The sequence below is a fragment of the Humulus lupulus genome, chromosome 2, assembly GCF_963169125.1.
Source record: "Humulus lupulus chromosome 2, drHumLupu1.1, whole genome shotgun sequence".
Taxonomy (NCBI): domain Eukaryota; kingdom Viridiplantae; phylum Streptophyta; class Magnoliopsida; order Rosales; family Cannabaceae; genus Humulus; species Humulus lupulus.
Window position 1 is genome coordinate 3,989,483 of NC_084794.1, and position 69,876 is coordinate 4,059,358.

General features: G+C 35.2%; 5 protein-coding genes across 5 annotated transcripts; 3 read left to right on the forward strand and 2 right to left on the reverse strand.

The window, feature by feature from the left end:
* The first annotated feature begins 878 nt into the window (after nucleotides 1-878).
* On the forward strand, nucleotides 879-2,577 carry LOC133816935 (serine carboxypeptidase-like 50). The gene has a single exon (XM_062249280.1). It carries the CDS (start codon nucleotides 985-987, stop codon nucleotides 2,338-2,340), a length of 1,356 nt encoding a protein of 451 aa, XP_062105264.1. The 5' UTR covers nucleotides 879-984; the 3' UTR covers nucleotides 2,341-2,577.
* A 19,370-nt stretch (nucleotides 2,578-21,947) lies between these two features.
* On the forward strand, nucleotides 21,948-24,574 carry LOC133816937 (OVARIAN TUMOR DOMAIN-containing deubiquitinating enzyme 12). Its single transcript, XM_062249282.1, has 8 exons — nucleotides 21,948-22,288; nucleotides 22,377-22,505; nucleotides 22,704-22,778; nucleotides 22,873-22,946; nucleotides 23,039-23,087; nucleotides 23,239-23,323; nucleotides 24,156-24,212; nucleotides 24,334-24,574. Exons 1-8 carry the CDS (start codon nucleotides 22,142-22,144, stop codon nucleotides 24,378-24,380), a joined length of 663 nt encoding a protein of 220 aa, XP_062105266.1. The 5' UTR covers nucleotides 21,948-22,141; the 3' UTR covers nucleotides 24,381-24,574.
* A 75-nt stretch (nucleotides 24,575-24,649) lies between these two features.
* On the reverse strand, nucleotides 24,650-27,036 carry LOC133816936 (glyceraldehyde-3-phosphate dehydrogenase A, chloroplastic). Its single transcript, XM_062249281.1, has 4 exons — nucleotides 26,762-27,036; nucleotides 26,551-26,670; nucleotides 25,653-25,957; nucleotides 24,650-25,568 (listed from the first exon to the last, which is right to left on the reverse strand). Exons 1-4 carry the CDS (start codon nucleotides 26,801-26,803, stop codon nucleotides 24,821-24,823), a joined length of 1,215 nt encoding a protein of 404 aa, XP_062105265.1. The 5' UTR covers nucleotides 26,804-27,036; the 3' UTR covers nucleotides 24,650-24,820.
* A 2,841-nt stretch (nucleotides 27,037-29,877) lies between these two features.
* LOC133820017 (heavy metal-associated isoprenylated plant protein 3-like) lies at nucleotides 29,878-31,690 on the forward strand. The gene is made up of 3 exons (XM_062253415.1): nucleotides 29,878-29,913; nucleotides 30,030-30,108; nucleotides 31,095-31,690. Exons 1-3 carry the CDS (start codon nucleotides 29,878-29,880, stop codon nucleotides 31,688-31,690), a joined length of 711 nt encoding a protein of 236 aa, XP_062109399.1.
* Nucleotides 31,691-47,197: 15,507 nt separating this feature from the next.
* Nucleotides 47,198-49,110, reverse strand: LOC133820018 (putative F-box/kelch-repeat protein At3g20710). Its single transcript, XM_062253416.1, has 2 exons — nucleotides 49,092-49,110; nucleotides 47,198-48,351 (listed from the first exon to the last, which is right to left on the reverse strand). Exons 1-2 carry the CDS (start codon nucleotides 49,108-49,110, stop codon nucleotides 47,198-47,200), a joined length of 1,173 nt encoding a protein of 390 aa, XP_062109400.1.
* Between the last annotated feature and the right edge of the window lie 20,766 nt (nucleotides 49,111-69,876).

Below are 69,876 nucleotides of genomic sequence, written 5' to 3' on the forward strand. Positions count from 1 at the left end.
AAAATAATGGTAATTTTCTTCATTTGTCGCTGTCTAGTTAATTTTGATTAATTTGTCTCTATTTTTACTGTTCTTTTCTGTACTGAATTGTCATTTACTCGTCCAATCACAGCATGCCATATTGCATGCACGTTTAAGAAAAAGAAAATAACTCAAGTTTTTTGCTCAGAAAAAATAACTTAAGTTGATGTTGCAACTAATCACCTGTTAAATCTATCATTTTATATAAATACACAGGAAAATTCTCCTTCACTTTAAGCATTTTTGGTAGAGTTATCACTATTCTGTTAACGGTTTTGAATGCGATTTTTTTTATGACGGTATATATTATAATTATTTAGAACATTTCCTAAATTTTAAATTTTTTTTGAATAGTTTACGGTACCAAAAATTAAGTTCAAACATGTTGTTGCTGACTAATTATTTTATAGGCGTATAAAACAACATGTTTGAATTTAGTTTTCGGTACTCTAAACTATTCAGAAATTTTTGAAAAATTTGCAAATGTTCTAAACGAAAAAAATTCTGCTATCTCCAAATTTCCTGTACCCTCCATGTCCCTCAAATTATTTTAAGACACATTATTTATTTATTTAATATATATTTAAATTATTTACAACTTTTTCTTTTCCCAATTATATTAACACTATAAATAAATTGTGTGTTTTACATTAGTTGGTGGGACATGGATGGTACAGGAAATTTGGGACAACAGATTTTTTTTTGTTCTAAACAACTACAATATAAATATAAACGGTCATTAGAAAAAATCGTGCCGAAAACTGTTCACGGATCAAGAAATCTTGATAACCTCACCAATAAATATATATTATTTTATATTGGAGTGCTATATATCTAAAACATATATATATATATAGTTCTCTATATAATAAGTTATTACTTGAGCTTGTAGTTGCATGATCTGTTTTGGTTAAGCTCAGCGTCATTGATTGATTAAGCTGTTCGATCATCAGTTACACTCCAATGGAGTCAACAACCCCAAATCGTTTTCTTCTCCTCCTTTTCTTCTTCTTTCTCCACACAAACCTAACCCTTCCAGCTCCTCTCTTCCCAAAAGAAGCTCTCCCCACAAAATCAGGCTATCTTCCGGTCAATCCCAACTCCGAATCCTCCATTTTCTACCTCTTCTACGAAGCTCAGAAACCACTTTCAACTCTCTCCAAAACCCCACTTCTCATCTGGCTCCAGGGTGGCCCGGGATGCTCCTCCATGGTCGGAAACTTCTTCGAGCTCGGTCCATGGCGTGTCAATTTCCACAAAAGACCCGACGAGCCACTGGCCCTCGAATCCAACCCGGGTTCTTGGAACCGGATATTCGGTCTCCTTTTCCTCGACAACCCGATCGGAACCGGGTTCAGTGTCGCATCCAAACCCGAAGAGATCCCCAGAAATCAGACCGGAGTCGCCGAACACCTATTCGCAGCCTTGAAGGCGTTTATCAAATCAGACCAATCGTTCAAAACTCGGCCGATTTACATAACGGGCGAGAGCTATGCCGGAAAGTACGTTCCGGCAATTGGGTCCTACATTTTGAAGAAGAACGCTAAGCTACCGAGTGCTGATCGGATTAATCTAGCCGGAGTCGCAATAGGAAACGCAATGACCGACCCGGAAATTCAAGTAACGGCTCACGCGGCGACCGCTTTCTTCTCCGGTTTGGTAAACGAGAAGCAAAAGGCCGAGCTGGAAAGTCTTCAATCTCTGGCGGCGGCTCTGACGGAGGCCAGAAACTGGAGAGCGGCGACGAACGCGAGAAGCAGAGTACTACAAAGGCTCAAGAAGATGACGGGGCTGGCCACTGTGAACGATTTTTCGAAGAAGGCACCGTACAAGGACAAGATGGTGGAGGAGCTCTTGCAAAACGACGACGTTAAGAAGGCGTTGGGAGTGAAAGGTTCTGTAGTTTTTGAGAAATGTAGTCCTTTGGTGCGCGAAATACTCCGCGAGGATGTGATGAAGAGCGCGAAGCACATGGTCGAGTCGCTGGTGAAGGAGAGCAAGGTTTTGCTTTACCAAGGGAGTTTGGACCTGAGAGACGGCGTCGTTTCGACGGAGGCTTGGGTGAAGACTTTGAGTTGGGAAGGGATTCGAAGCTTTTTAAATGCAGAGAGAAAGGTTTGGAAAGTGAATGGAGAACTAGCTGGGTATGTTCAGAACTGGGGGAGTTTGACGAACGCCGTCGTTTTGGGGGCTGGTCATTTGGCGCCGGCTGATCAAGCGTTGAACACCCAAGCCATGATTGAAGACTGGGTTTTGGATAAAGGACTGTTCCACAAGGGGAATTACTCGAAAAGCTTTATAAGGCAAATTGTTAAGTAATTTAGTGGTGTTCCTTAATTGAATAAGTGATTTTATTCACTAAAAACAAAACTAATATTTCTAATTTCTCAAGTATTTTTTAAAATTTTTGAATAATTTAAGGTGTTAAAATAAAAATTTAAATAATTTTTTTTGTATGCGCATAAAATAAATGCACATACAATTTAAATTATTTGAATTTTAATTTTGACACCGTCTAAATTATTCATAATTTTAAATAAAGTCTTTATTGTAAAAGCTCCCTAGCTGTATATCACCATCTCAGCTATGACTACAGAAGCTCTTTTTTTTGGTTAAAATTAGGCAAAAATTACTTTTTTTGGTTGCATAATTAATTTTGACTATTTTGTTTAACGTGAAACTACTCTTCCATTCGTAGCATGCCATGCACGTACCACTTATCCCATGATGGACGCATTTGGGAGATTATTATATAACCCCAATTATAATAATTAATTACCTGATAATTATATATATGTGGATATATAGAAAATATTACTATATGATTCTTTATTAGATAGAAAGAAAGTCGACATACAGTAAAGTTAAATTATTTATATATAATAATAATAATTCTATGTGTGCCTTGTAGTCCTAGAAAAAGATAGGGAATATACTTATTCGTTACCTTATCTTTTTACAAAGTATCATTTTGGTACTCTCTGTTTTCAATAATGCTCATATGGTACCCTGTATTTTAAAATCGTACATATTTGGTACCCTAAACTTAGATTTGATAGATAAAATTTTATCAATTTAATCAAACTGCTGTCAATTATGTAAGTTACAAATTTAAATTTAATTACATAATTACATATAACTGATGACAGTTTGATTATATTGACAAAATTTTATCTATCAAATCTGAGTTTAGGGTACCAAATATGTACGATTTTAAAATACAAGGTACCATATGAGCATTATTGAAAACAGAGGGTACCAAAATGATATTTTGCAAAAACACAGGGTACCAAATAAGTATATTCCCAAAAAGATATTACAGTGTTAATTAATAAAGGGGAATATACTCATTTGGTACCCTATGTTTTTACAAAGTATTATTTTGGTACCCTCTGTTTTCAATAATGCTCATATGGTACTCTGTATTTTAAAATCGCACATATTTGGTACCCTAAACTCAGATTTGATAGATAAAATTTTGTTAATATGATCAAACTGTCATCAGTTATATGTAATTATGTAATTAAATTTAAATTTGTAACTTACATAATTGACAGCAGTTTGATTAAATTGACAAAATTTTATCTATCAAATATGAGTTTAGGGTACCAAATATGTACGATTTTAAAATACAGGGTACCATATGAGTATTATTGAAAACAGAGAGTACTAAAATGATACTTTCCAAAAACATAAGGTACCAAATGAGTATATTCTCTTAATAAAGTGATATACGCCTCGATTCTCAATAAAGTTGATATTTGTTTGGGTGAATATTAATAGAGATAATTGCTAACGAGTCCTACTGGTGTGTCCAATATTATAAGGAAGTAACATATTATTATTATTGTAATTTAATATTGGATTTCACTTATTTGAATATAATAAATATTATGAAGTATTTCTAATTAATTATAAAGTATTACCTCATGTGGTGTTGGACACCTTAAGGTGTCAAATAACAACATTGATATTAATAATGCTTCAACATGACTGTACTGATTTAATATTTTATTATTGTAATTTTTCTTTTATTTGTTAATAAGTTGGAATGGGTTAAAAATAAAGGAGTGTATACCTTTTATTTATTTTAAACTGAAGTTCATTTAAAAAATATATAAAATGTGAGAAAAATAAGAAATATTCCTTCAAAGAAATAAGTAATAAATAATGGTCTGATTGGTTCGTGATTAGAAAACTATATTTTTGAAAAGTAAGATTCTAAAATGAAAATCTGAATTTAGTGACTAAAATCATGTTTATGAAAATGTGATTGGTTCAATGTCAGTTGTACGCCCTGGTTTTCCCACGGGCTGATTAGCAGGTTGAGCCTCGAACTAATCCGAGTTAGGCCGAGGCTCCCTACAGGAAGAGATCTTGTTCCCAGGTCGGGCCCTCTTGGCTCGGAGAGGCCCCATTCCCAGCTCGTGCTTGTTGCCCAAGGGCTGGAGAGGAACGCCAGGGGGCACGCTAGGGAAAGAGCTCGTGTTACGAGCTCTTCAGGGAGCTCTGACCCTTTATGAAGTTAACATGCAAGATAAACGTGTAAATATCTGACATCACGTGTCCGATATCTTCCTGACTTCTCGGACACGCAGCAGGAACGTGTGTATTCAGACACCCACGGACGGGTTGGGCCGTGCGGCCCAATATCTCCTTCCATGTTGATTAGACCACACTTATGTGTCAGGTTTAGGAATTAATCATGAATGTCACAGAGTTGATATGACAAATGGTAAGGTCACGGGATGACCTCCCTACCAACTTCCAGGTGCCCTCTCCTATAAATAAGGAGACCCTGGGAGTTGATAGGGGTTGGGAAAAATAGTCTTTGAAGAACTATATACTTTGTAAACCAAATACCCAGAGAATATGAATAATATTGACTAGTGGAGTAGAGGGATTTTAACCTTCGAACCACTTAAAAACGTGTCTTGAGTCACCTAGTTCTTTCTCAAAGATTTCATATCTGTGACGGTTCTACTTTTAGTACTAATCTCTTTCTCTTCTTCTCTTAATTACCTGTTGCCGAAGAACCGCGTCAATAGTTTGGTGCTTTCGTTGAGAGCAAGTCCGATTAGTACTACCACAAACATACAACTATGGTGACCACTCGATCCAAACATGGCAACGAGACAGAACAGCATGATGGGCAGGAGGCCCACCATGTTGCCCTCCCTGATGAGAAAATTCCTGAAGTCCAGCAGAGGCCAGGGAAGCAGCCGGCGGGCCAAGACAACACTGGTAGTTCAGCGCCCCGGCCGCCTAATCCTAATCCATGTTATTACACTGCGGTGGAGATGGAGAATGCTCAGCTGAGGAGCCAGTTAGCAGCGGCTGGTCAGCAAATCCAGGATATTCTGAGCCGACTACCCCTCTCACAACCAACGGTAACGTTGGAGAGAGGCAAGGCGAGGCTCCTAAGTCTCGCCGGAGTAATCGATCCCGGCATAGCCGTTCGGGTAGACTTCCTGCAGCCAACTCCACCCCTTCATCACACCATCAAGAGGCGAACTTCAGGGAAATGACTCGGACCGAACAGCAGCAGTACAGCTGTTCGGTTAGGACGTCAACCCCTAGCTCTCAGCCTTCCTCGAGGACGCCCAGAAGAGATCGAGGAAATTCCCTAAGAAGGGTCGAGGAGATCCGGAGACGTCAGCCCGTCCCCGAAGAACGTACAGCTCGCCCAGTACGAAACCAGCAAGCTGGCAGGGCCGAGAGGCCCCCACCAAATTTAGTCCGACCAGACGGTACCAAGATCGCCTCTCCGGTCAGGCATCCTCCTTCTCCCATCAGATATCCGTCTCCTCAGCCCGTCCGAGACATCCCGACCTACGGGAATAGCAGGAGGGGCCCGCCGTCAGCTGGACCCTCCTGGCGCGGCAGGGTGCCGGAGGAAGGATCAGGTCATGGCCGCCAAAGACGCACTCCGAGTCTGTCCAGCAGGAGTCACTGGACCGGCAGTGCACGGAGTGATCTCTCGGGAGGAGACCTGCGCCAGCGACTAAGTTCAGCACAAAGTCACCATACTACCCAGGGAGGCGACCTTCGAGATCGCCTCAACTCTCACAGAGAGGATCGAGTTAGGGATGGTAGCCAGGCCCGTTCGGTTGGGGTCCGATCCGAAGTACGTAACGGCGGGAATGCCCCAAATGACCTATCTCAAGATAGGAGGGGTAACAACCCGCCTAAAATGTACAACGGGTCCGGAGCTGTTGAACAGCCCCGGAATAACCCCGGATCTCAGGACAAAACCCTAGAACGCTTAACTCAGATGGAGGAGCTAATGAAGAAACTCCTTTCGGAAAAGGAAAAAGACGAATATGATTCAGGGGATGAGATGGAACTCTTCGCCCCCAATATAGCAGCGGCGGCATACCCTTCTGGCTTTCGTATGCCCCACTTGTCAAAGTTCAACGGGGATGGAGACCCATCTGACCACTTAGGGATGTTCAACACCCTAATGATGGCCCATAACATCGGACCGGAGCTTCGTTGCCTGATCTTTCCTTCCACCCTAACTGGGCCCGCCAGACAGTGGTTCAAGCAGAGTAAAAGGCAATCAATCAGCTCCTGGAAGACTTTTTCGGCTGACTTCAAAAGGGCATTCCGAGCCTCTCAGGCCGCCCGAGTCCAGGCCGACTCCCTAGCTAATGTGAGACAGCAACCTGGTGAGACGCTGAAAGCCTACTTGAACAGATTTGCAAATGTCGCTGCTCGAGCCAGAGACGCTGACGATAGCTTCAAACTCATGGCCATGAGGACCGGGATCCTAGTCGGCGGGGACCTGTGGAAGGATATTCAAAGGAGGGGTGTCAGCTCGGTTAGTGAGTTCCTTAACAGAGCCCAAGAATGGATAAACTTGGAAGAAGCTGAAGCTTCAGCCGCGGGGACCGGCCAGGCCCCCGAGAAGCCCGCTGGGACGGGAAAAGAGATCGTAGTGGCGATTCCCGATGTTGCGCAGAATAACCAGCTCGGTGGTGGCAAAAGAAAAGGAAATGGTGAAAACAGCCAGCACGGTCAAAAGAAGAATAATTCGGTGGATAAATTCAAGCCCGTGTTCACAACGTATACCGAGCTCACTCAGACCAGAGAAAATATTTTCCTGGCCAACGCTACGCGAGTCCCCTGGAAGAGGCCGGAGCCATTGAAACACCCTAAGGGAAAGAGAGATGCTTCCAAATTCTGCCGTTTTCATAACGACGTCGGGCACAATACCGACGACTGCAGGCACCTCAAAGATGAAATCGAGACTCTCATCCGAGCAGGTCCGTTGGCGCAATACTCGCGGAACAGGGTCCCGACAAGTCGACCCGCTCCGGAGATCCCAGCCAGTCAACCTGGACCTCGGGTAGATCAGGACGTCCTTCACCCCGTGGTCGAGGGAGAGATTTCCACCATCTCTGGAGGACCACACATGGCTGGCATGAGTAAAGGCGCCCAGAAGAGGTATGTGAATGAATTAAAGGCCCATAACGGAGCGGAGTTCGTCCCGGAACAGCGTCAATCAAAACAGCAAAGATTAGAGAAACAACCGATCACTTTCACGGAGGAAGACGCAAGCCATGTCCAATTCCCTCACAACGATCCCTTGGTCATAGCAGTCCAGCTCGCCAACCGGAGAGTAAGGAGAGTGTTGGTGGACAATGGGAGCTCGGTGAACCTCCTATTCCGGTCCACCTTAGAAAAAATGGGTCTGACCGTCTTCGGGTTGAAGGCAACCTCGATGATGCTATATGGTTTTTCAGGAGAAGGATCAGCAGCGATAGGGACGATTGAGCTGGTGATCACCCTAGGAGACGAGTCCCGAACAGTGTCCAAACTACTCGAATTCGTGGTCATTGACTGCTCCGCTGCTTACAACGCCATTTTGGGCCGACCTACGCTCATTGCTTTCGAGGCTATCACTTCCGTCCGGCACCTCGCCATGAAATTTCCTACTTCGACAGGGATCTGCACTATCAAGGGCGATCAGCTCGCTGCCAGGGAATGCTACGGCATTTCCATGAAGGGAAAACCTAAACCCGGGCAGGCGACGATGGCCGTTCAGGACGAAGAGGAATCTCGGGGACCCAAGGCGGCTCCCGAGATTGAAAAACCTCAGATTTCCGAAGGCGAAAAGCTCACCCTAAGCGAGGACATTGACCCCCGAGTAGGCGAGGACAGGTCCGAGCTCCAAGCTATTGAAGAGCTCGAGGAGGTGAGCATCGATGAGCAAAACCCGTCACGGACGGTTAAGCTCGGAAAGAACCTCTGCGATAGAAGAAAGGCGGAGCTAACTATGTTTCTGAAGAAGAACCTGGACGTGTTCGCATGGTCGCACGAGGACATGATAGGGATCAGTCCGAGCATCATCATGCACACGCTCCACCTAGATAAAAGCGTCCCTGCCAAGTCCCAATAGCAGAGACGTTTAGGGACAACCCGAGCCGAAGCCCTTGAAGAAGAAGTGGCCCGGCTCAAAAAGTGTGGCTTTATCCGCGAAGCCAAGTTTCCCATTTGGGTTGCCAATCCCGTGTTGGTACCAAAACCCAATGGGAAGTGGCGGACCTGTATCGACTTCTCCGACCTGAATAAAGCCTGCCCCAAGGATTGCTTTCCATTACCGAGGATCGATCAACTGGTGGATGCCACGGCGGGGCACGAGCTCATGTCCTTCATGGACGCGTACTCAGGCTACAATCAGATCGCGATGAATCCAGCAGACCAGGAACATACCAGCTTCATGACCCCGACTAATGTCTATTGCTATAAGGTCATGCCGTTCGGTCTTAAGAATGCCGGGGCTACCTACCAAAGGCTGGTAAATAGAATGTTCGTGGACCAGATCGGGAAAAACATGGAAGTGTACGTTGATGATATGCTTGTCAAGTCAAAGATTGCCAGCAACCACGTCGCCGATCTGGGAGAATGCTTTAACATCCTGCGAGAATATGGCATGAGGCTCAATCCTCAGAAGTGCACTTTCGGTGTCGCATCGGGGAAATTCTTGGGTTTCATAGTCAATACCCGAGGAATCGAGGCAAACCCCGACAAGATCAAGTCCCTGCTCGAGCTTCCTTCCCCCCGGTCGCGGAAAGATGTCCAAGGCCTCACCGGAAGAGTGGCAGCACTGAACCGGTTCGTTTCCAAATCGACCGATAAGTGCTTGCCCTTCTACAACCTGCTCCGGGGAAACAAGAAGTTCGAATGGACAGTAGAATGCGAAGGCGCATTCCTCGACCTAAAAGCGCACCTGGCTGAACCGCCTGTGCTATCAAAGCCCAAGGTAGGAGAACCTCTTTTCCTCTACATGGCCGTCACGAAGGATGAAGTTAGTGCCGTTCTGGTGCGAGAAGAGGACCAGGCTCAGAAACCGGTATATTACATCAGCAAGAGACTCCTCGGAGCTGAATCAAGGTACCCATTGATGGAAAAACTGGCGTTCTGCCTAATCTCGGCCTCGCGAAAACTCAGGCCATACTTCCAGTCCCACTCTGTACACGTCATGACCGATCAGCCTCTAAGGCAGGTTTTGCAAAAGCCTGAAGCCTCGGGACGCTTGCTAAAGTGGGCGGTCGAGCTCAGTCAGTTCGAGATTTTCTATACTCCCCGAACTACCATAAAAATTCAAGCCTTGGCCGACTTCATGGCGGAATGCGCGGGATTCCATGAGATTCCATCAGAAGACTCACCTCAGGTCGCCTCCTCGAGCTCATCGTGGAAGATCTTCGTTGATGGCTCATCTAACGAAAACGGCTCCGGGGCCGGAATCATTCTGATATCCCCAGAGGGGCATAGATTCCACTCGGCGCTGAGGTTTGGGTTCAAGGCATCTAACAACGAGGCAGAGTACGAGGCCTTGTTAGCTGGACTTAGGATAGCTAGCGAGCTAAAGGCGAGCTCTGTCCAATGCTTCAGCGACTCCCAGCTCGTGGTGAATCAGGTTCTAGGCGAGTATCAGGCGCGGGGTCCCAAGATGGCCGCCTATTTGGCGAAGGTAAAGTCCGAATTGTCTGCGTTTGGGCGAGGGTCGATCGAACAGATACCTCGGGAGCAGAACGCCAACGCAGATGCTCTCGCCAAGCTCGCCACCTCGGGAGAGACAGAAACCCTGGGGTTGGTGCCAGTTGAGTTCTTGAAGAAACCTAGCATAGACGGAGGTCAGGCAGATATTGAAATGATTGACATCAGGCCGACCTGGATGACTCCCATTATTGAGTACCTCGTCGATGGCAAGTTACCCGAAGGACGCAACGACGCACGACGAATCCTTTATCAAGCTCCGAGGTATACGCTAGTCGAGGGGGTACTGTACCGACGTGGGCATTCATTACCTCTCCTCCGGTGCGTTCTTCCAAGCGAAGCGAAGGCCATCCTGCAAGAAGTTCATGACAGATTCTGCGGAGATCACACTGGGGGGCAAAGCCTGGCCTTGAAGGTTCTCCGGCAAGGTTATTACTGGCCGACTCTGTCCAAAGACTCGATCTCATATGTAAAAAGGTGCGACAAGTGTCAGCGGTTCGCTGCGGTTGCCCGAGCTCCTCCGGTCGAGCTAAAAATGATTTCATCTCCCTGGCCATTTGCCGTTTGGGGGATAGATCTAATAGGCGCCCTGCCCACCGGAAAGGGCGGGGTCCGTTACGCCGTGGTAGCCATTGAATACTTCACCAAGTGGGCCGAAGCAGAGCCATTGGCGACAATAACATCGAAAAAGGTGCTAGACTTCGTGGTTAAAAGCATCATATGTCGATTTGGCCTACCAAAAAAGATCGTCTCCGACAATGGCACTCAATTTGACAGCGATCTGTTCACCGAATTTTGCGAAAGGCACGGAATTGTGAAAAGCTTCTCGTCCGTGGCCTATCCCCAGGCGAACGGCCAGGTCGAAGCGGTCAATAAAACTCTGAAGGCGAGCCTCAAGAAGAGGCTAGATGAGGCAAAGGGGATCTGGCCAGAACAGCTCCCCCAAGTCATGTGGGCATATAGGACCTCACATAGGACTCCCACGGGTCACACTCCTTTCTCCCTAACATTTGGGAGTGAAGCAGTCCTCCCCGTGGAGATTAAAGTTCTGTCACATAGGGTCCAGTCCTACGACCAAGACAGGAACCACGAGCTCCTATGCCATTCCTTAGACTTAGTAGATGAAAGGCGAGAGGATTCACAACTCCAGCTCGCCCATTATCAACAGAAGATCACTCGCTACTTCAACACTAAGGTCAAAAGACGTGCCTTTAGCGTCGGTGATTTGGTCTTGAGGAGAGTTTTCCTGGCCGGGAAAGATCCCAAAGATGGGGTTTTGGGACCAATCTGGGAAGGACCATACCAGGTCATCGAAGTCATCAAAGAGGGAACTTATAAGTTAGCTCGACTTGGTGAAGGGGCGGTCCCGCGGACTTGGAATGCTATCCACCTAAAGAAATACTATCAGTGATCCATTTGTAAGGCCTAGAAGGTCACTTTCCATGTATAAATAAAAATCAAATGTTTCCCATTATTTGCAAGTGTGATTTTAAAGTAACTACGAAAGAACCTTTCCCAGTTACTTGGGGGGCATATGGTACCTGGACATAACCAGGTCTCCTTAACGACTTAGGTGTTAATTTTTATCTATGGATAAGAGTTATCACAAACTAAGTCCTATCCTGGTTTTAACCTGGTCATAAAACTTAGAAGTCAACTAAAATTTATTGACCGTGGTTCTTCTTTAAAGAGCCCGGGATATGGATAAAAGTTGATGCGAACTAAGTTTTCAAAATAAGTTCCTGGTCTTAACCAGGTCATAAAACTTAGAAGTCAACTAAAATTTATTGACCGTGGTTCTAATTTAAAGAGCCCGGGATATGGATAAAAGTTGATGCGAACTAAGTTTTCAAAATAAGTTCCTGGTCTTAACCAGGTCATAAAACTTAGAAGTCAACTAAAATTTGTTGACCGTGGTTCTTCGTTAAAGAGCCCGGGATATGGATAAAAGTTGACGCGAACTAAGTTTTTTAAAATAAGTTCCTGGTTTTAACCAGGTCAGAAAACTTAGAAGTTAACTAAAATTTGTTGACAGTGGTTCTTCGTTAAAGAGCCCGGGATATGGATAAAAGTTGACGCGAACTAAGTTTTTTAAAATAAGTTCCTGGTTTTAACCAGGTCAGAAAACTTAGAAGTTAACTAAAATTTATAGATCGTGGCCCTTCTCTAAAAAGCCCGGGATATAAATAACGGTTAACCCGAACTAAGTTCATAGAAATAAAGAGATGAATTGTAACCAAATGCATAAAAATATATATGTTAAACTGGTTGAGCAAATTGTCTCAAGGTGGAAGCACCTCATAAAAAATCTTATTACAATGTAAAGTAAGAGTTCAAAATGCCCAAAGAGAAGTATCCTAAGCCCCATCAGTTGGCCTTTTGGAGGTCGCGGTATCGTCCTGCCCCGCCGCGGCAAAGGCCTCTCCAGTCTCCGAGGGAGGAGCCTCCTTATTTAGGCGGGCTTGGAGCTTCGGCAACAAAAACGCCCAGAGGTCCGGGGGCATGAAAGAAAAGTCTGCGTCCGGATTGTGGGACCAGCAATGATAGAACAGGTCTTGTAAGGATTGCTCCGAAACGACCCGCTCGGCTTCCAGGGCGGCCTGGGCCTCGGTCTTCGCTGCCTCGAGATCCGTCCGCGACGCGGTCAGGGAGTTTTGAGCTCGTGGTTCTCGGAACGGATCTTCTTCAGTTCGGCTTTGGAGGCCGCCAGCACGTCTTTTGCCTCCTGGGCCTCCTGGAGCGCGGTCTGGCGCTCAGCCTCCATACCCTCGAGCTGGGCCTTGGTCCTGGCAATGCCTCTGTACGCGGCAGCAATGCCTTGCATGAAAGGAAGGATAAATTAACTAACTGGAAGAGCCTAGGACGATTATCTCGCGAACTGGCGCAGGTTCTAGGTCCGGTTCTGACTCGGGGCTGGACTCTTCTACATACTGCCTAGTCCCCGGAGCATAGATGCCCCTCTGGAGCGCTGGCCACGTGCGTAAATTGGTCCCATACTCCTCAAAGAGGATCGCCCTAAAAGCTAGGGTGCTATCTACTACTACGGTACCCTTAGGCCGACTCTCTTGGTTGTCCAGCACGAGCTGGTCAACGCAATGGAGTAAGAGCGTATCCAGGTCCGGATTCCTCTGATGACGATGGACGATCTGCCTAGGGTTGAACCTAACCAGCCGGGGGTCTGCAGTGGCCCTATCTACATTCTTAAATAAGTAAGGGTTACCTTGGCCGGAAGGACCCGCGGCTGCTCCGGATTGGACCCTCTCCTCGCCCATCCCCTGGGCGACCTCCAAGGTCCTCTTCCTGTTCATCACGAGGGGCACTTCTTCACCCTCCTCCTCGCCTTCATCGTCTGCGACCTCCTCCGCGACGATCGGTCTGTTGTCGCGAGCTGGGGGAGGCCCCCGGGGCCTTTTCAAATTCAAAGTCTGATTTGGGAAAATCAGCTTGCAGAATACCATCGTCTCGTCCGTCACGAGCGCGCGGTAGTCTTTCTCACTGGGGGGCAAGTTCGCCAGTGTATCGTATTGACCCCCGAGGGTCACAGACTTTTCGGTCCTCGCGTAGATGGCTGCAAGGTTGGTTGAAGTTAGAAGTGGAATAGGGGAAGAGCTAAAATAAGATAACCTTTAAAAGGCGAGCTAAATCAAGGATCACTTACGAGGACGGTTGAAATAGTGATGATCGCAGTTTCGGAACCCAGTTGACATAAAAAACTGGTCCTTGAAGTCGTTTGGATGGCTTGGCAGCTCGATGACTGCTGCCGTGTTAGGGAAGCGGGTTAAGTAATAGAACCCGTCGCCTCGCCCCCGCTGGTCCGGGCTGGCTTTGAGGCAAAAGAAGTATAGAATATCAGCAGGAGTGGGGACCTCCCACTCATGCTTTTGAAACAAATACCTCAATCCCGCCAACAGACGGTATGAGTTGGGGGGGAGCTGGAATGGGGCCAACCCCACATAGTTCAGAAAATCAGCAAAATACTGATCCAGGGGGAGGAAGGCCCCTGCCTTGAAGTGTTCACCGCTCCAGGCCGCGAACGACTCGTCGAGCGGCGTGCAGCTCCGCTCCCCATCCGCAGCAGGTCGGGCGATCACGGAGGCCATCCCCAGGGGAATGTTGTGGTTGAGGAAGATTTTGGTGACCTTTGCCTGGTCGGTTATCTTCGAGACGATTCTCTCCGCCTCAAAAAACGCGTCAGGGGCCACCTCGGCCTGCTTCTCCACCGCCGGCCCAAAGTGAGGAATTGGCGAGCTGGTCATCGCCGCCTTCCCTTTATCCTGCTGGGAGGACGAACTTCCCACATTCTTCTGTGGCAGATTTCTCTTTGGAGCCATCTGGTCGCCTATCGAACAAAAGAAAACACTTTAGAAAAGGCGACCCAAGCAGGAGAATGAAGCAAGTATAATTTACACGAGCTGAGGTAAGCCCAGCCCGTGGAGAGTGGTGCCACGCGTTCCAAGGAACACGCGCCTATGCCCTCAACAGATCCCAGATTACTCGGAATTCGTGTGTCAGAGGGCTCAGAGTAAAAATTTGCCTTGGGGGGAAAGTTTCAACAGGCAAAGCGTGGCAAAACCGCTTTTGAGGCGTATTCCCTAAGCTACCCGGTTTTACACCCCAAAATTCCTAAGGGTCCTACCCAGAAATTGTTCCTAAGGGAGAACCATGGAACCCATATTCTAAGTTGATGTCCCATGGCAAGTGTGCCCTAATCTAAGAAGGGCTGTCACCCTCCATATCCGCGCAACCCAGAAAACCCCTGCATGTGGCTACAGTAAAATTTTTTTACCTAAGCTACAGTGGCATGCTTTCAAAAATAAACTGGGTCAGGAAACTTACAGTGTGTGGCTGGATGGTGAACGAGATTGCTGCGCTGGTAGGAGCTTCGTTGGTACAGTGGCTTCGAGGGCTTTGAAGAAATTTGTGCGCTTCAGCTTCGTGAACCAGGAGAATGAGAGCAATGGAAATGAGGGTTTCGTTCTTCGGAAGGTCAAAGAGAAAAGAAGGAAATTTGAGAGGTTTTGAATGATAAGATGACTCGTGCGTGGGATGGCCACCCCCCTTTTATACAATGGGGAGATCACGTGTAGAAGACTCTGGGAAGGCCCTCCACTCGAAACATGAAACGACGGCAGGGCAGTAGGCTAGGTCATTTAATGCGGTTCTCGTAGAATGTACCTTCGCTGCCCACGACGTTCCACGTGTCAGCACACTGCAGAAAGCATGGAATACGAAGGGTTGTGGGGGAAGTCTACAAGCCCCTACTATGGTCTCCCATATATGACGTCATATACCACGAGCAGGAGCTTGGGGGGCAGATGTACGCCCTGGTTTTCCCACGGGCTGATTAGCAGGTTGAGCCTCGAACTAATCCGAGTTAGGCCGAGGCTCCCTACAGGAAGAGATCCTGTTCCCAGGTCGGGCCCTCTTGGCTCGGAGAGGCCCCATTCCCAGCTCGTGCTTGTTGCCCAAGGGCTGGAGAGGAACGCCAGGGGGCACGCTAGGGAAAGAGCTCGTGTTACGAGCTCTTCAGGGAGCTCTGACCCTTTATGAAGTTAACATGCAAGATAAACGTGTAAATATCTGACATCACGTGTCCGATATCTTCCTGACTTCTCGGACACGCAGCAGGAACGTGTGTATTCAGACACCCACGGACGGGTTGGGCCGTGCAGCCCAATATCTCCTTCCATGCTGATTAGACCACACTTATGTGTCAGGTTTAGGAATTAATCATGAATGTCACAGAGTTGATATGACAAATGGTAAGGTCACGGGATGACCTCCCTACCAACTTCCAGGTGCCCTCTCCTATAAATAAGGAGACCCTGGGAGTTGATAGGGGTTGGGAAAAATAGTCTTTGAAGAACTATATACTTTGTAAACCAAATACCCAGAGAATATGAATAATATTGACTAGTGGAGTAGAGGGATTTTAACCTTCGAACCACTTAAAAATGTGTCTTGAGTCACCTAGTTCTTTCTCAAAGATTTCATATCTGTGACGGTTCTACTTTTAGTACTAATCTCTTTCTCTTCTTCTCTTAATTACCTGTTGCCGAAGAACCGCGTCAACATCAGTAAATTATTTTTGAGTTTTAAAAAAATGAATCTGTGATTGGTATTAAATTTGAAAATATAACATAAACTGAATATGTGATTGGAACAGCTGAATTTGAATATTATTTTAATTTTATATATTTTATATACATAGGTTGTATAATATTAAATTTTGATTTATCAATAGATTTAATTAAGTAAAATTTAATTATATTGATAAATTAAAATTTAATAATAATTATTGATTAAATTTATAACAATATTGCATTGTCATCTATAAAAATATCAGCACAACTTATTTTTAAATTGTGCATAAATGTCATAAAATGTTCCATAAACACCTTATTACTAGTGGGAACATACTCAAGTCATAAAAATTGGCAAAAAAAATAAATAAATACAAGCAATGATACAAATGATAGGAGTAGAGAGAACAAACAAATCATGATTTTGATTTTAAGTTTTTGGAGAAAAAATCACAAAACAAAAAAAAAAACGCAAAATTATTGTTTTCTAAATTACAACACAAAATTAGAATTCTAATTAGAATATTACCAATCAAATATTTTGGTAGGTCATGCAAATTTTAAGTTTTCAAAATCATAAAATCATTTCCAAATCCACTACCAATCACTCCGTAATGTATCTCGTATAAAGTACGCACAACTACTTTATAAAGAAGATAGATTAGGAATATTTCAACAAATGTAAACCAAACTTAAAAATAAATAAATAAAAAAATAAAAAGCAAAAAAGGTTTTACAACATCTTATTTAGATGTTGTGAAAAATGGTAAGTTTCAATTGGTTACAAAGGAGAGATTGTCAGTAAACATATGTCAAATGTCATCATGAACAAGATTTTGACTATTTCAGCTCGATTGTGTTTTGTTTCTTCTATATTACTTTTTTTGTTTGCAGTGGTGATCAAAGTTGGTGGGAATGAGAGAGAAATTCCAACAAAATTCTAGAATAAAATCGACATTTTGTTGTACAAACCAAACCATTCATCCAGTTTTTTCAAAATGAAAAACAAAATCAAACTATTAAAATTAAAAAATCAAATCAAATCAAACCATAAATTGATGGTTTGGTGCGGTTTAATTTTAACTATATAACCAAATTATTAAAATTTAAATTTTTTTTTATTATAAAATAATTAACTAAATAATTATATTTAAATAATAATAATAATTTTAGCATTACTTTTAAGACCATAAAAGTCTACAAGAATCTTATTATTTTTGTTGTTGTAAGTTTAAGTATTTTGAATCAATTTATAAATTAGAAAAAAAAATGTTTACTTTCTAAACAATGTGGGACTTTGCATTTCTCTCTTTTTAGTTTTGGAAACTTGTGCATGTATTAAATACTACTAAAAATATATCATAAACAATTAAGTTGTTTAGCTTGGATGGTTTGGTAAATTTTATATTAACTTGAGTGTAAATGTTTAAATCTTTAAACTATCATTTCTAAAAATAAATTTAAAAAAAAAAAAATCACAGTCCAGTCTGGTTTAATTGGTTTTAAAAAATTAGAATCCGTGACTAAACCATTAAAGTTGAACGGTCCGGTTAAACCGAACCATAAAAAACGGTTTCACTGGTTACGATTTTTGGCGGTTTGCGGTTTATATGAACATCCCTAGTACATAATAATTCTATAGCTTTTATTTTATTAAATTAAAAAGTCATTATCCAGATTAAAATTAATAACATTCCCAATCTCGCATACGGTCTTGATTGGCTGGACTTTTAAAAGTCATTTTTAGGCTTTTGAAACTCCAAAAGCACTTCTACTGCTGGTTGGATAATCACTCAATTTTAATTTTAATTTTTAAAAAACTCTTTTAACAGAAATCAGCTTTAGCAGCTTTTTCAGGAAGAAATTCCTGAAAAACAAAAAGCAGAAACTCAGCCAAACATAGCCTATATAAACGTGAGAAAAGTCGGTTTTGAGTCGATAACGATGCTATAGTATTGCTGGGTTGCTTTGTATTTACAAGTTTCATGTCGTTGTTTATGGTATTGAGGATATTGTCATTTTTTTTTAAAGTTTTATGTCATTTTTTATTTTATCAATATAATTGTCTTTTGTTTCATTTCATGTCGTTTTCTCTATGTATTCTGATTATTGTCGTTTTCTAAGTTTTATGTCCTTTTTGTCATTTGTGTCGTTTTGATGCTATTGAAACCGGTTATTATCGTTGTTAATATTTGGTGTCGTTTTCAAATATGAGGAGCTATTGTCGTTTTAATGGGAATGATCTGGTAACTGTCGTATTTTAGGAATGCTGTCGTTTTTAATTCTATGTTATTGGTATGGTAGTTGTCGTTTTGTAGAGTTTGTGTCCGTTTTTTGGTATTTTTGTCGTTTCGTAAAGGTTGTTTCTTTTTCGGAATTGTTATCGTTTTATATAATTAATGTCGTTTTTAAGGTATTGATCGTTTAGCATTTGAATTGTTGTAGTTTTATGCTTTCATGTCGTTTTTTACATTTTGTCTCTGGTTTTTACGTCTTTTGAAAATCATTGGCCAAATCATATATAATTGAAGAAATTGAATGTATATATAATTGGCCAAATCATATATATAATCTCCAAAATTACACGTTGGATATTTTTATATATTGATTTTAAAATGAAATTGAATGTATATCTCTTCTATATAATAAATGTGTAGATAATGAAATTTTTTTGTTTTAACTATTTTTTATCTTTTTAATATTAACTTTAACAGAATATTTTTATATTTAACAGAATATTTTTATATTTAATGTTAGTATGTAAACACTTAAGTTAAATAAAATAAAATAAATAATTAAAAAATTAAAATATGATATTTTTGAGATATTTTACAATAATAATTATTTTAAAATAATAAATAGTTAAACAAATTAAAATATAATATTTTTAAGATATTTTACAATGATAATTATTTTTAAAATAATAAATAATTAAACAAATTAAAATATGATATTTTTGAAATATTTTACAATAATTATTTAAAAATAATAAAATCATACGTTTTATAACTTAAATAAAATTTAATTAAACTTAAACTCACTTATTAGAATAATATCATATCAAACATATAATATAATCTACTATGAATTAGCAACAAATTACTTTTTTTTTTTTTAAAAACTAGCAAGAAATTTAAATTTAAAATCCACGTATAATATTTAATATTACATTAAACATATAATATATAATCTTGACACTCCTAAATTCAAAACTAGAACAAACATAAACTTAAACAAAAATAAATAAATTACTGGTGGAGATGTTGAGTTTCTTGTGGACAAGAAGATTCTGACCAACTTGCTTGGGAGTCACAAGGAAGCAACCAAGTTGATCAACGGTCTTTGCAATCAAATTCCTCGGGAGGAGTCTTACTATGCTAGATTTTACAATGAACTCAATACGTTTTATGAGAATCGCTGGAATGTTACCAGAGCAACTCTGAAAAATGTTTACTTTAAGGGGGTGTTTGGTATGGGGGTTTGAGTTTGGAGAATAGAGTTAGAAGAATTAAGAGAATGTGAAACTCAAGTGTTTAAAGGGGTTAACATTACCCTCAAATCAAGCTAAAAAATGAGACCCACTTGGAAACACAAACCCCCAAACCATTAAAAATAAATTTACCAAACTAGGTTAGATTTGACATTCTCATTTCCACCAAACCAAACACCTATACCAAACACCCCCTAAGGATCTTCGGACCGGTAGTTCCACCATTGTTGGACTTTTTGTGTTGCTTTTTACTGTCTCTGCAACACTTAAGAATGTCTACTTTAGACATCTTTAATAAGAATTAACATGTTTTAGTACTACTTTGGCATATGTTAATTGAGACCACTTCAGCAATGTTCCACTCAAAATAAAGGTGTGATTTTTAATTATTTGTATAATATTAATAATAAGAGTTTACTTTGCAATAAATGGATGTAATTGTTGGCATGAATGGCCTTGAATGTTGGGTGTTCAATTCCCATATCTATATTCTTTTTTGAAGTACCTTAAGATTCAAGATCTTGAAGCTGTTTAATTTTATATGTGAAAATGGTAACTTGTCTTTCAATTTGGGGTTGTTTGTGTCACGTGTCAAAGACTAGTGCATCAATGAAAGCTATGGTACATAAATTTTTGAATATATACAAAATGTAAATCTTACATAAAAAAATTTAAAGATATAGAAAAATTTGTATCAAAAGAAACAAATTATAATTTTTTAAAAAAAATGAGAGAGTTGTTCCCTGTCTTTTATATATATAAATATAGATTAGAAATATATTTTTTTGCAATATCGATATATCATTTTTTTATTTTCGGCACCTGAATAGATATAATCTCTATTATTTTTATAGGGTTTATACATTTTTGGACCTTGTGTTTTGTCCCATTATCTGTTTGGACCCTGTATTTTGACAAATTACTTATTGGACCCTATGTTTTGTAAAATTGTTAAAATAGAACCCTAAAGTCAATTTTGATGAAGAAAAAATTGAAGCATAATGATTTTATTTTTATTCTGAATTGTTAGTTTGGTAAATTATTTGTGATTTTAGTTGAAAACATTGACTAAAATCGGGTTTAGGGTTATATTTTAATCATTTTATAAAATATAGGGTCTAAAAAATAATTTGTCAAAATACGAGGTCCAAACAAGTAATGGAAAAAACCACAGGTCCAAAAAGTTATAAACTTTTTTTTTATATGACGCTATACATTGTAAGTATTTAGAATATCCTTCAAATTTTTAATAAATTCTGAATAGTTTACAAAGGCGAAAATATGATTCAAACTGTCAAATTTTACACGCATACACAAAAAAAACAGGCACGCGTGCAACAAACGGTTTAGACATTGTTTTCGGTACCATAATTTATTCAGAATTTCTTGAAAATTTGTAGGATGTTCTATATAGCTATAATGTACACTATCATATAAAAAAATTATGATTCTTTCTATCCAGGTGCCGAAAATAGAAAAATGATGCACCAGTCTTAAACAAAAAGATGCGTTGTAGTCGCTCCCTATAAATCTATCTATATATATATATAGTGGGTCCCTCCGTGAATAAAAGAGTGAATTGTCATTGATGTTGGATGTAAGATCGAAGAGATTGTCTATAAAACATATTGATGAACAAGATTATGAGACTAGTGCAGCTGAGGTCTCTTCAAGAAAACTAAAAGAGGATTTGATTTAGATTCTAATTTGGATGATGAGTCTGTTATATTATTTTAATAATAAAATGTTGATTATTTTCATCTTTTATAATTTTTTTAAAAGTATCTGCCATTGTTTTTAGTATTATTATTGTCGTTTCTCAAACTTTGTGTTGTGCTTTAGTATTATTGTCGTTTTCTCATCTTTTGTGCTGTGCTTTAGTATTATTGTCGTTTCTCGTATTTTTTGTCGTTTTTTAAACTGTCTCATTTCATCGTATTATTGTTCTGGTCGTTTTTCAAATTATGTATTGTTGTCGTTTACCATCTTTTGTTTCGTTTTGCACATTGTATGTCGTTCTGAATATTATAGTCATTTTTTTATATTTTGTGTCGCTTTTAGCATTTTTATTGTCGTTTATAAAATTTTATGTCGTTTTGGTCGTTGTTTTTTAAATTTTGCGTCGTCTGACAATAATGGTACGGCAGTTGTCGTTTTAATATTTTGTGTCGTTTTGTTGCAACTGTCGTTTCCCAGCATTAGTATCGTTTTTAAGTACCAAAAATCGTCGTCTTTTCAGAAAAATAAATTGTGATTCAGACGGTGCTGACGTGTACGCATTTAATTTGATTAAAAAAAAAAAAAAAAGAGGGAGAGGGAGCGACCACCAACCAACTAACCTGACGAGAATACTAATAATAAAAGAAAGAAAAAAGAAGCGAAGAAGAAAAGGCCCAAATTCCCAAAAAAAAAAAAAAAAAAAATCCAATCCCTGGATTGGTTTCAAAGAAAGAACCTTTATTCATTCATTGATTCATTCTTGTTCTTAATTATACATATAGATTGGGTTTTAGTTTCTTCAATTTGAGATTTTTGTCGGAGGATGACGATGATGGTGAATGAATGGTCAGAAAGGCAGAAGCAGAAGGATATGGATGATGATCGGATGATCGCCCAGGTTCTCTCTGAAGAATACGCTCACTTGGATGGCGCTCTCGCCAAACGCCTCACCAATTTGGCTCCTCTTCCTGTTCGTACTTCTCCTTCTCAACTACTTACCACTACTCATTCAATTTCTTCTTCTTCTTCGTCTCATTCATTGTATACATGTGTTTCAGCACGTTCCTCGCATCAATTCATTCATCCCAACCTTGAGCGATGCCACTTTGGATCACCACCGTCTTCTCCAGAGGTTGAACGTTTATGGTTTACGTGAAGTTAAGGTCTCCGGTGATGGAAATTGTCAGGTACATAAACACAAAATAGTTTTTGTCTTTTTTTCTTTTTAATATAATTTTATAAATTGGCATTATTTTGATAATTCTTTACAAATTAAATGTCCCGAAAATGTCTCGAAACTCTGTAAGATTATTTCCAAAATTAAAAAAATAAATAAAAAAATCCTCTTTTTACCAATTATTTATTAATATCTATATGTATTGCAGTTTCGTGCCCTTTCTGACCAGATTTATCGTTCGCCTGAGTACCACAAACATGTGCGCAAAGATATCGTGAAACAGGTGAGGACAAAGCATTTTAGATTGAGTAGTGTAATTTCAGCTACCAAAGGATCGTTCTTTATTTCATCATCAAGTTTTTTTTTTGGTCTTTCAGCTTAAGGGGTTTCGTTCCCTGTACGATAGCTATGTTCCAATGAAGTACAAACGCTACTACAAAAAAATGGCGAAGTATGTTCTTTTCTTACTTTGTCGAAGCTCGTTGCATGCAATGAAATGGTTCAACTTTTAGTTTTGGTTTTTGATGATGGTATGATATGCAGACTTGGTGAATGGGGTGACCATGTTACTTTACAAGCAGCGGCTGATAAGGTATAGACTATACCAAATTTTCATATCTTCGAGTCAAATCACTATTGACAATTAGCTTAGGTAGCCTTGTTTTGTCATTTTTAGTTTCAATACATTGGTATATGTAATACCCATTTTCTATTATGTTGTGATGATGCTTATTCACACGCAGTTTGCAGCAAAGATATGCCTTTTGACATCTTTCAGAGACACTTGTTTTATTGAAATCATGCCACAATATCAAGCACCTAAGCGTGGTAAGTTGACTGTTTTTTCTCTCCTTCGTGTTTTTAAAGAAAACAGAGTTTATTATGACTTCAGATAAAAGTATTCGAACTGTCCTGATTCTTTAGTAATTGAAAACAAGATGAAGATTAGATGATTGCAATCATCACAAAAAGTTTTAGTCATTAAAGTTCAAGTCCGGAGTTAATTAGTTAAACTAGTTCTACTTTTTGTGTTTAGGCCAACAACTTTTGGCTATAAAGGCCCCAGAAGTTGAAGGAAAACATAACTTATTAAAATTACCAAAACATCACTACATTTTGTTAGAGAATAGAATCCTACATGTACGTGGGATCATCATACCATTTATAAGAGTATGAGTTACTCCACTCATGACTAATTGGTTTTGAGATGGAACCTCATGCTTCTTACCATGCACAACTTTCCACATTCTAACATGGTATCAGAGCCAAAGAAAACTCTAACGAGTATGTCCGATCCAAATCCAAAACCGGTCCAAAAAAAGAGCCAAAAGAGCCCTTTGTGATTCGGGGAACCGGTCCAAAAAGAGAGCCAAAAGAGCCCTTTGTGATTCGGGGATAGTGAGCCAATAAAAGAGCCAACGAGCCACTTGCGATCGACCCGTCCAAGATTGGTGAGCAAAAATAGCCACCATCTTGAGGGGGATGTTAGAGAATAGAATCCCACATGGAAAGTATGTGGGATCATCATACCATTTATAAGAGTATGAGTTACTCCACTCATCACCAATTGGTTTTGAGATGGAAGCTCATACTTCTTACAATACACTACTTTCCACATTATAACACATTTACATTGATGTTATTCTTTTGAATCATGCAGAGTTGTGGTTGAGTTTCTGGTCTGAGGTTCATTATAATTCACTCTATGAAATCCAAGGTTTGTGGACGTTTTGAACCTTTTGTTGTTGTTGTTTTAAGCTTCCATCACTGTTATTTTTTTAATATAGTTTCAAGAGAAGGCACCAGTTTGAAAATCTATTAAAATTGCCTCTTTACAGCTGCTCCAGTACAGCAGAAGCCAAGGAAGAAGCACTGGTTGTTCTAGATAAACCACATTGTCGAAATCAATCACTCTGAGATGCTGTATTTGTACACATTTATCTCAACCCGTCAACTCATCTGTTTCATTAGTTGATAGGTGATCTTGTTATAGTTCACACACACACACACATATTCCATTTTTTTGGCCTACTCTATTGTAAAATTTATGATTATTTTGGAAAGATGGACCATTTTATATTCTTTGGCTTAGTGTATTCTTTTGTTTTTTTCACTGTCTTTGAGTAAATAATGATTGAAAGGAACCTCGAGAACTTTTTAAATCTAAAAGCTGTTATTGAGTAATGACAAGCCAGATAAATTGGTTCAAAGTTCTCATTACAATTTTGTAGACAGGCATAATAGAAGGAAAAAAGATGGGAAAAAACAGTTGGTGAATAATAAATAAGGCAGGGAAAAAATCTGATTAAAATGATTGGATTGGGATCATTTCCACTGTTCGGCAACAATGTCAGCCAAATCCACAACCCTCTGTGAGTAACCCCACTCATTATCATACCAAGCAATGACCTTAACCATGTCATCTCCCATAACCATTGTCAACGAAGAATCGACGGTGGATGATACATCGGTGCATCTAAAATCGACGGAGACAAGAGGCTCATCACAGACAGAGAGAATGCCTTTGAGTTCCTTATCAGCACTTTCTCTGAAAGCAGCATTAACCTCCTCAGCAAAGGTCTTTTTAGAGACTTGTACAACAAGGTCGACAACCGAGACATTGGGGGTGGGAACTCGAAGAGCAATGCCGTTGAGTTTGCCCTTGAGGGAAGGGAGAACAAGGGCAACAGCCTTGGCTGCACCAGTCGAAGTGGGGACAATGTTGAGAGCAGCAGCACGAGCACGACGAAGATCGCGGTGGCTGGCATCGAGCAGCCTTTGGTCACCGGTGTAGGAGTGAGTGGTTGTCATGGTGCCCTTGATGATGCCAAACTTCTCATCAATAACCTTGACGAAGGGGGCAAGGCAGTTGGTGGTGCAAGAGGCGTTGCTGATGATTGGCTCGTCGTGGCTGTAGCCGTCGGCGTTCACTCCCACCACGTAGGTGGGGATGTCACCCTTTCCTGGGGCTGTAATGAGCACCTTCTTGGCTCCTGCCTCAATGTGCTTCCCTGCACCATCTCTGTCCACGAACACACCTGTGCCTTCTATGACAAGGTCGATCCCCAACTCCCTGCATGTGCAAAAATAAAATTAGTACAACTATAGTTGTTGGCTAAGAGCAATTTTTCATAAGTAGTTTTAGCTAGGTGCTTACTTCCATGGAAGGTTGGAAGGGTTTCTGTTAGAGACGACCTTGATGACCTTGCCATCAACAGAGATGCCATCGTCTCCAACAGGCTTGACATCGGCGTCGAAGATGCCTAGTGTGGAGTCGTACTTGAGGAGGTGAGAAGCTTGCTTGACACCGCCGGTGTCGTTGATGGCGATGACATCTAAAGGAGAGTCCTTTCGGCCATGCCAGCACCTCAAGAAGTTCCTTCCAATTCTTCCAAATCCATTTATGGCAACCTTTAGCTTTGCTTCAGTTATTCCTTTTCTGTATCCTCCGCTGCTTCCAACCTTCATCATCATCATTATTATTAATTGTTAATTATGACTATTAAGAAGGCAAATTCACTCATCATTTGGATGCATATTAATAAAACTATGATCTCTCTTAGTTAATTTTTGTTATTTTTTTTCATGGTGGTATCATTCATTTTGAAAAATTATCAATAGTTCATAGTGCGGAAAACATGTCGAACACACTTGGTAATCTGGAATATCAATAACTCTGTTTTCGGTACTGTAAATTATTTGAATTTTTTTTAAATTTACCGATATAACCACGACGAACACCGTTGTAAAAAAAATTAGAAAAAAAAAAAACTCCATATAATTTTAGAAGCAGAGATTAAAATAGAAGATTGTGAACTTCTCATTATCATTATTATTATTATTTTTATGTATCATCACTTATAACTGTGTCATAAATAGTAATGGTAATTAATGTACTTGATTAAAAAAATATATTTAATTCGTCAGTGTAGATTAAAGGCCAAACTATACCCTCAAAGACACCAAATTCAAGCTCTGTATATGTTCTTATGCAGTGTTAGAAAACAATGATCACATGCATATGATTAATATAAATGAATAGTAGTAAAACTCACAGCAGAGGTGTGGAAGGAGATGAAAGAAACAAAGTCATCAGAGGTAGTCTTCCTGGAAAATGGAGTGAAAGCAGTCGAGTTGCGCAGTCCAGAGAAATCAGAGAATCCCTTTCCACTGGCCTGTATTTATATATATATATATGTTATAAAATGTATATAAGAGATTAATGGAGTAGTATCAGTATGTATGTATGTGTATGTATATATGCACCTGAAGAGATGGTTTGGCCACAGAAAGGATAGCCGAAGCCATGGCTGGCTGTTGATGATGAGCTGTGGCAGCAGGAGTAGTAGGTAGTGTGATGGTATTATTAAGCTCAGAAAAATTGTAAGGTTGGGATTTTGATATATATATCGATATTGAAATGGAGTGAGTGAGTGAGTAGAAGTAGCAGAGAGAAGAAGAGGGCTTTGGTTTGGGGTGTGACTGAAATGAAAGGAAGAACGGATGAGATTATGGATAGCCTCTCGTACAATGTATGGCTGAGGTTGTGGATCTCCAAGTCCACTCCTTAGTCCTTACATTACACCTCTCTCTCTCTCTCTCTCTCTCTCTCTCTCTCTCTCTCTCTCTCTCTCTCTGCTTTTCCATACAAATATAACTCTTACCACTTCTTTCTTTTTCCAATCATTAAACTCTACAGTTCAGAAATTGCTCCATCAACGCTTTGGATCTATTCATAGCCCAACAAAACTTATTGGGGCAACTCTTAGCCCAAAAGCCTATTCATTATTCTTAGTGGGCCTCAGCCCACTTCAACTTTGTTTTGTTTTGTTTTCAAAATGACACTTTTCCTTACAAACATAACTCTTACCACTCTTTCTTTTTCTAATCATTATACTCTCTCTCTCTCTCTCTCTGCTTTTCCATACAAACGTAACTATTACAACTCTTTCTTTTTCCAATCATTAAATTCTACAGTTCAAAGATCGCTCCATCAACCTGTTTGAACTATTCATAGCCCAAAACAACTTTTTGGGCCTACTCAGTCTAAAAGAAATTTTTGGGCCGATTCATTATTCTTAGCGGGCCTCAGCCCCCTTTAACCTTTTTTTTCTTTTAAAAATGACATTTTTTCTTTAATGCTTTCATAATTTTTTTTAACATTAAAGTTTATATTTAAAAAAAAATAAGTTGTATTTGATACCAAAGGTATACTAAAATTACCGAACATATTTATTACACATATACCTTATATACACCGAAAATATTAAAAGAAAAAAGTAAAATGGAAATATATTTACAAAAATCATAAAAATATTAATTTTTTTAATATAAAAAAATCATATTTGTTGTAAATTTCTCCTCATTTTCCCAGCTTCTCCTTTTGGTGACTTTCAGGGCCTATGTCCTGCTTCAAGGTGAAGGGCCCTAAAAGTCACTAAAACAAAGTTTTTGGGCTCAGTTTCCATAATTTGAATCTTTTTGCAAAGAATAAGGTTTTTAAGAAGGTAAACATGAATTGGTATATTTCATATTTAGAGATGAAAAATAGTATTTTTGAAAAAAATTATTTAGGATATCTTTTTTTAGGAGAATGTTGGGAAACATAATACTCAATTTAGTGACAATAGGTATTTACCAAATGATTAAAATATGAGAATATCAAAGTATATAGATACCATACATGTTTGAAATTATATTCTTTTACCATAGAGTATATATATAGATTATATAGTCGATCAAAAGCTTGAAATTTCAAAGGGGACAAGTTGGTTTTATTCTAATTTAGGTCAAACACTAGGTCAAAAAGCCAAAGTGGCAATTTTGTTTTAAGTTTAACAAATTTTCTATTATGAAATTAAACATTCTCAGCATGTTAAACAATTGGATTGAGTGCATCTATTCCTCTTTATCTTTTTAATGACAGAAAATTAAATTAAGCAATCAAGTGTCCACGTGTACGGCTCTCATTCTCTTACAAGTCATATAACAAAGATTGGAATATATAACACTAATTTCTCTCTTCTGTAAAGAAAGGTGGCTGATTATACTAATCATGATCTCATTAAACAAAATAAAGCTACTAATTATTATTCATTCCCCTATTATTTTATGCTTAGATCCTTATTTAGTTAGAAGAACATTTAAACATGCTAGCATTTAAGGTTGTAGCCCTACTTAGTTGGTGGTGATTCAATCATGAATTGTCTCTTTTTTTTCTTCTTAAAATAATACTATCCTATGAAGAGATTTTTTTCCAAAATATTTTATTCTTAAATAGTCAAATTGTTACCTAATGTGTGCTATAATTTATTTAAGGGTTCACAATTTATTGGGATTAATTTGGTAGATATTTAGAGGGTTTATACAATTTTAATACACTATTATTACTAAGTTATTTGTCTTCAGACCTTAATACATCTATTGTTTAATTAAATGATTTATACTTTTTTGGACCATGTGTTTTGTTCAATTACCAGTTTGGACCCTGTGTTTTGATAAATTCTTTTTTGGACACTGTGTGTTTGTAAAATAGTTCAAATAGTCACTTAAACCCAATTTTGATGAAGGGTAAATTGAATATAACAATACAGTTAGTTAGACAAAATGATTTTATTTTTGTTTTAAATTGTTCGTTTGATAAATTATTTGTAATTTTAGCTCAGAAAATTTTGACCAAAATCGAGTTTAGGGTTCTATTTGAATCATTTTACAAACACACAGGGTCCAAAAAGTCATTTGTTAAAACACAATGTCCAAACAGATAATTGGACAAAACATAAGGTCCAACAAGGTATAAACCCTTAATTAAATCTAAAACACATTTATAAATTTCTATATGTTAAAAATATTTATTATAAAGGAACTATTTTGAATTAATTTTCCTTAAAATGGTATTTATCACATTATTTCTTTATCAAGGATGAAAATTATTTAATGAAAGATTATTTTACCTTAAAAAAAAAAAGATGCACCCTACAAAGATCTCTATGCAAGTTGCTATAATTTATTATATAATTGTTGTTTAGTACATACAAATCTTCTTTGATATATTTTGTTAAGAAAGAGAGTAGAGAAGGCTTTATTATTATATTATGTGCATCTTATTTTTAAGTCTAAGTCCAAATCATAATAGTGAGATATACAAGTGTATGGGGTGAAGTGAGCATAGGATGATAGGAGAGATTATTCAATATTTAGAGGACATACATGTTTGCTTTGAGAGAAAGCTATAGTTATACAAAACATCACTTTTTATTAAAAAAATAAAAGAAAAAAGAAAAAGCATACACTATAAATTAAAACTGAGGCAGAGGCTAAGGATTAAAGATATGACCAAAGCTAGAGAAGTAAATTAGAGAGTTTGGAAGCTCTTTGAGAATATGGCAAAGGAAGTGACCATAACACCCACCTTGAAGGTTTTTACTCAAAAGCCTCTGCTAATAATATATAGTCTTCTTTGGTTTTTGCTCCATTTTCAACATACAAATTACAATGCTTAACTCTAAAACCAAGCATTTTTTGCTCTGTCCAGAAGGTTGAATTGAAGGTCTTCATCCATTGCTGTGATGGCTGCAGAAGGAAGATTAAGAAGGTTCTTAGAAGTATTGAAGGTAACACAATACACCACCATATATATATATATACTTAGAATTTTATCACGTAGTAATGGATGAGCTAAAATGTCTAATTCTTTCTAATATAGAGAAAAAAATAGTTAAATAGTCTTCCAATGCGTAATGTAAACTTATATTTGTTTACCTAAATGAAAAGTATTTCTCTATATGTAGTGAAACACTATTCATCAAGCTATAAATATTTTATTATTTTTTAATAAACTTTTGTATATATATATGAGTGTATTACTATTATATTTAATTATTTTATTTCTTAAAATGAATAAAATATTTTTTTTAAAATATAATATTTAAATGATGTAGAAAAAAATAGAGAAGTTGGTGTATAGTATAATACAAAAATTTGAGGTAAATTATAAAAAAAAATATGTTTTGGTGATGTATTTTGTAATACACTTTCTCTATAATATTTAGCTAAAACTCACAAAAACATCTTCCATCAGCTCCTTTATACATATATTTATAATAGTTATGCACAAACTCCAAATAATCAATATCTGCATTTACATAACATTTACGTATCATTTATATAATATTTTAATATTATTATTTTTCATTATAAGATTTCTCTTTCTCATTTAGTATATATTTATTATTTCTTTTTCCTTTTTTAATTATTTTATTTTACTTTAATTAATAAAATATGTTTAAAGCTACAATATTTAAATGATGTAAAGAAATATATAAAGAAGGTGATGTATCGTATAATGTAAAACTTAGAGGTAAAATAGAAAAATATGTGTTTTAGAGAAGTATTTTAAAAGATGAAGTAGAACATCCATTGAGAGTGCTCTTAGTACTCAAATTTAGATTCAATGTACTTTATATATAGCATGTACAATTTTCAAATTCTATCACTATTTGAACCGTTCTAGGGTGAACAACATAACAAAATTCAGACCCATCAGACCCACCAATTATTTATGGTACAAATAAATAACTTGTGTTATAAATGGTCACAGGTGTATTTGGGATAGAAATTGACCCTACACAGCCAAAAGTGACAGTCACAGGAAATGTGGATCCACAAATCTTAATAAAAAAGCTTAGCAAGGCTGGAAAACAAGCACAAGTTTTGATACAATCAAAGAATGAGAAAGCAAAAGAGTCAGATGGTGAAAACAAAAGTAGTAGTAGCAGTAGTTGTAATAGTGATTCTAATAATCAGAATCAGATTACTGTTAATACTACTAAAAATAATGATAAGAGTCCTCCAAGTGAGACAACAAGCACTGCTACTACTACTACTAATGTTGTGGTTCCCCTTTCATCCATTCACAAAACACAAGTCATGCCTATTGTTCCTTTGCCTTTGCTTATAGATTCTTCTAATGAGGTCAGGAATTTCACACAAGAACATTCTATTCCGTCGTCTTATTCTGACGTACCAATCATAGTCGCCACCACACCACACAACTACTACTATTACGTCCCTTACCAAAGTGAAAGGGAAAGACCAGTGTTATCTCAGACGCTGCAGCCTTCACCGTCCCCGCCACCAACACAAGTTGGAGACTACTTCTGTGAAGATAACACTATGGGATGTCATGTCATGTAAACCTTATATTAGTGTGGTGTCTAGGAGGTTTTTTTTTTTTTCTTTTTTAGTTTCTTTATAACTTTATTAATGCTTTGTATCTTAATCTGTCTAACACTAATGTTATTATGCCCAGATGCTAAGTAGAAAATTAGCCAACTTAATTAAAATTTATGCTATCTCGTTCTCTAATATATGATCAAAAACGATTGAATTGAAGACAACAACAGATTAGGTCTCATTTCTTGAAGATTACCTTTGATTAAAAAGTGCTGAAGAATATATTGTTCACCTAATATTACTAATTTTCCTCTAGATATAAAATTACCATTATCAAATAATTAACAATATAGAAACTCTAATTTAAAACAAATTATCTTAGTTTAAATGTAATTTGTCCAAATTTTAAACACAATTGAATCTGTGCTCAATAAATAACTGGTTAAGTTCCTACTTACTATATAGTTACTCTTTTGCAAAGTGTGTTTGTGGTCTTTCCAATGTGGAACAATACTACAAAACTTTATAAAGGCCAATCTACCATTACTTATATGATTCTTTCTAAAGTTTAAGCAGTTGGTGAGTAAATACTTTTTTTTTTGTTGTATGGACATAAAAAAGTCTACTTGTCTTTAATAAAGTTGTCTTCACTTTTCATTCTACATGACTTTTTATTCATGTACTTTGTCTCCTAATAGTTAAGAATCTTGCAAGCTTTAGAATTAAGTAATTATTTTAAGATAAGATGAGAATTTAAAATTGAGTTCTAAAAAATTGTAATGATGGGTTATTCCATTCCATATCTATTATTAGGTCATATAATGAAGTCAAAATAATAGATTTTGTACCAAATGATAATGCCATAAGTAATAGTTTAGTAGATATGCAAATGACAATGGATTTTGTCCTATTTTGTAAAAAAGAAAAAAAGTAAATATGCTTTATTTTATGTACTTTAATTACTGTTTGATATACTACAAAGAAAAAGAAAAAGAATAAACACAAATCCTACAAAGATCTTGTTGCTATTAACAAGGCGCAGCCCTAAGCACAGACGGGCCAAGTCTGTACTTAGAGTCCCCACATAATGGGACCTCAAATTTTTTTTAAAATGACATTTTTTTACATGCATAAAGACCTCCAAAATTTTGAAAAATATCATTTTATATATAAATTTTTTAAAGATAACATATTTTGTATAGGGCCACATACCACTCGCCCTAGTAATAACTATACCATATTATAATTGTTGTTTAGTTCTAAAGGAATGATTGAGAGAAGTACATACATAGTTTAATCTTATTGATACTTGGTAGCTAGCACTAGAAATATTTTGGTAAGAAATAGGAGGCTTTATTATAGGTTCATCTTTTTTCAGTCCAAGTCCAAGTCCAAGTCATTCCAATGAGATATCTAAGTGTTTGGGGTGATTAATTAGCATAGATAGGAGAGAATTTCTCATCATTCAATAATTAGAGGACATACAAATTTGCTTGGAGAGAAAGCTAGTTGTACAAAATTTGAAAATCATATACTATTAATTAAACTGAGGCCAACCATTAACGATATGACTACTATTAGGAAAAGTTGCTAAAAAACAAAGACAAGCTCATTGAGCATGTATATTATTCTTTGATTTCTCTATTTGAAAATACAATATAGTACGATATTGATGAATGATTAGGATTGTATCTTATTAGTAAAGTAAAATTTATTAATACAGTACTATATAGACTTGTATGAGAGGAAATTTGGACCCATACACATTATTTTGTGAGATATGTAATCCACTAAATCTAACTCAACTTTCCTTATTGGGAAAGTTAGTTTTTTTTATATGTTACAAGCATATTTTTATTTTAGGAAAGGTGGCTTCTCTTTGTGACTTGAAAAAGGAGGCTCTCTCTTTTGTTTTCATATCCAATTTTTCAGAAAATTTTACAAGTGTAAAGTTTGTGAGAGTGAAGATTAATCAAACTTTGTAACAAAGCCATTCCTATAGTGAACATCCTCAAAGGAAGGTTGGCTGTTAGGCCTGTTCTTGGGCCAAACCAGTATATAGATTGTGTGTTTTATTTTTACCATTGATTTTTCTTGTTTGAATTTTGTGTTGTTTTGTTATTGTTTCTTTGAGTTTTGGTGTTTTCCTACATATATAAATATGATAACTAATTTATGCTCTTAACTTGTTTATTAAATAAATGGTCAAAGGTGTATTTGGGATAGAAATCAACCCACAAATCTTAATAAAGAAGTTTTGCAAGGCTGGATAACAAGCACAAGACAAGTAGGGTGTGTTTGGTAACAACCGAGTAATTACTTACATATCTGAGTAATTACACAACATTTTAAAATACAAAGTGTATTAGTAATTACACAGAAAAATAATATTATGTAATAAATGTTATTTAAAATTGATAATAATTAGTAATTACACAGAAAAATAATATTATATAATAAATGTTATTTAAAATTGATAGTAATTAGTAATTACATCAAATTCTTATGAGGGCTATGAGAACTAGAGAGTGTAAGCAGGACCCCTTAATTATCTCTAATTACATAGTTAATGTGTAATTACATAGTTAAACAAACATGCTAAATTGAATAATTACTCTGAATTACACCAATTTCTAATTACATAATGACTTTCCAAGTATACCGTTAACGATGAAATCAAAAGTATTATAATTAGATATTATGAATACTAAAATTAATTATAAGAGTTCTCTAAGAGAGACAACAAGCACTACTGCTACTTATGTAATTCAGTCTCTCATTATTAAATTATTGTGTCCCACATGGAATAAGTGTAAGAATATTGAACCATTAATAAGAACATGTGTAACTCCACTAATCACCAATTGGTTTTTAGATGGAGCCTCATGATTCTTGTCATGGTATCAAGAGTCAATTCCCTAGCGGGCATTCGATCCACACCGATCCAAAAAAAGTGAGTCAAGCCGCAATCGATCCACACCGATCCAAAAAGAGTGAGTCAAGCCGCAAGACATCCGCACAGTGCAAAAAGACACTTGAGATCCAAAAAAATAAGCGAGCCAAAAAAAAAACAACGGGCCACTTATGATCAGGTGATTCAAGATTGGTGAGCGAAAAATCGCCACTATCTTGAGGGGGGATATTAAACTATTGTGTCCCACATGGAATAAGTGTAAGAATATTGAACCATTAATAAGAACATGTGTAACTCCAATAATCACCAATTGGTTTTTAGATGGAGTCTCATAATTTTTGTCACTCATGATATAATATAAGTCTCACTAATGACCAAACGATGAAAATATCGGTATCCACACAAATGTTTATACAATCACTTTATTGAAATATAGAAATATTTTCGATATGGACAAAAACAAAATTAGAAATGTCAGATATATTTATCTAAAAATATAAACTTATTATTATAAAACTGATAAAACAATATTTTTAATAATTACTTGAATATATACAATATATTGATAAATATAAAAAAAATCTTAGTTATGTATAACATTTCTCTAAGATAATTGTAGAAGAATAAAATAGTCACTTTTCCTAGAATAAGAAGAAGAAAGCAATATTCATTACAATATTCGCTTTTAGATATTTACTTTTGTATTAAGATAGCAATATTTATTATATAAAAGACAAAACATATGATTATTATAAAAAATAAATAACGGTGAGATAGTTATTTATTTAATATATAATTTAAACTTTAAAATTAAAAAATAAATAAAAAGTAGTGAGATATATTTATTTAATATAAAAAAAACAATGAGATGAAATGATATGTAACAAAATAGTAGTTGGTCGACATATCCATATTTTCCAACGATAAATTATTGTTATTGAATATATCACATTTTTTTTAATTTATCTACCCTATTTTCACTAATAGTTTAATGGATTAATCTGCATGTTTTTAAAACTAATTTAAAATTTATTATTCAAATAAATAATTGTTAGGTAAATAAAATTAATTAATTTTTAACTCAAAATATGGTTGGATAAATTACAACGTATTATAGTTACTCTTTGAGAGCATTGTTTATGCTCTTTCCAATGTGGAACAATACTACAAAACTTTATAAAGGTCTACCCACCCAAACTACTATTACTTAATTATTCTTTCTACATGATTTTTTATCTATTTACTTTGTCTTCTAATATATTAAATAATTATTTTATGGTGAGATGAGAGATTAAATTGAGTTCTTAAAAATTGTAATGATGGGTTAAATTCCATCTATTATTATTAGATAATATAATGAAGTCAAAATAATAGATTTTGTACCAAACGATAATATGATAACTAATTATAGTAGTTTACTATATATAAAAAAAATTATGTAATTTTTTTCTTTCTATCAAATTTGTAAACATTATATCATTTATGTATAGTATTAGCGAAGACCAAATTCACCAAGAGTCCTAACTAGGGCTATGTAGAAACGATCCGATCCAATAACAAACTGACCGATCCAATGTCAACCGACCGCTAAAAATTGGATATCCAATCATGATTGGATTGGATCGGATGATATTTTTAAAAATCCAATATTGGATCGGTCGGTTCTTGGATGACATGTAAATCCAATGGATCCAACCGACCGATCCAATCCAATAATGATCCAATACTATCCAATTAATATTCAGATAAAAAATATATTATATATTTTTTTTAAAGTTAAAATATATTATATTTTATTACATTTACTGTTTACATATATTATATTTGATGTACTAAACTTTTTTATTTAATTATGATGTATTATTGTAATTTTATGTTGGATTCCTACAAATTATTAAGACTTATGTTTTTAATTTTATATTAGATTTGTGTTGTAAACTTCTAAATCATTACAATTAAATATTTTTATTATTTGGATGAGTAATTAGTGTTTTTATAATTGAAATAATATATTTTTTTAAATCAGCCTAAATAAAAGTGTTAAATGATCGGATGGATCCGATCCGATCCAACGGATAACCAATGGATGCATCCAATGGATGGAACCGAACCGATCCAATCATCCATTGGATCGGATCGGATCGGTTGGTTCAAGATGATTGGATCAGATCGGTTCCAAAAATCCAACATCCAATTGGATGATTGGATCAGATTGAATGGGCTTAAAAACATTGGATGTCATCCAATGAACACCCCTAGTCCTAACTACTGAATTATGTTAGCTGTAGTTAGTTAATTAACAGATTCTTGTAACAACTTCTTGTACTTGTTTTGTTAATCTTTTGTATTAACTGTACTCTATATAAACCTTACCTCTCTTTCATTTGAGGTGTGGTTCTTTTCAGTTTAATACAATTTTTCACTCTTCATATTTCTTCCATTATATTTCTACTTTCTTTGATCTTGCCTTTGTTTCAACATATAGTAATGAAAATTATTCAATAAAAAGTTATTTTACCTTTACAAAAATAATGTAACCCGTACAAAGATTTAATCTGAGGCTAATAATTAATGATGAACATTTTTGTTACCACGAGATATATTGGCAGCTGCCGATCATATGATTGGAATGAAATTCAGAATATGTATACTTGACGATAAATTATTTGAAAAATAAACATATTCGTTGAAGATCAATTCAGATTGACCTAATACTTGGAGAAAAAGTTGCTAAATCATAGAATTACTTAGAGTCTAGCAGCTCTTTGAGCATGGCAATGGAATTGGCCTTACCCACCTTGAAGATTTAATTGAAATTAGTTATATTTATATAGTTCATTTTCAATATACAATCTAATACTATTCCTAGTGTAACTATCTTGATAAATGGCCAGGATTGAACCTTAGTGTATAAAATCAATCTCTATATATTTATAGAATATAGATTTTGTTCTGTTTGTAACTAATCTTGTATGTTAACTTTGTATATTTATTTCTAATAATTTAAATTTGTTCAATCAATTTAATCATTAATTGGACGATTATGAGCCAAAGAGGACAAAATTCAAATCCTATAAATAAATTATAAAAACCAATTTATACTGCGATAATTTGGCCATGTTTGGATAAACTTATTTAAAACTGTTTTTAGCTTCTAAAATTTAAAAAAAAAAAAAAAAAAAAAACACTTCTCACAGTGTTTGGGTAAAAAATAAAAATAATTTTTTTTTAATTTAAAAGATTTTTTGGAGAAACTAGGATTTCTAACTTTTTTTTAAAAGACATTTTTTAGAAGCTATCTTTTAAATTAGAATAATTTTATTATTCAATAGTTACTCATAAAATATTTTTTTTATTGATATTCAAACACTTTAAAAAATAACTTTTCATATAATTATTATCCAAAAAAAAAAAAACTTCTACTTATTTTATGCTTTTAGCTACCAGCAAAAGTATAAGTTTTGCCAAAGGAGACCAAATGTGTGTTAAATATGTGTATTTCGGATAGAATTCGACCACAAATCTTGATTTTTTTTAATAAAAAAATAGCTTTGCAATGCTGGAAAACAACCACAAATTATGATGCAATTAAAGAATTGTATTATTATTATTACTAAAAATAATGTGAGACAAAAAAAAAAACACTACAACTACTACAAGTGTTGCAATTCATCCGCAAAACACAAAGATTCCCAAAATTTTGAAAAATATCATTTTATATATAATTTTTTTAAAAATAACATATTTTGTATAAGACCCCATATCACTCAAAGCGTGCCCTACTCTTAACTATACTATATTATAATTATTGTTTAGTTCTAAGGGAATGACTGAGAGAAGTACATACATATACTTTAATCTTAAATATTTTGTTAAGAAATAGTAGGCTTTATTATAGGTTCATCTTTTTCAGTCCAAGTCCAAGTCATTCCAATGAGTTCTCTAAGTGTTTGGGGTGATTAATTAGCATAGATTGGAGAGAATTTATCAACATTCAATAATTAGAGGACATACAGATTTGCTTGGAGAGAAAGCTAGTTGTGCAAAACTCCACCTTTTTGAAAATCATATACTATAAAATTAAACTGAGGCCAACGATTAATGATATGACTACTATTAGGAAAAGTTGCTAAAAAACAAACACAAGCTCTTTGAGCATGCATGATCTTCTTTGATTTTCCATTTTCAAAGTATAGTACGGTATCGATGAATGGTTAGGATTGTATCTTATTAGTAAAGTATAAAATCATATTCTATACAGACTTTAGATTTTGTTCGGTTTGAAACAAATTGTTATGTATGGGAGGAAATTCGGACTCATACACATTATTTTGTGAGACATGTAATCCGCAAAATCTAACTCAACTTTTCTTTTAGGGAAAGTTAGTTTAGGGAATGTGGCCGCTCTTAGTGACTTGTAAAATGAGACTCTTTTTCGTCTTGAAAGATAAAAGCAGAGAGTTTTTAAGAGTGAAAATTATCATACTTTGTAACAAAGCCATTCCTATAACGAACATCCTCAAAGGAAGACTGGTATAAAGATTGTGTGTTTTATTTTGCTTTTGAATTTTCTAGTTTGAGCTCTGTTTTGTTATTGTTTAATTTTATGATTCTTGTTTCTTTGAGTTGTGGTGTTTTCCTACATATATAAATATAATAACTAATTTATGCTCTTAACTTGTATTTGGGATTGAAATCAACCCTATGTAGAGATTCACAAAATTTAATAAAGAAGTTTTGCAAGGCTTGATAACAAGCATAAGTAAGGTGTGTTTGGAAACAATTATGTAATTACTTACATATCTACATTTTAAAATACAAAGTGTGTTCGACTGTCAAGTGATAATTACTTATGAATTTTTATTGTTATGTTTAGCAAAACAGTTAGTAATTAAACTGAAAAATAATATTATGTAATAAATATTATTTAACATTGATAGTAATTAGTAATTACACGGTGTAATTATACCAAATTCTTATGAGTGCTATGAGAATTTGAGAGTGTAACCAGATTCCCTTAATTACCTCCAATTACATAGTTACTGAATAATTACATAGTCAGACAAACATGTTAAATTAAGTAATTACTCTAAATTATACTTAATTCTAATTACATGATAGCTTTCCAAACATACCTCAAAAGTATTATAATTAGATATTATGAATACTAAAATTAATGATAAGAGTTCTCTAAGAAAGACAACAAGCACTACTACTACTTTTGTAATTCAGTCTCACTAATGACCAAAAGATGAAAATATCGGTATCCACACAAATGTTTATACAATAATTTTATTGAAATATAGAAAGATTTTCGATATGGACAAAAAAAAAAAATAGAAATGTCAGATATATTTATCTAAAAATATAAACTTATTATTATAAAACTGATAAATCAATATTTTTAATAATTACATGAATATATACAATATATTGATAAATATATAAAAAAAAAATCTTAGTTATATATAACATTTTTCTAATATAATTGTAGAAGAATAAAATAGTCACTTTTCCTAGAATAAGAAGAAGAAAGCAATATCCATTACAATATTCACTTTTAGATATTTACTTTTGTATTAAGATAGCAATATTCTATATATATATATAAACAAAACATATGATTATTATAAAAAAATAAATAACGGTGAGATAGTTATTTATTTAATATATAATTTAAACTTTAAAATTAAAAAATAAATAAAAAGTAGTGAAATATATTTCTTTAATATAAAAAAAAAGCCAATGAGATGAAATCATATGTAACAAAATAGTAAGATATCATATAATCTCAATGAGTTGGTCCACATGTAACGTCCTGATTACCCCAGAACAGTTACGGTGAACCGGAAATTTGACCCGTTACTCGAGCCATTTGGTTAAAAACATGTTCTAAGTGTTATTAACAGGCTAATGTGAAAATCAATAAAAAGGGAAAGGATATACTTTATTAAGTACATAAAACTGTTCATGAGCTCATCAAAATGTTTACAAGCTATTTACAACTCAAAATGGTCATTACAGTTTCAAAAGTATAAACCCGCCGACCTAAGCGGCAAAAATAGGGTAAACCCCTTAGTTCCTCTGAGAACTCCTTGGCCGTGGTGGTCAAGTGGCCGCATATGTACACAACACCACCTAAGCTCTCCACTGAAGGCTAGGCGAGCTTTTCCTTCCTTTTACCTGCACCACATAGCACCCATGAGCCAAGGCCCAGCAAGAAAACACAATAAAGCATGATATAATATCAACAATGATCATAGTAACCATTCAGGACTATCGGTCCAAAGCGGACAGGTGACAATAGCAAAAGTCACAAAAGTGGGTACAGCTCCCTCTAGCCATGTGACGATAGGGTCACCAGGGCTTAACTGATAAGTGATCATTTCATAAGTTTGACCAGGATAGGTGCATGGTGAATAGTCACCAACATAACCTTTCCCCATGACCATAGAGTCATAACCTTGGGACATCGTTCCCTAGCCATGTGACAACAGTCACCAGGGCCTTATGCCCTGGCTCTGAGTACTAGTCTTAGACTAGTCAAGCGCTTATAAGTTCATCGACCTTAGGGTCGGTCCAGCATTAATGCCATAGAGCCATTCAATGCTGATATCGATTAGATCTAATCTTCATTTGGCTCGACGTTCATGACGCTATGTCATTCCTGACCCTTAGGCCAGTATCCCTGACTAGTTAGTACCATATACAAGTAATCAACATCCACTAGCATTTAATATGCAATCCATGTCCACATATATCAACCAACATGTTTCGATAACATTCACGCATGTCATGTACATATACAGAGTGCATTTGTATTCATACATTGTTTTCTTACCTCTGGTTCGAGCTAGAATGTTTAAAAGAACGACCCTTGAGAACGATCAACCTTTGGTCATTTAGCGGTTACCTAGTCATAACCAATTATAACCCATTAATAAAGTAGGTTAATAAATGGTTCACAATATAAAACCACACTCTCGGGATCAATCCCCCACTCTCGGGAATCTTAATATACTCAAACGGGGAAAAGGAACCAAACCCCGAGCCTTAAGGATCATTCCGAGCCCTAAAATAGGTTTGCTGAAAAATGGACCAGCGCTGCAGCCCTATTAAATGGCGCTGCAACCCTATTTTCAAGTCAGAGAGCCCAGCTCCCTGCCCTGCCTAGCGCTGCTGCGCCAATTACAAACCAGAAACTTTCTGGTCCTTCTTCCTTGCGATTTCTCTTGAAACCAACCCTCCAAATCAATCCCAAACATCCAATACAACCCCGAAACTTGATCTATATCACTCCCTTAGTAAAACCCAAGATAAACCACAACCAAAACTTCCATCAATTCCAACAATCCACCACAAAAACACAAGCTGAAAACTAACACCAAAACAGAGTATACCAGTAAACTAATGGCTGGAATCTTACCTCAAACTCAGGTTGTGATGCTCTTCAATGGTGGAACACTCTCCCAAACTCCCAAGGTCCACTTCCCAAGCTTGAATCCTCAACAAGATCACCAAAATCACAAAGAGAATTGGAAGAAGGAGAAGGTATGGGAAGCTCAAGAACTTGCTCTGTTTTTTCTCATCAACTTACAGCATAAAGGGGTTTATATCTATCCTAGGGGTAAAAAGACCATTATACCCCTAGGTTATTTAATGGTTTCTAAAGGCTCCCAAGGGCATATTTGTCCTTTCCAACCTATCTCGTTAATCATAATTAACATTCTCCAATTCCCGCTATTCTCAAAAATCTCAAACATCAATAATTCATATCCCGTTACCCTCTAATGCCCGGTAACGCTCTAATCATTAAAATCACCCCGAGACTCATCCCGAGTCCCGAGCTTAAACCTGCTATGACCAAACCGACAATTAATATTTAAAGATCGTCTCATGCCGATTAACTCGAACCAATCCACATTATAATGTGGCCTCACAATATATATATCATTAACATGCAAACAAATACACAGTTATGCCCTCAACGGGCCAAATTACCAAAATACCCCTGTAAACAAATGTGGACCTATGTGCATGCATTTATCATCATATTATAATATAATTCTCATAAACATGCATATATTCATTTAATGGCATAATTAAACAAGTATGACCCTCCCGGCCTACTATTCCCGCCATTAAACACATTGGAGAATTCGGGGCATTACACCACATATCCATATTTTCCAACGATAAACTATTATTATTGAATATATATATTCGTAATATGGATAAATCACATTTTTTTTAATTTATCTACCATATTTTCACTAATAGTTTAATAGATTAATCTCCATGTTTTTAAAACTAATTTAAAATTTATTATTCAAATAAATAATTGTTAGGTAAATAAAATAATTTAATTTTTAACTCAAAGTAGGGTTGGATAAATTACAACTTATTATAGTTACTCTTTGAGAGCATTGTTTATGCTCTTTCCAATGTGGAACAATACTACAAAACTTTATAAAGCTCTACCCACCCAAACTACTATTAGTATTACTTAATTATTCTTTCCCAAGATCAAGCAGTGGGTCACATATAGATTCTCTTAACTTTTCATTCTACATGACTTTTCATTGAAGATAAAAGGTTTTTATTTAATTTTAAATTTTAAATTTTAAAATCAATTAAAATTAATTTTTTAAAGTATTATTGAGCTGGACCAATCACGAAGTGACACGTGTTGGTCCAGTCATCACGTAACGGAAGAGTTTGACGGAATTACAATTTTACTGACTTTGAGTATTTTACCCACTAAAAACAGATTTGGTACATGCCAGTTACAAACGCCATACTTTGGTTACTTATGACTAGGGTGTTCATAAAACTGACCATACCGCACAAACCGCCTACACTGCACCACACCACTTCGCAATTTGCGGTTTAGAACCCTTCGCGGTATGGTTGCGGTTTGTATTTTTGCCAAACCGCGCGGTGCGGTACGGTTTGCAATTTTAAATTTTATAAATACGGTCCAAACCACACCGCACCGCATCATTATATATATTAACTTTTTATATTATTTTTTTCACATTTAAAGTTAATGCATAAATATTTATATAGTATAATATAATATACACAATACCTAGAAAAAAATTATAATGTTTCATAGGATGCTAACACATATTCTACTTCAATCTAAAGATAGTCCTCCTTAATTAAAATAATATTTACTTTTATATTACATTTTTTATTTGTTATTAGTTTGTTATATTTTTATTGTTTTGCTTAAAGTTTATTAGCTTGTTGTACATTTAATTATTTTGTTAAACACTCTATGGTTATGAGATTTATTATCAATCTTTCTTAATTATAATATTTAATTGTTAAATTGTTTTGCGATATGTATAAACCGCCCACACTGTACCACACTGCATTTTTGTGGTACAGTTTATGCAGGTTGCGGTTTGAAAATTTGTTCAAACCGTATATGCAGTGCGGTCCAAAAAATTAGAGAAAAATCACACCACCCGTAGCACAAACACCCCCACTTATGACGCAAATATCCCTTATTTATATAACTAATAAAGTTTGGCATTCAAAATTCAACCAAGGAAATCAATATTTGGGCCTTAACTAAAAGCCCAGCCCAGCCCAACCCAACCCATCAAACCGTAAGCCTCTCCAACTCTAGTCAGTAGTCTCTCTTTCTCTCTCTTTCACGCTTACTCCATTCTCCAACGCCAACACGGCTGACCTCCTCTCTCTCACGGCGTCGCCGCCCGGCCAGCTCTCTAACCCACGGTGCTGAAAAAGGTAGCCTCTCTCTCTCTCTCTCTGATAGTTTGTTAGTTGGTTGTTGCTTGATGAGATGATCAGTATATTACTGCATGAAAAATAAATTGGTGTATGTTGTTATTGCTTCATCTGTAGCCAAATTCAAATTCTGTAGTTCTTGTTCTCTGTTTAGAGGCTTCAGATTATGATTGCATTAATGTAATTTTTTTTTCTTCTTAAGGGATTTGGAGGGTAATTTTGAAATGGAAGTAGTAGACGAAAATCTACAACATGATTTGAAGAGAGTGTCTTCTTGGACTTATGATCATGGTTTTGCTACTGAGTCTCTTGCTAAATTCATAGCAGTATCTGATTTTCCAATAAGTGTTGTAGAAAGTGTGTATTTTGAAGAGTTCATTCGAAAAGCTTATTTTCCACAGTTTAAGTCAGTCTCTAGAACAAGTATTATACATGCTTTGAGAAAATCTTATAATGTTATGCGAACACAGTTGATTGAGACTCTGAATGTTTTGAATACTTCCATTGCTTGCACATCTGCTATTTGGAAGAGTGGTCGTTCTAAACAAGATTACTTATGTGTTGCTATACACTACACTGATTCAGAATGGAAATTACAGAAAAGAATTATTGCTTTTAAGTCTTTGTATCATGAGCATGATGCTGAGACCATATATGATGCTGTCACTTCTGTTTTGAGGGATTTTGGGATTGTTGATAGGACTATGTCTATTACATTAGACAATGAGTCTGCAAATATGAATCCAGTTGAGTGTTTTTTAGCTCCTGGTTTTTCAACTAATGGTGGAGTTGATTTTTACCAAAGATGTGCATGTGATATTGTGAATTTGATTGTGAAATGTGGAGCAGAGTTGGTAAATTACAGAATTGAGCGAATTAGGGATGCACTTTCTTGGATTAGTGTATCAAATTCGAGGGCTGCTGAGTTTGGACGGTATTGTATTGCCTCCGATAAAAGACCAAGAAAATTTGCAACTGATATGCCGGTAAGGTGGAGCTCAACTTATTTGATGTTAAAAAATGCCATGGAGTATCAAGATGAAATTTCACTTTTCTAGAATTACAAGAAAGGGGAAGGGACTCTTCTTTTGGAAGAACATGATTGGTATTTTGCTCAAAGATATCTTGATTTTATGGAAGTCTTTTATAAATCAACTGTTGAGCTTTCTGGTGTTTATTATCCAACTTCTCCATTAGTCATACATCATATTTTTCAAATAATACATTTGTTTCAAACATATAGAGATGATGAACTCTTTGGACCAGTAATTGCTGATATGGAAAAAGAATTTAAGAAATATTGGTGTGACATTCCCCTTTTATATGCATTAGGTCTTGTCTTGGATCCTAGAGTCAAATTGCAAGGTCTTGAGAATCTTCTTCATCATATTGGTATTCATTTGAAAATGGATTTTACTTCACAAATTGCTCATCTGCGTGAGAAGGTGTTCGAAGTGTATGATGTTTATGAGAATAGGTACAGCGCCTTAAGAACACAAGCAGCAACTCAAATTCAAAATCGACCAGAAATGAAGTTTTGGAGTTTTGTCAACCCAGTTGACTCTTCAACTGGAACAAGTGCAAAACCAATTCAATATGGTGAGCTCAACAAATATTTGGATACTGATTTTTTTGTATTTGATTCTACTACTGGCAGCGAGGGAGATAATTTTGATCATTTGCTTTGGTGGAGGGAACGTTCGTTGAGATTGCCTGTTCTTTCACAACTAGCGCGTGATGTGTTGACTATTCCAGTGTCGACTATTTCTTCAGAACAAGCATTTAGCACTGCTGGCAGAGTAATCGAAAAGAGGAACAATTTTTTGTCTCCGGAAATAGTAGAGATGTTAACATGCGTTAAAGATTGGGAACAAGCAAAGAAGCGGATGCAACATGAAACCGAGAACAAAGATTTGATTCATCAATTTGAAAATTTGCATCTTGAAAAAGGTTCTAGTGGTATTGATGGAAAACTTGTAGCAAGAGCAATGGAGGTTTGATTTTTTTTCATTTTCATTGTTTGTACTTTGATAAAACTTGTAGCAAGAGCAATGATCCAAGCATTTCTAAAAATCTAAACAACTAGTACTCAAACTTTTGTTGCTTATGGCATGGTGGTAATCTAAATTCATATCACTTTTCAAAAAAATTATCGTATTAGTTCTTTTTTTTTTTAAAAGAATCATGTTATTTGGTTGGGAAGCAAATGAAGAGAAAGGTTTCCCATTTTGACTTATTTGGTTGACCATACTAGTAATTTGGAATCATATACATACTAGCCAATTTACTGTTCAGAGTGGTAGAACAAATTATTTTGAAAAACCCAAAATATCACAATATTTTTCATATATTTCTAAAAATTAATAGATTTTTGTTTAAATTACTCAAATAATATCTTAAAATAAACATAATATTATTTCTATTTTAAAAAATATTCTTTTAAATATATGACAAAAAATTTCTTCATCAAAATTTCGAAGTTCTTTTTTCCATTAATTTATATGAGTTGTTTCAGAGTTAGTGAAATTACATGTAACTGCAAAATATTTAAGCACAAAAAAGAAAAAAAAATCTCATTCTATCCTTGGATAATATTCAGAGAGATATCAAAATTATCTGTTAAAAAACTTTAATTTTTGAAACTTCAGAATTTGATTGGCTAAAATATCTCAGGAATTGAATGGCCAAACAACAAAAAATCCGAAACATTTATGCCAAAAACTAATAAAAAAAATAAATTATAGTAAGTGTAACTTCTATTGGATATATCATTCTCATAGTAAGAAATAAACAAAGTCTAACTAAATGAATAGACAACAAAAGAAGAACAAGACTAATAGTTTATATTATCACTAATTGTTTGATAATGAAACTAGACTTTTTGAATATAAAGTTGAAAAATGCAATCCTATAAGAGAAAAATTCAATCTTCTTATCTTTTTGGTTCGAATATTATAGGACATAAGAAATTCATAACGAGATGCCACATCACGACCTTCCATCAATAGCTCTTCATGGTTCCAAAAATGCAAACATCTCAAAAATTCATACTCTTTTATTGGACCAATTGTTAGATGCCTCCTCCAATAAGTATTGTCATTTTCTTCTACCATCATCCACATTTCACAATTCAAAAGGAATTTGGATCCAAATGGTTTTCTCATAAAAAGTAACACAAGCGATTCACCTTTCCATATGGTCAATTTAGCTTGGCAAGTAGTTGAAAATTTAGTGTCACATGGCAATGGTATCATACCAAATTTCTCATCACACATATCAAATGAAACAAGACATTGCTCATGTAAATTGAGCCAATAGCAAACAGATTTCAAATACACACCAATATTGTCAAACTTATTTTGACTTGGGTTCACCATATCAATCTCTCTCCATCTACTACTAACACCACCGCTATTACTAATCCATAGAGTACAAACCCGAGCTTTGAATATTGTAGCACCATTATAATTGGATTGACAGATATCGACATACTTGTAAAGATCTGTTCTTCGATCGTAGCCAAATCCATGTCCTATAGACACAAACTCCGGCCGAAATTGTGTGTGTAAAATCTTGAATTGTTTTAATGTCGGATTGAAGAAGATGATTTTTGAATCATCATTCTTGGGAAAGGCAATGATGCCATTACAATGAAGGCCCCTTGCCTGGTTTCTTAGAAAGTATAATCTTTCAATTGAATGGAGTAGATCACTCGTGGGGAGAGATTGTTCAACAACACAAGGAATAAGGTAGTCATTACGATTATCATGATCTTGATCGTGATCATAAGAAATAGTGTAAAGTGAGTCATTTAAGTGGTGAAATAAAAGTAAGGATGTAGTAGCATTGGATTTGGAATGACGATTAATGTGATCACTTATAAATGACTCGTTCTTTGTGATATTGTACCATAATTTGCACACACGCTTGAATGTTATGATAGATTCATGAGGCAACATCAATAAGATTTTCTCTACTATCTCCTTGGGTAGATATGGACAAACAACTTCAATAAACAAAGAAACATATATAAGAAAAAAATCAAAACTGAGAAAGATGATATATATATATAATAATTTTTTATGACAAGGGCTTCGAAAAGTGCCCTAATAGTGGGATTCTTTTGTGTTTTCAAAAATAGTTTTCAGTGCGATTTTTTTTATAACCGTGTATATTGTAGTTATTTAGTGCATTTGTAAATTTTCAGAAAATTTTCAGAATAATTTACAGTGCCAAAAACTAGTTTAAAAACGCAATATTTTTTTTATTGCAGGGAAAATATCATATTTGAACATTTTCAATACTGTAAATTATTCGGAATTTTTTGAAAATTTACAAAATTCTCTAAATAATTACAAATGTACACGATAAGAAAAAAAATCAAAACTGAGAAAGATGATATATATAGGAAATTTTTATACTAGAGACTTCAAAAAAAGCCCTAACAGTGGGGCTCTTTTGTGTTTGTTTTGGGTGCGATTTTTTTTATGATAGTAATTTAGAATATTTAGCAAATTTTCAGAAAACAACATGTTTTAACCTAGTTTTCGGCACTGTAAACTATTAAGAATTTTCTGAAAATTTGCACGATGCTCTAAATAGTTACAATATACATGGTCATAAAAAAAATCGCGGCGAAAACTGTTTACGAATCGAAAACACTGAGAATCCTATGCTTAAAGTGAAACCTATTTAGAAAAATTATCATATATATATATATATATATAATAAATACGAGACACTAACCTGTACTACTACCCGCCATGGCTTTCAGATTTTGCTTCTTCTTTTTTTCTCGGTGAAATATGGTGCACAGATTTTTAGTAATCCTAATATCACAAGAGAGAAGAGAAAAGCCAATTTATATAAATATATATTAAATTTAATATAGATGATTTTATAAAAGAAAACACAATATTTAAATTTAAATGGAATGTTAATCCCGGAAAGAATGATAAAGCTTGAATAATATCTCTTGCATTTTTAAAAAAAAAATCTCTTGGGGTTACAACAAAGTTTATTTTAATCCAGATTTTTGAGATAATTTAAATATTATAAATGATTTTAATTCCACAAATAAAGTATTAATGTTTTCGGATCGTGACACGAAAATTTGAATCTTTTAGAAAAATTATTTAAATAAAACCATTTGGCTACATAAGTACATATCAATAACTTATGTTAAAATATAATGATGAATTTGTAGTTATTTTTTTTTAAATGATGTTTATTTTTTCCTTTTTATTTATGACCTTACTTGAGAAAACATATAAAAATGACTGCATTTCAATAGCTTTTTCCCTCTCTACAAAACAAACTTAAAATTTTAAATAATAAAAATAAATGTTAAAAATCATATAATTTTAATCAATTTTTCTTAAATGTGCACCTGCATACACGTTAACGCTAATTTTTTTTTTTTTTTTTTTGAAGTACTTTCTCTAATTTTTTGGTTATATATACTAATACATTATAATAATATTATATATACTAATCCATATATATTTCCTTACTCTTTCATTCAAACAATCTATTCATATTGCAATACATACAAATCAATATTATTCTCATAATAATCTTCTTCATTTTTTTCAAAAAAAAATCACAATGGTGTTTTTTAAAGAAAATTGAAGAAGAATGAAGAAATTGTTTGAGCCCAACTGCTCCCTGGGCAAGCCCAATTCGCTGGCCAACTCTCGGCCCAGCTATCCAGGGCCCATCATTGCTTGTGCCCAGCAGCACCTGCAAAGAAAAAGAAGCCTAAAGGCTAAAACAATAAAACATAACATCAATATAGTAATAATTAAAAAAAACTAGTATTTATATATATAAATATTGCTTACTAATTTTTTTATTAATGAAAATCTATTTAATTTTTAAATTGACTGGTTTTACGCCTTGACATCAATATACAAAAACTAGTATTTATAAATATTATACATATATGGAGGAGGAAATTTAGGTAAAGCTCAAGGGAATTATATACATACAAATTTACAATAATAAATTCAATATTTAATTTCTAGGTAATAATATCTATATACACATGTCTGATCATATATATATATATAGTACATATATTAATATTATAGTCAACTCCGTATAAAAAAAAGAAATAGTAACTAACTATATTATATATCTATTCTATATAAAAAGTGTGTAGATAACAGAAATTTTTTGTTTTAATGATTTTTTATTTTTTTTGTTAACTTTAACGGAATATTCTTATATTTAACAGAATATTCGTATATTTAACTGTAGATTGTAAACATAATTTAAACTTAAATAAAATTAAATAAATAAATAATTAAACGAATTAAAATAAGATATTTTGAGATATTTTACTATGATAATTATTTAAAAATAATAAAACCATACGTTTTATAATTTAAATAAAATCCACGTATAATATTAATATTATATTAAACATATAATATATATTCTCTTGTTGTCAATGTCAAATTCAAAAAATAGAACAAACATAAATTTAAACAAAAATTAATTAATTAAAATATGATATTTTTAAGATATGTTATGATAATTTAAATAATTAAATCATATTTATTTAAAAATAATAAATGCATCGTATCATTTTTTTTATCTTATAAATTTGCGTGATAATTTATTTTTTATCAAGTGATTTAGAGTTCTTTTTCTTCATCAAATTCACCAAATGACATTGCGAGATACATTAGAAACTAAAAATAGTTGATATATACTATTGTCTATATTATGACTTTTTATATTCTTATTTTATTTATATTATTAATTTTTTTTAAAATATTATTGTAATTTATCTATATGTCATGTAGTCATGTATATATATATATCTATGTCGATATTGTATTTAGATGTCATATATGTAGAGATTATTAATATAAATATTTATATATGTATATATATTTTAAAAACAGTGATCCAGCTTTTATTAAAATTATACATAATGTTTACAACTTTAAAATTAATTAAACGTACATTGCACGTTGATTATACCTAGTAAATAAATAGATGCATGCATGCATTATTCTTTCATTCATTAATTTTTGTTTTGTTGTTTCAGATCCTTTTTGGGGTGATAAAAGTGGTACCCCTTTAATATATATCTTTAGTACATCACTACTTAATTTGTTACATATTTTTACACAATTTTAGAAAAAGATAAAATATTAAAAAAAAAAAAAATTATTAAATTCTTCCTACTCCTTTAAACTCAATATTTCTTTCTTAATGGGCTTTTGAATAAAATGCAGTTAGGAGTAAAAATAATACTATGTACTAAAAGTAAAACCTTCAATGTTATTGTTTATGACTCAACATAAACGTATCAATCAAAATAAATTCAGCTGAATTTAAGTATATTACTTGTAATAATAATAAAGAGATTATTGAGGATATATAGGATAGGAGTATTATATTAATAATAATAAAGAGATTATTAGGGAAAAAATTAATAATGACATGTAAGAATTTTGCTATTTTGCAAAGCAATAAACTTATTATTTTAAGTCTTAGGATCTAAAAAAAAGTTGTTTATTGAATCCATAAATTAATAAAATTCTAAAAAGGTTAGAATTAGTAAGATAATTAATTCTAGTTACTACCTTGTTGATTAGAAATATTAAAGGATGAAACGAAAAAACTTCTGTAATTATAATTTTGTAGATAATTAGAAAAATAAAATAATATATATATATGTAGAGAATATGGGAATCTAATCTAGGTCATTGCATCAAAAATTGATTTTAAAAAAGAAAAAATATATACAATAAGAGGAGAGGTGGAGGGGTTTCATAACTACATACATACATACATACATACATGTTCATATTCTCATTATAGAAACACTCCTAGTAACAAACATACCAAAATTTAAATTGCAGCACACAAAAAAAGGTTTATATATTTTTGGACTTTATGTTTTGACAAATTATTTTTTAGACCCTATATTTTGTAAAATGGTTAAATAGAACCCTAAATCCGATTTTGGTCAATGTTTTCTCAACTAAAATCACAAATAATTTACCAAACTAACAATTCAGAACAAAAATAAAATCATTCTGCTTAAAAACTATGTTGTTATATTCAATTTTTTCTTCATCAAAATTGAGTTTATGGTTCTATTTTAACCATTTTACAAAATATAAGGTCCAAAAAATAATTTGTCAAAATACAGGGTCCAAACAAGTAATGGAAAAAAATATAGGGTCCAAAAAATTATAAACCCTACAATAAATAATACAGCAGTCAAACAAAGCAACTAATAATTACAAAATAAAATGCAGAATACCAAATGGGCTCATTAATTATATCACAAATAAACAAAACAATGCATATGCATTAATTCATACTCATTATATCAACAAAAAATCCATTAAAGTTTGATCAAGTCAAAGTCAACTACACCATTATACATGGAGGTTCATGTTCATATTTTGCACCTGAACCTGAACCTGAACAGATATTATCGTACGTACGTGGTGGTGGTGGTGGTGTTACTATCAATCCAATGCAATTTTCAGAGCTTAAGTTTGTACTCTGTGGATTAGTGGTGGTGGTGGTGGTGGTGGTGGTGGTGGTGTTACTAGTAGCTGGAGAGAGATAAATATTATTAGGGCTGTGCAGAAACGATCCGATCCAATAACAAACCGACCGATCCAATGTCAACCGACTGCTAAAAGTTGGATATCCAATCATGATTGGATTGGATCGGATGGCATTTTTAAAAATCCAATATTGGATCGGTCGATTCTTGGATGACATGTAAATCCAATGGATCCAAACCGACCGATCCAATCCAATAATGATCAAATACCATCCAATTAATATTCAGATAAAAAATATATTATATATTTTTTTAAAGTTAAAATATATTATATTTTATTACATTTACTATTTACATATATTATATTTGATGTACTAAACTTTTTTATTTAATTATGATGTATTATTGTAATTTTATGTTGGATTCCTACAAATTATTAAGACTTATGTTTTTAATTTTATGTTGGATTCCTACAAATTATTAAGACTTATGTTTTTAATTTTATATTAGATTTGTGTTGTAAACTTCTAAATCATTACAATTAAATATTTTTATTATTTGGATGAGTAATTAGTGTTTTTATAATTGAAATAATATTTTTTTTTTTTTAAAAATCAGCATAAATAAAGGTTTTAAAAGATCGGATGGATCCGATCCGATCCAACGGTTAACCAATGGATGGAACCGAACCGATCCAATCATCCATTGGATCGGATCAGATCGGTTGGTTCAAGATGATTGGATCGGATCGGTTCCAAAAATCCAACATCCAATTGAATGATTGGATCAGATCGGATGGGCTTAAAAACATTGGATGTCATCCAATGAACACCCCTAAATATTATATTGCCAAATAAAACTAACAAGTTTAATAAATGTGTGGTATATTTTAAATCTGTTTGTTACTGGCTCAATTCGAGTGAACAACCTCATGTTGTTTCATTTGATATGTGTGATGAGAAATTTGGTATGATATTGCTACCCTCTAACACCACCGAACATATTTACAAAAGAATATTGATGGTATGGAAAGATGAATCGGTTGTGTTGCTTAATTTGAAAAGAAGATTGTTTCTTTCGGAAGATGTGAAAAATTTATTCTTCCTTAAGTGGTTCGAGATGTGGATAATGATAGTAGAAAATGATACTACTTATTGGCGAGAGTATCCAAACAACATTGCTCCAATAAAACTAAATTATATTCCAAGTCTAAGTTATGAATGTTTGAGATATTTGGATTTTTTTAACCATGAAGAGCTCTTGATGAAACAATTTGGTGAAATTAAGTCATACAACATTCGAACCAAGGAGTTACGGGACGTGGATTTTTCTCCAGAGGATTTTTCTCTTATGCTATATGGTTTTGTGACTTCATATTCAAAAAGTCTAGTTTCAATATTATAAACAATTAGTTGATGTTATATTTAGTTGGACTTTGCTTATTTATTTATTTTTTCTCTAGTGTTTGTTTTGGGAATGATATTATGATTAAAATTTGGGATTTTTTCATAAATATGGCTTTTTAGCCATTAATATGCAAAAATATGGTAATTAAACTTTTCTTAGTTTGTATGGACAAATTTAATTAAAAAAAATCAGATTATGGGAAAAAAAATATGGCATAATAATGATTTTTTTACAAAAATATAGGAAAAAAATTCCATAGAAGTGAATACGAGTTTTAAAAAATCATAAAATAATACTTGTAAAAAAAAAGCCATATTTTAGAAAACTTTATTTAAAAACCCATATAAAATATAATTTTCACTTAAAATAAAAGTTACTCCTATTACAATTTTTCTATTGGACAGCTGGCCCGAGAGTTGGCCAGGGAATTGGGCTTGCGCAGGCATGGAGTAGTTGGGCTCAAACAATTTCTTCACTCTTCTTCTTCTTCTTCAATTTCTTTCAAAAATATCATTGTGATTTTTTATTTTTGAAAAAGTGAAGAAGATTATGAGATTGGTTTTGATTTGTATGTATTGCAATATGAATGAATGAATAGATTGTTTGAATGAATAACATGAAATAATGAAAAGATTGTTGAAATTATTATTATTCTTTTTTTTTTACATGAAATTGTATTATTAGTATAGAACTGGAACATCAGATATTTTAAGAGCATAAAAATGGGGTGATTTGGTAATTTTTAGAAGATGTAATTAATAAAAAAGAGTTTGTGGAGGGAGTTGATTATCAAGAATAATAATATAAGCAAAGCAAAGCAAACCAAACAGGATGCAATAATGACTGCTAACTGTTAGAGATTACATTAGTTTGTTAGGTGTTATTACTAGTTTCAGTTACTTTTAGTTCTTGTTTTCTCATTTTCTCAGGGGCTTTCTTGTCATTCTGTTTCAGTTCCTCTTCTATAAATAATAATTTACTCTGGCCCTCTTGACTCATCTTCCAACTTTCTTCTCATCTTCTTGAACTTTCTTTCTCTTCCATCTTTCTTGAACTTCAATGGCGAACGATCCACCGACTGGCGAACAAGCAAGATTCAATCAGAACAACCAGTTCATTTCGACCGCTTCCGCAAACATCTTAGCCCTCACTCCTCACCAACAGCAATTTGTTGCTCTGTCTCAAGCTTTAAATCACACCCTAGCTGTGAAATTAGATCGAAGCAACTTTCTTTTATGGCAGACCCAAATGGAAAACGTTATATATGTGAATGGCATTGAAGACTATTTGGAGGGTACGATTGTGGCTCCACCTCAGACGATTGAAGGTCAAGATGGCATAAATCCAGATTTTCAACAATGGCGTCGAAAGGACAGATTGATTCTCGGCTGGCTCTTCTCTTCGCTCACCCCAGAATTAATGTCTCACCTCGTCGGTCATCGCACAAGTGCTGCAGCTTGAGCTGCGCTCAATCAACTCTACTCTTCCACTTCAAATGCTCGAATCATGCAATTGCGATTGCAACTACAGACAATCAGGAAAGGTGTGTTATCCATGATGGATTACATCTTGAAGATCAAGAGTTTAACTGATCAACTGGCTGCCATCTCTGAAAAAGTTTTTGAACGTGACCAAGTTTTGTACTTACTTGCTAGCCTTAGTGCCGATTACAATTCCTTTGTGGTGTCCATCACTTCTAAATCAAAGGGGGTCACCTTCGAACATGTCTCTAGTCTACTTCTGGCTCATGAATCCAGACTTGAGCACCAACTCTCCGTAGACGAAACTGCCCCAGTTGTGAACATGGCCTATCGACAGAGCCAGCCTTAAAGAACTCAGCCTTGGCATCGCTCCTCACAAGGTCGTAGCTAGTCTCAGGCACCTCATGGCTCCAACCACAACCGCAACAATCCCAATCTTGGTTCCTGTAACGCCCCAACTCCTGGGACCGTTACGGTGTGCCTTGTAAACGGTGCTAAACTCACTAATCGAGTCATTTGGTCAAAATCGTGAACTAAGTATGATTAGCGGTTTAGGGATTAAAAACCTTGGCTAGGATGTAACGTTTCACTAGAACGTTTAATATATACATTGGGATCCCAAAAATAAAGTTTCAGAGTTTATTACAGAAAATATTTACAACAGGCCGTTCTAAGCGGCAAAACAGGGTTCAACCCTAGTTCCACTTTAAACCTCAGCCGTGGCGGACGAGCAGTTGCATATGTACACGTCATCACCTAAGCTCTCCAACTCAAGGATGGTCCAGCTTCCTCTTGCCTTTACCTGCACCACGTAGCACCCGTGAGCCGAAGCCCAGCAAGAAAACATAACGCTATACATAAACATTATCAAGTGATCATCATTATAATCACACTGAGCATAAAACTATCGAACCAATGTGTGAACATCACACGATTCAAGAGGGAGAGTGGCTGCTAGGTAAGCCACTAGCCTCCAAGCACATATTCCATTCATCGACCCTCGAGGTCGGTCTGGCATTAATGCACTTTGAGTCATTCAATGCTGATGGTCGATTAGATCTAATCTCTGTTGGCTAGCGTGATCCACGCTATGGCCGTTCTGACTTATGAGTCAGCGCTATGTGACCAGTGTCCAGTATCATCGCTAAACCTGACTAATAAGTCACGGCTTCACAGCTGACACTAACACCTTTGCCAATTCTAACTGATGAGTCAGTGCAACGTGACCAGTGCCCAGTACCACTGCCAAACCTGGCTAATGAGTCACAGCTTCACAGCTGATACTAACACCTTTGCCAATTCTGACTGATGAGTCAGTGCAACGTGACCAGTGCCCAGTACCACTGCCGAACCTGACTAATGAGTCACAGCTTCACAATTGATACTAGCCCCTTTGCCAAATCTGACTAATTAGTCAGTACCATGCACAAGTAAGCAATGCTATCAATATGTATCATATGCCAGTTATCCAAGAATAGGGCATTCAACATGCTTACTAAACAGTTGCTAGCATAATCATGATCATTCACAAACCCAGAGACTCAAGCTCTGACCAATCTCATATTCATCATTCATGGCATGCGCTAATCATATGTTTCTCGTGCATCACATGCATCACACTTAATCACCCAGCATGCCTCAGTAATAATCATATGCAAATGGCCAAGATTGCCAGGCATTCATTATGCTATCAATGTTCTCATTTAAACATCCAACATGCATCAGGAATAGCCATGCATGTCACACATAATAATCAACCGACATGCATCAATAATAACCATGCATGTCATACTCAATAATCAACCAACATGCATCAATAATAGCCATGCATGTCATACTCAATAATCTACCAACATGCATCCTTAATAGCCATGCATGTCACATATACACAGGGTGCAGTTTTCTTACCTCAGATTCGAGCTAGAACGATTTAAAGAACGACCCTTGAGAACGATCAACCTTTAAGCCCTTAGCGGTCACCTAGTCATAACCAAATATAAAACCTCATCAAAATGAGTAATTAAATACTTCCAAACCCAACCCAAGCATCCGGAACATCGAATCCCACTCAACTAAGTAGTAGGATCGATCCTAGGCCCTTAGAGTTAAGTTTCCATCACAAAAACACACTTTTGGGCAATTTTCCCTTAAGGGTCGCGGCCCTACATGGACCATGCCGCGGCCCGCCCCCCTGGCAGAGCCTCCTCCACCTTCTTCAAGCTAGGGCCGCGACGCCCAAGAACAAGGCCGCGACCCAACCTCACACCAGCCATTTTTCTTCGTTTTTCCACTTCTAAAACCTTCCAAAAACCCATCCAAACATCTCCAAATCATCAAATCAAAGTTCCCAAACTTCCCAATGGTCCAAAACCACCAAAACCTGAAGCTCAAACCAACCAAAAACTCAACAATTCACACAGTCCAATTCTAAGCTTAAAAACTTTAGAAACTAAAAACTTCAAACTTAGATTACCTTTGATTGGGTTATTTTCCGTTAAATCCTTCGGTTAAGAAGCTTCTAATATTTCCTAGGATCGTTATGCCTCGACCCTCGCTTGATTCTGACTCCTAGAACTCGAGATTCCTTCAAAAAGGCTTCGAACGGTAAAATAAGCTATCAGGAAGGAAGAGAGAGATTTTCTAACGTACGTTCTTATCTGACAAGCTACTTCAAGCTTAAGTAACCTCAAATAAAACTTAAGGCTCGGGGTCCCGAAAACACCCCCGGGGACATTACAGTCAAAACTTCCAGAATTCCATCCTGATCTCAAATATTCCCAATTTATTATCAAATAAACATTTCTATTACCCCAAAATTGACCCCGTTATGACAGAACCGCTAACTCATAATCTAGGATCGTCTCATGCCGAATAGCTCGAATATATCTCCATAATAATAAAATCTCATTCACAAATTACAATATGCACCCAATTTACAAATATGCCCTCAACAGGCCAAATTACCAAAATGCCCTCATAACTATAAATACTCCCATATGCATGCATTCACCATCATACAATGATATAATTCACATGAACATGCATATGATTATTAAATAGCATAATAGATCAATTATGGCCCTCCCGACCTCCTAATCAAAGTCCTAAACCTTATTAGGAAATTTGGGGCATTACAGTTCCAGACCCCCCAGTGGTCCCAAGATTATTTGTCAATTATGCCAGCGTCCTGGTCATCAAGCTTACCATTGTTACAGGCGCTTTGATCCTCAGTTACCTCCTCCGCAGACTGTATCTCACGCCAACAACTCTCAGTCTCCCTCTGCACCAATCAATGCCATGGTTGCTAATGCCAATACTGTTGCGGATGACACTTGGTTGCTCGATTCTGGTGCCTCTCACCATTTAACTCCTCACTCATCAAATCTCGAGTCTTCTTCTGCTTATACTGGTTCTGATGCAGTCACCATTGGCAATAGTAACTCTCTTCCCATTAAATCTCTTGGTCATTCTTCTATCCACACGTCTCATAATTCCTTTGCTCTTCACAATGTCTTTCATGTTTCGAAACTGTCCAATAATCTTCTCTCCGTATCTAAATTTTGCTCTGACAATAACGTGTTTCTTGAATTCTTTGCAAATTCTTACAATATCAAGGATCTACCATTGAAGAAAATTTTACACAAGGGTTCCCTTGACAAAGGTCTCTACACCCTCCAAGCCAAGAATGCTTTACAATCTGACTTGAAGATCAAATCTGCCTATGTCTCAACAGTTCGATCTCCTAATCTCCCTGCCTCTCCTATCAATCATTTCCAGTCTCATTCGACAACTCCAGCTGCTATTTGGCATTCTAGATTAGGACATGTTCACTCTGACATTGTCAATCATGTTTTACTTCAATGTAATAAAGAATTCAAATATAATAAAAATTTGATTTGTTCTTCCTGCCAATTTGCAAAGAGTCACAAATTGCCTTTCTCTCTCTCTTAATCTCGAGCTACTGCTCCTCTAGAACTTGTGCATACTGATCTTTGAGGACCTTCCCTTATTCCAGCCATTGATGGTTCACGATATTTCATCCTATTTTTGGATGACTACTCTAGATTTTATTGGCTATATCCTTTACATACCAAAGATCAAGCATTACCTGTGTTTAAACATTTTAAACTCCTTGTTGAGAATCAATTCAGTACCAATATCAAAGCATTACAATCTGACAATGGAGGTGAGTATCGTTCCTTTGTAAACTTTCTCAATGCTTCTGGCATTCATCATCGTTTATCATGTCACTACACCTATGCTCAAAATGGCAGAGTTGAGAGAAAACACAGACATGTGGTAGAAACCGGCTTAGCTATGTTAGCGCATGCCTCCCTTCCTTTGCATTACTGGCTATATGCTTTTAATACTACTATTTACATCATCAATAGACTACCCACTAAGCTTCTCAATCTCAAATCTCCCTATCAAATTTTGTACAACAAAACCCCTGATTATTCTCTTTTCAGATCATTTGGATGCTTATGTTTCCCCTGTTTAAGACCATACAATGATAACAAGCTTCAGTACAGATCTAAAGCTTGCATATTTTTGGGATACAGTACCAAACACAAAGGTTATGTCTGCCTTGACCCTCAATCTCACAGAATATACACCGCACGACATGTAGTATTTGATGAGAAAGCTTATCCCTATCACCTCCCATCTCCTTCAACAATCCCTTCTTCTTCTTCTACTTATTCTCATACTCCTGCTATTCTCCCCACTTCTTTCACTCCCTCTCCCCCATCTTCTTCTACTCCTTCTCCCCCTTCTGCCCCTTCTCCCTCTCACTTACCAGTTCATCCTCCTTCTCCTCCTCCCATTGAGCAATCACCTGCCATCTCTACTGAATTTGTTAATGCTAGTATTACTAACCCTGTTGTACAGGATCAAGTCATTTCGCATGTGCAGGTACCTTCGGCTGAGACAGTTCTGGCACCCATCTCAGCAACTTTGCTGCCTTCCAATGCTCATTCAATGATGACTCGTTCTAAGTGTGGTATTCACAAACCGAAGGCATATGTTGCACAACAGCTGTCATCTTCTCTTGTACCTCCTCGAACATACAAGACTGCTCTTCAATCTGCTCCCTGGCGTGATGCTATGGAAGCTGAGATTGCTGCCTTAAACAGAAATGGTACTTGGACTCTAGTTGCACCTCCTGCACATGCTAATATCATCGATTGTAAGTGGCTATTCAAGCTAAAATACAACCCCAATGGCTCTGTTGATGGACATAAAGCAAGGTTAGTGGCACAGGGATTTAGTCAAACTCAGGGAGTTGATTATTTTGGCACTTTCTCTCCAGTTGTCAAGCCATCTACTGTTAGAGTTCTTCTCACTTTAGCTTTTTCAAAAGGTTGGAAACTCAGACAAGTAGACATCCATAATGCCTTCCTAAATGGAGAATTAACTGAACATGTCTATATGTCTCAGCCTCCGAGCTTTATCAATCAAGAGACTCCCTCCTATGTGTGTAAACTACAGAAAGCCCTCTATGGCCTCAAGCAGGCACCACGGGCCTGGTTCTTAAAGCTTAGTTCCGCACTTCTCTCATGGGGATTCTCCAACTCCAAGTAAGATTCCTCTCTGTTTACTCTGCATACCTTGGTTGTTCACATGTTTCTCATTGTCTATGTTGACAATATTATCATAACAGGCAACTCCTCCCTCCATATTGATCAATTGGTTGCCAAGTTACACCAAGCATTTGTTATTCGTGACCTTGGACAACTGCACTACTTCCTCGGCCTAGAAGTAACTCATACTCTAAACTAGATTCACTTGTGTCAACAGAAGTACATAATTGATATCTTAAATTCAACTGAGATGCTGGACTCCAAACCTGCTCCTACACCTAGTTCAGTAGGAAAACTCCTCTCCAAAAATGATGGCAAACCTCTTGAAGATTCCACTGAGTATAGACACATCATTGGCTCACTTCGGTATGTCACTATGACTCGGCCAGACATAGCCTTTATTGTCAACCAAGCCTGCCAATTTATGCAGCACCCTACAAATTCTCACATGTTGGCTGTCAAAAGGATCCTTAGATATCTAAATGGCACCAAGTCTCATGGCATTACACTTATTGCTGCTTCTTCTCTTCCCCTTGCTGTGTTTAGTGATGCTGACTGGGCCTCCAATCCGGATGATAGGCGCAGCACTAGTGGATATTGTGTTTCTTAGGTGACAGTCTTGTCTCCTGGTCATCTTCTAAACAGAAAGTCGTCTCATAGAGTAGCACAAAGTTAGAATACCGTGCTCTTGCAAATGCCGCAGCTAAACTCACCTGGTTCCAGCAGTTATTTTCTGAATTTTAGCTTCCAGTACCTTCTACTCCAATACTATGGTGTGATAACATGTCTGCTGCTCATCTAGCTTCAAACTCAGTCTTTCATGCCCGAACGAAGCACATAGAGATAGATTTCCATTTTATTAGGGACATGGTCACTCGCAAACTCCTCATCATTCACTATGTTTCTTCTTCAAATCAGATTGCAGATATACTAACAAAACATCTCCTTGTAACTCAATTTTCTATTCTTTGTACCAAGTTAACGGTTCTTCACAGACCCATTAACTTGAGGGGGGCTGTTAGAGATTACACGCAGATTAGTTTGTTAGGTGTTAGTACTGGTTTCAGTTACTTTTAGTTCTTGTCTTCTCAGGGGCTTTCTTGTCATTCTTTTTCAGTTCCTCTCCTATAAATAACAATTTACAGCTCTGATCATTTTTCATGATGTGATCAAGAGTATTCTCTAAAAACTTGTCTCAATTCTCTACACGTTTACACTAACAAGGCAAAGTCAACTAATCAACTTGATTCATATTGCTTAAACAGAGAGAAAAGAAAAAGATGAAATCAAGTCAAGTCTTGACATGACAATTTTATTATATTTGGTCAAATTATTATTTGAGCTTAAGGTAAGATTTTAGCAATGACTAAAATGTATCAAAGTCTGATTAGTGCACATGATCAAGTTTAGTCTATAATGTTAAATCAAATATGTAATATGAACAACTTAACTTACCTTCGGACAGTCTTGTTCAATTCCTCTACCTTTTCTTCAAAGCTGTCAAAATCCATTGGACTCTCCATCTTAACTTCCATTGCCATTGCCATTGCCAATGCAACTAGTATACCGTTTATGCATTCTGTGAGTGACTCAATGTAGATACTATTCTCATGTATAGCTGACGCATTTAAAATTCCATCTGAAATCAAAAATCGCCTTGCTCTCACAACTTCATCAGCAAAATCCGAACGATTGATATTTTCCAATTTCATTTTCCATTTCAGACGGTCACCAGGCCTACCAACACTCTGTTAAGAGATATTTTTATAGAAAAAAACAGAGTATAAACAAAACAGATCAATCGATTTATATATATACAGTCAATTGGAAACAATAAGAATCGCAGGCATAAGATCTTACTCTCGGATCTTACATAGTCGTACACACACATATATCAATCGATTATATATATATACACATTCAATTGGAAACAATAGCAATCGCACACTTAACCTCTCAGATCTTACATGGAATGAATTAGAAACAATAATGTTGGAAATGAGGATAAATTTCTCAGTTCAAGAACCTTAGATGAATCTCGGTAAACTAGAGATGAATCTAAGACCACAAATCAGTAAGACTAATTATCAAACAATTAGAAAATGAAAACTATGAAATCTTAAATCAACACAAGTATATATACTGGTTCAGAACAAGATCAATGTGATCTTGAACCTAATCCAGTTTTAGGAACCACTATCTCTTCTTTATTCAATCAACAAAATGAGTACAAGACTTCAACAAAACTTCTTGTAACAATCTTGGATCAAACTCTCTAAACACTCAATCACATAGGTATTTTCCTCTCAATCCCTGAGCAAGCACTTTCCCAACAGTTGTGTTTCTCAATACAGTTCCCCAAACCCAGCTCTCACAACCTTTCTCAATACTCAATCTTGATATGTTAGGACTCCTATTTATCAAATAGCATGCAATAGCAAGTGCTTCTCCCCAATAAGATTTAGATAACCCTGAACTTACTAGCATACACCTAACCTTATTCAGTAGAGTACGATTCATCCTCTCAACAACTCCATTTTGTTCTGGAGTACTAACTACTGTCCTATGTCTAGTGATATCATACTCATTGCACAACATGTCAAACTCATGGTTTATAAATTCTAAGCCATTATCGGTTCTAAGAGTCTTAATTCTAGAGTTTGTTTGATTTTCCATACTTTAAATTTTTCTAGACAGTCATCTTTAGTCCTAAGTAAATATACCCAAACACATATAGAATAATCATCTACTATAGATAGAAAGTAATGCTTACCTGAGTGTGTTGGTATTTTGCTAGGCCCCCATAAATCCGAGTGAATGTACTCCAAGACTCCTTTGGTGTTGTGCTTTGCTGCAGTGAATTTAATTTTATGCTGCTTTCCAAATACACATGCTTCACAAAAAGGTAATGCACAGGTCTTCAACTTGTCTATGCTTCCTTGTTTGTGAAGCTCTCTCAGCCCCTGCTCACTGATATGTCCCATTCGTTGGTGCCACAGATGCATCTCACTTTCTTGAGTATTAACAACAGATGCTTCAGCAATTGCTAGAGTTTCTCCTTCTAGTACATACAATCCATTAACTTTCTTCCCTTTCATCACTACTAGAGAGCCACTAGGGATTTTCAAGATGCCATTTGTAGACTTGTAGCTGTATCCTTCATCTTCCAAAGATTCGAGAGAAATCAAGTTTCTCCTCAATTCTGGTATTTGCCTCACATTTGTCAATACCTTGACCTCACCATTAAATTGTTTAACAGCTACCTTGCCAATGCAATAGACCCTGCAAGAAACATAATTACCCATTAGTACTTTACCACCATTAATTTCTTTATAATCAAAAAATGATTCTTAATTAGGACACATATGGAATGTGCATCCCGAATCAAGAATCCACTCCCTTGTCATGGCGGTTTTTGAGATGGAGAAAAATTCTCCTTATGAGACACGTTCATCTTCTCCTTCTGCTACAGCAGCTGAATCATTTTGAGACTTCATTCCTTGCTGGTGTTTGTTTTCATTATGAAATTGATTGTAGATGGGTCTTCTCTGGTCCTGGTTTGATCTGGACCCTTGTTGATTTCTTAACAGATTGAAAAATCTTTTGATATGACCTGCCTTTCCATAGTGGTAACATGTTCTTGAATCATTTCCTCTTGATTTAGAACGTGAGTGAAATTGTGTATGGCTTCTTGAAGAGCTTCTCTTTATTGATCTTCCACGAACACAGTAAGCTTCATCCTTCTTAGATTCTTTCTCCAACTGAAGTTCAAAATCTTTGGACTTCAATGCTCCAAGAACTCCATCTAGTGAAATGATATCTCTTCCATACTTTATTGCAGCTTTCACTTCTTGGTATGCCATTGGTAATGAGCGCAACAAGATAATTGCTTGGCTTTCCTCATCCACCTTGTGCTCGATATTTGCCAAACCTACAATGATTTCATTGAATTTGTCAATGTTTTCATCTAAAGACATAACATGATTCATTCTAAAACCATAAAGTCTTTCAAGTAAATTAATTTTGTTAGAAACAGAAAGCTTTAAATATAATTTTTCCATCTTATCCCATAATCCCTTTGTCGTAGTCTCTGATGTCAATTTCCTTTGTACTCCATTTGATAGGTACATAATTATGGTGTAATATGTCATTTCTTCCATCTCAGCTATTTCTTCAGGTTTCTTATCAGCCAGCAACTTCTGATCTCCAAGAATCTTGGCTACTTTCTGGTGTACCAAAATTCCTTTAAGACTTTCTCTCTACAATGAGAAATCATTTGTACCATCAAATTTCTCAAACTCGGACTTGGCCATGGTTGACATAGTCTTCTAGCTTGTGTTCTGTATCAGTTGTTATGCAGAAGCTCTAGGATCTTGAACTTTCTTCTCCCGTTTTGATCTGAAACCTGGCTCTGATTTTGTTGAAAATGAGGATAAATTTTCCAGTTCAAGAACCTCAGATGAATCTCGATAAACTAGAGATGAATCTAAGAACACAAATCAGTAAAACTAATTATCAAACAATTAGAAAATGAAAAATATGAAAGCATAAATCAACACAAGTATATATACTGGTTCAGAACAAGATCAATGTGATCTTGAACCTAATCCAGTTTTAAGAACCACTATTTCTTCTTTATTCAATCAACGAAATGAGTACAAGACTTCAATAGAGCTTCTTGGAACAATCTTGGATCAAACTCTCTAAAGACTCAATCACATAGATGTTTTCCTCTCAATCCCTGAGCAAGCACTTTCCCAACAGTTGTGCTTCTCAATACAGTTCCCCAAACCCAGCTCTCACAACTTTTCTCAATACTCAATCTTGATTTCCACACTTGAGCTCTCTTTCTCTAATCTGGTGTTTCTACTGTTTCAACTGAACTCTTTCTCTGTCTTTTTTTCTCATTCTATTTTGAGTCTCCCAACAAGTGAATCTAACATGTCCTTTTATAGACCAAGGAGTGAAAGTTAATGAGTTTGTTATGATAGTCGTGAACAAAACAACCCAGTAACAGAATTAGTTGGGATTTGGAGAAACTACTCCCATAAATAACAATCGCAGGCCTAAGATCTTACATAGAATGAATTGGGAAACCTCTACGATCTTACATAGTCATACACACACATATATCTATAAATAAATATATATATAAACACATATAATTACCTCTATAGCAGTTATCGTCTCTTTTCAAGAACTGCCCCAGTCCTTGCTAAAATATCCTTGAGCTTCTCAGCATCAGAAGTACCAGTAGAATTACCAGCAACATTCTTTGACATTGCTAAACAATTCCGAAAACTTCAAAATTAAATTTCACATTAAGAAATCAAAGAAGAATGATTAAAAAATCAAACGAATAAAGAGAGTAGAACAAGAAGATGTGAAGCAGACCTTCCAAACTCTTCTTTGAAATTATGATTTGAAATTCGTACTCAAATAGATTTAATATAAGGCGCCAAATTGTAGAGGGTAAATTAGTAATATTTTGAGCCGAATATTTTGAGGGTAAAGGTACCCCTTTCTCTGCGGTTTATTCAACACAGCCGCAGAGAAAAGTGTACCTTTCTCTACGGTTTTGTTAATACAACCACAGAGAAAGCCATTTTAATAAAAAAAATATTTTTCAATTTCGATTATATATAATTATTTTCAATTCCGATTATATATATATTCAATATTATAACCTAATTTGATAACTAATTTTCAATACTATATATATACATTTCATAAAAAATAAAAAAATTTATGTCAAATACAATACATTTTGAGGAGTAAACATAATTAATATTAACATTATCAAAATACATATAAACTAGATAAATAATATAAAAAATAACAAAAAACCGAAATAATTATAAAAAAAAAAGTAAAGTTTTAGTGATCAGTACCTGATTTGAACAATAAAAATGTCTTTTAATCATTCACAAACGTTCAAAATAGTTGGAAAAAAACTTGAAAATCACCCTATAAACATACATTCAAACACTACTACAAAAAATGTCTTTCTCTGCGGTTTTTTTACTTAATATACTGCGGTTTTCGAGAGAATTGAAAAGCGCAGTGTATTCGACCGCAGAGAAAAGTGGTATGAAAACTGCGGAGAAAAGCCACACTTTTCTCTGCGGTTGTGTTGAAAAAACCGCGGAGAAAGGTACCATTTTCTCCGCGGTTTATTCAACACAACCGCAGAGAAAAGGGTACTTTTCTCTGCGGTTTTTTTAATACAACCGCAGAGAAAGCCATTTTAATAAAAAAAAAAAAATATTTTTCAATTTCGATATATATAATTATTTTCATTTCCGATTATATATATATATATTCTATATTATATATATATACATTTCATAAAAATATAAAAAATTATGTCAAATACAATACATATTAAAGAGTAAAGATAATTAATATTAACATTATCAAAATACATAAAAACTAGATAAATAATATAAAAATAACAAAAAATCGAAATAATTAAAAAAAACAAAAAAAAGTTAAGTTTTAGTGATCAATACCTGATTTGAACAATAAAAATTACTTTTATTCCTTCCCAAACGTTAAAAAACGTTGGAAAAAAGATTGAAAATCACCCTATAAACATACATTCAAAACACATTATACTCAATCAATATATCTTCATTTTTGCCCTAAAACTTCAAAACAAATCAATATATATATATATTTACATGAGTTGTAACCTAAATATGGAAGAAAATGAAAAAAAAACTAAAAAAAAAGGTGAAAAGAGCACTAACCGTGGCTGGGGAAGAGGGGTTGCGCCGTTCCTCTCGAGTCGGCCAAAGTGGAAGAAATTATAAGAATGAGTAAGGTTGTGAGTCGAGGGTTTTATGTAGGGTAAGAAAAGTGTACCACTTTTCTCCGCGGTTCCATAAAGAAAACCGCAGAGAAATGTACCCTTTTCTCTGCGGTTTTGTATAGAAAACCGCGGAGAAAAGTCTATTTTTTTCTCATTTCGTGTTTCAAACTCATTTCAACCTTTTCTCTGCGTTTTTAATTTAATGTTAGAAAAAAAGCGCAGAGAAAGCCTATATTTGTAGTAGTGAAAACACATTATACTCAATCAATATATCTTCATTTTTTCCCTAAAACTTCAAAACAAATCAATATATATGTATATTTACATGAGTTGTAGCCTAAATATGGAAGAAAATGAAAAAAAAAACTAAAAAAAAAGGTGAAAATAGCACTAACCGTGGCTGGGGAAGAAGGGTTGCGCCGTTCCTCTCGGGTCTGCCAAAGTGAAAGAAATTAGAAGAATGAGTAAGGATGTGAGTCGAGGGTTTTATGTAGGGTAAAGGATTTCTCTGCGGTTCCATAAAGAAAACCGCAGAGAAAAGTGTACCACTTTTCTCCGCGGTTCCATAAACAAAATCGAAGAGATCTCTGCGGTTTTGTTTATGGAACCGCGGAGAAAAGTCTATTTTTTTCCTACTTCGTGTTTCAGACTCTTTTGAACATTTTCTCTGCGTTTTTAATTTAATGCTAGAAAAAAAGCGCAGCGAAAGCCTATATTTGTAATAGTGTATGATCGACTATTTCTGTTTCCTGATCTGTTCTTTCTCTCTCTCTCTTTTTTTCTTTCAAATTGTTCTGTGCAATTATTTTTTATTACAGACGTTTCCTGAGTGGAATTTGAACTCCATAAAATATGACAATCCTTGTCATGACCTTGCTCAAGAAATTACTTCTTTGAAAGATGAAATGGTTGCTGAGGTTAGTTTCTTTAAATTCGAAAATTGATTCTAAAATATGACAAACCAATTCTAACTTGTTGTGTTAATGTCAACTTTAAGGCATTACTGCTAAAGAAATACCATATTTGAAAGACAATATGGTGAAACACATGAGAGAGAAGAATGAGACTATAGTAGCATTGATGGAAGAAGATAAGACAAGGGCAAGGGATTTCGATCAGTTAGTGATACAACTGAATGAATTGAAAAAATCAGCTCGAGAGTAAGTTTGGTTTTTTTATATATATATTATGCATTCCTATTATATCTGAATTGATTTACATCCAAATTGAATATATATGGTGTATTTCCTTTTTCTTGATTTTGATTTATCTATACATTTTGAATTTGTGCCGAAACCAAGAACATTTTGATTTATTATATATTTGATTGAATATTGTATTTCATTTTTCTATCTTTTAGCAACGGCGAACTGAAAAAAAAAAAAAAGAAGAACAAAAACTAAAACAAGAACAATCACAATCACCAGCAGGAAAGTGAAAGTCTAGACAATATAATCAAAATTGCAATGATGTTAGCTGAGATACCAAGGCTTGTGAAAGCTATACAAACACAGGTAATATCATATAGTATGATCGGCTATTTCTGTTTCCTGATCTGTTCTTTCTCTCTCTCTTTCTTTCAAATTGTTCTGAGCAATTATTTTTTATTACAGACGTTTCCTGAGTGGAATTTGAACTCCATAAAATATAACAATCCTTGTCATGACCTTGCTCAAGAAATTACTTATTTGAAAGATGAAATGGT

Coding starts and splice junctions, on each gene's coding strand:
- LOC133816936 (XM_062249281.1), bottom strand. CDS start 26,803: ATGGCTTCGGCTATCCTTTCTGTGGCCAAACCATCTCTTCAG. Junction 26,671..26,761: donor TGGCCAAACCATCTCTTCAG/GTGCATATATAC, acceptor ATATAAATACAG/GCCAGTGGAAAGGGATTCTC. Junction 25,569..25,652: donor CCTTCCAACCTTCCATGGAA/GTAAGCACCTAG, acceptor TTGCACATGCAG/GGAGTTGGGGATCGACCTTG.
- LOC133816937 (XM_062249282.1), top strand. CDS start 22,142: ATGACGATGATGGTGAATGAATGGTCAGAAAGGCAGAAGCAGAAGGAT. Junction 22,779..22,872: donor GCAAAGATATCGTGAAACAG/GTGAGGACAAAG, acceptor TTGGTCTTTCAG/CTTAAGGGGTTTCGTTCCCT. Junction 23,324..24,155: donor ATATCAAGCACCTAAGCGTG/GTAAGTTGACTG, acceptor TGAATCATGCAG/AGTTGTGGTTGAGTTTCTGG.
- LOC133816935 (XM_062249280.1), top strand. CDS start 985: ATGGAGTCAACAACCCCAAATCGTTTTCTTCTCCTCCTTTTCTTCTTC.
- LOC133820017 (XM_062253415.1), top strand. CDS start 29,878: ATGGCAAAGGAAGTGACCATAACACCCACCTTGAAG. Junction 29,914..30,029: donor CCATAACACCCACCTTGAAG/GTTTTTACTCAA, acceptor TGCTCTGTCCAG/AAGGTTGAATTGAAGGTCTT. Junction 30,109..31,094: donor GGTTCTTAGAAGTATTGAAG/GTAACACAATAC, acceptor AAATGGTCACAG/GTGTATTTGGGATAGAAATT.